This window comes from Dama dama, chromosome 7 (assembly GCF_033118175.1).
Source record: "Dama dama isolate Ldn47 chromosome 7, ASM3311817v1, whole genome shotgun sequence".
Taxonomy (NCBI): domain Eukaryota; kingdom Metazoa; phylum Chordata; class Mammalia; order Artiodactyla; family Cervidae; genus Dama; species Dama dama.
This window is the reverse complement of record NC_083687.1, coordinates 20,171,424-20,243,512: the sequence shown is the minus strand read 5'-3', so window position 1 is coordinate 20,243,512 and position 72,089 is coordinate 20,171,424. Positions and strand designations below refer to the sequence as shown.

The following is a 72,089-nucleotide window of genomic DNA, read 5'->3' as shown; positions in this document are numbered from 1 at the left end:
TTGAAGTTCAGGTTCAATAGTTTCAGAAAACACATATGTTTGTGTCTAGTTCCAACTGGCTTGGTCGGTATTTAAGAAAAAAAAAAACATTAGTTCAATTCAGAGTTCAGTCAAAAAATAATAATATTTGGATTCGGTTTTGGGTTCGGTGAATCAAGGCAGTGTTTTTCCAATTCGGGGTCATGGTTCGGTTCAGTTGTAGTTCTTGTTAGAACAGCCCAGAGTGGGGCTCGGCCCCTGGGACATGGCCAGCCTGGCCCACTAGCCATTGTCCACACAACTTCAGCCTTTCCAGATCAGCATCGGTCAAAGAAGTCCTTTCCAGCCTCCTTGCTGAGCCTTCCAAAAAAGTGAAACTAGAACTGAAGAGAAAAAGAAAATAGCAAAATTTGTTGGCTCTGTAAAAACCAAATTTGGTCTACAGTCTGGCATACATGCAAACATGGGCAAGAGGTGGGAGCTGGCCCCTAAGACGCTGCCACCCAGCCAGAGGAAGAAAAAAGTAATCATGACATCCGGGCAGTTTATGTCCTCTGGCTGGGTGGGAGCTGCTATGCCTTCTTGCAGGTGGCAGAAGCGAGGGCAGGGTGTGTGGCTCCCCCAGGTCCATACACACAGCGGGCAGGTGGGAGAAGTCTGTCCAGATCACCCCAACCAGGGGGACTGGCTCCTTCTAAAACCCCCACTGCACCGTCTGGACTCTGTAAGTCCCAACAAACACACTTGTGGGGTCAGGGCTTTCTTCTTCAGACTTAGCATTTTTTGCTTGAGAGGAAGGCTCCCAACTTCTGTTTCCAAGGCTCTTGGCAGGAACAAACACTACGGGCAGAAGACAGAGCTCACAACACTGGCAGAGGTCTCCAGGGATGCTTGTCAGTGCTATGGGAATAAATATCAGGGGAGTCTACAAAGGCAAGGGCCATCTCTCCACCTGGCTTTCTCTTGCTGCCCTCTTTTCTCCAACCTGGCTCATCCCATCCAGGCTCTGACCACAGAACAAAGCCCAGAAGCCCAGGCTCCTACCTTCTACTTTTTAGCCCCTGCTCACCTCGTTCCGCACTGTCTCCACCTTGCTCACTACTCCCCAGGCAGCCTGGGGCTTTCATGCCTCTGTGCATTTGCTATTTCTTTGTCCCAGAGGCCCTTCCTCCTCTTTATCTTCCTGAGTAACTTCTCCTGGGTGCTTCCCAGGCAGAACTGACCCACTCTGTATACAGAGGGGAGCCAGGTGCAGAGAGCATCACCAGGTCTCAGATACTTCCCAGCTTCACTCCTAGGCCCACTCATGCCCAGTACTCTCCTCCTTTCTGATGAGTTCTCTCCCAAAGGGCTTCTCCATCCCTGACACAAACAGGCTTCTATTGGCAAGACCGCCATGTACAGTTGTGCAGTTTGTGCACTGCACAAAGGGATCCAGCAGCAGGAGCTAGTGGGGACTTAACTCCACTTGCAAACTGTGCTGCTGAGAGCTGTGCCCACCCAGAGGGGATGCTTTTCTCTAACTCTTGCCTGAAAAGGCAGCAGCAGCTCCATTCAGCAGACACATACAGATCCCAGGAGCAGAGAGTTGACACCTTGAGCAACTGGTTCGATAAGCTTGTCGCTCATCCTGGGTGCAGTGACTTTCCAGAGGACGAGAGAGCTAGGGCTTATCTCTGTAACACTATCCTGAGCCCTGCACCCAGCCTGGCTTACAAGAGTCAGTTCTACCGAATGAATATGCTGCTGCTAAGTCAATTCAGTCGTGTCCGACTCTGTGCAACCCCATAGATGGCAGCCCACCAGGCTCCCCCATCCCTGGGATTCTCCAGGCAAGAACACTGGAGTGGGTTGCCATTTCCTTCTCCAATGCATGAAGGTGAAAAGTGAAAGTGAAGTTGCTCAGTCGTGTCCGACTCTTCACGACCCCATGGACTGCAGCCTACCAGGCTCCTCTGCCCATGGGATTTTCCAGGCAAGAGTACTGGAGTGGGGTGCCATCTCCTTCTTCGACCGAATGAATCTAGGACTGTGTAAATCACTTCATTTGGGTTTTCATGCTCAGGTTGAGTATTTCTGCAGCTTCTGTGTCAGAATCTGATAGCATTTCAAGATGAGCTATGAAGGTGGCCGAGGCCGCTCCAACCTGCCTAGCAAGGGAGACCACAGTGAGCTTCCATCAAGGGTCTGCTCCTTCCTGCCCACCCCACCCTTGCCCAACACAGCCAGACAGGGGGAATCGGAGCCCCTGGGTTCCCCTACCCAGGGCCTGAGCTCACTGGGCTTGGGGCTTTTATTCTTGTACTAGAGGATATTCTAGATAAATGTCTGGGCTCCAGGGAGGGTAGAGGAAGTCATCCCAGGGCCTTCTTGGCAGTGTGGCCTGGCCTCTCTCCATCTGGTGGTATCAAGCCTTGTCAGCCCAAACGTGCTTCCTCGGCCTGACTCCGTGTGCACTTCTCTGCTGCCTTGTGCCCTGCCTTCCAGAACCACCCAAGTCCCATCTCCAGCCAGTTTCCAAACAGGCTGCCTCCCCAGAACTCCCAAGCCCTTAAGGAGCTCCTGGGCTGCCGCCCCGATTCAGGCAACCACCGTAGCACACGGTGTAATTATCTGTGCCCACGACACACGGCTGCCTACCATCTGGGCCTCACAGACTGGCCAGTGAAAGCCACTGCTCGGCTCCCACCTCAGAGGCATCAGGAACCAGGGGGTGCAGAGAAACACGCCCATCAAGTGGACCTGCTTTCAAACACTGGTTGCTCCCTTCTCATCTGAGGCGTGGGACAGCTTGTTTGGGGCCTCTCTGACCCTCAGTATCTTCTTCTGTACAGTGGGCATGATAATATGACCACCGATGTGGAGTAAGAGAGATAAGGCCTAAAAAGTAGCTGGTACCCAGTTAGGATGATGGAGTTGTTCCCGCTGCCCTGGGGTTTCCGGGTTTTAGCACCAAAGTCTTGCATCCTAGGAACTCCTCCCTTGCTGGGCAGAGGTGGTCACCCTATAACCCCATTCAGGTGAGCTGCTTCCTTTTCTCCTAATATTCAGAGGAATGACTGAAAACCTGAGAGAGACCCTGGGGACCACCTCTGGAGACTGTGAAGGAGATGGACTCTGTCCACCAGAACTTGGCTGGACCCCTTCGCTGTTAAACTTGCTAACTGCCCTTCCTGATCCCATCTGCCTGCTGGATTATCAAGTCCCAGGCCCCTTCTTCTGGGCACCCACCCCAGCGGCTCCCAGGGCAGAGCAGGCAGAAGCACCCTGGGGACCAGCCCCTGAGTGATGCCACACGTGCTGGCCAATCTGCGTGAAGTCCTCCTCTACCTGCACCTTTCCAGCCTTTCAGGGGAAAGAGGAGAGGGCGTTTCACTCCTTTGCTTAGGCAGAAATTGTGGGGGAGGGATTGGGAATGCGAGCGGTGAGGCACAGGTTTCTAACCCCGTCCTTTTAGAAGCAAACCCTGGGAGGCGGGCACAGAGCCTGCGCGCCCGGCCCTCCGCTGGGGCAGCAGTGACACCTACTGGCCGGGGCCGTGGTGGCTGCCGGCTGGGTCAGCCCCGTGAGGCCCTCTCGGAATTTTCTGAGCGCCACTGTTTTGTTGCCCCAGGGAGCCTCCCTTGGACCCTCGCTGGCCGCAGAGGGGAGGCCGAGCCTGCCAGAGTCCCGGCCCTGGGACAGCATCAGGGCCCGCAGCCCCTGGGGTGAGGGCGCCCCGGCCAGGCAACTGGGCTGCAGATGCTCACGGAGCCGGGGCCTTGCGGCCTTGGGGAGGGAAGGACCAGGGGTGTGGGGAGTCCGGGCCTGGGAAGTCCAGCTTTAGGGGGCTGGGTCTCCCACAGCCTCGAAGGCGCAAACATCCTCCCCCCATTCACCCATTTCTTCTTCAAAGCTCTCCCAGTGACCCTAGACCCTATCTTTTCTCCCAGGACACTTCTTGTGACAAAGAACCTGCACGGTCCCCGAATCTTCATTTTCTCTGTGCCTCAGTTCTAGCCCCCATAGCTGGTTTTCTTCTCAGGGCTTCCTCCAGAAATCATCATTTTGGCTGTTCATGAGCGGCCCGGAGGGTGCCTCCCAGCTTGCAGCCACAAGGCCGTGTTGAGGTGGGGACACTGGCCATTCGCTGCCTCCCCAGGTGGCTAGCTGGCCACTGCCTGCACTCCAGCCTCCCAACAGCAGCTGTTCAAAGCTGAGGCCTGGGACTTCCCTGGTGGTACAGTGGGTAGGAATTCGCCTGCCGGTGCAGGAGACACAGGCTCAGCCCCTGGTCTGGGAAGACTCCATATGCTGTGGGGCAACTAAGCCAGCACACCACGACGACTGAGCCAGCTCTCTAGAGCCCGAGAGCCGCAACTACTGAAGCCCGTTGTGCTCCGCGACGGGAAGCCACCGCGACGAGGAGCCCATGCACCATCACGAAGCGTAGCCCCTGCTCTCCGCAACTAGAAAAAGCCCACAAGCAGCAACAAAGACCTAGCACCACCAAAAATAAAAATAAACAAACGTTTTTTAAAAGGTGAGGCCTCAGCAATATCACAGACCATCCTGTGCCTCTGAGGTGAATGATCGATAGAAGATGCTATTCCCATTGGACCGATGGGGAAACTGAGGCTTAGGACAGTGAGGCGCCTAGCCCAGGACCTCACAGCTCATTTCCACTGTTCAGTGCTATGCTTTAGGCTCCTGGAAGAAGTCATAGATATGACTCGGAATGTCAAGACATCAAAAAGAAAAACTGAGCACAACTTTAAATATTCATCAGTAGGGGGGCTAGCTACATAAATAATGCATATCCACTCAATGGGATAGTATAGAATACTACACTCATCTTATAAAGTAGATTTAGAGAATTTCCTGGTGGTCCAGTGGTTAGGACTCAACACTTCACTGCCATGGCCAGGGTTCAGTCCCTGGTCAAGGAACTAAGATTCCACAAATAGATTTACATAAATTTACGCTACTACTTTTTACACACACACACATACACATATATATGCAGATTACAAAACAATATACTATTACCAGTCAAGGTCCTGCAAAACCAGAGGGGAGTGGTTTGAGGAGTGTTTAATAAAAGAGTTTCTCTATTGGGCATGGCCACTGGGATATTTATTCCCAGCTTCCCTGGTGGTTCAGACAATAAAGAGTTGGCCTGCAATGTTCAAGACCCAGGAGACCCAGGCTGGATCCCTAGGTTGGGAAGATCCCGTGGAGAAGAAAATGGCGACCCACTCGGGTATTCTTGCCTAGAGAATTCCATGGACAGAGGAGCCTGGCAGGCTACAGTCCATGGGGTCGCAAAGAGTTGCAAAAATAATAATAATAAAAGAACTTCTTTATGGGGTGTAACATGAGTTTGGGTAAACTCCGGGAGTTGGTGATGGACAGGGAGGCCTGGCGTGCTGCAGTCCACAGGGTCGCAAAGAGTCGGACACGACTGAGTGACTGAACTGAACTGAACTGAACTGAACTGAACTGAACTGATGGCGTGTAAAGGATGATGAAGCATATGGGAGCCAGTAGCCATTTCCGAGGATGAAGGGTGAAGGAGGAGGCAGTCATGGGAATCCGAGGGGAGAAGCTCCTGACGGGAGTTCTGCCCCACAGTGCAGCCAGCCGAGGGCTGCAGCCAGTGTTTGACCTGCCAGAGAGAGAGAGCCAGCCAGGGAATAAATATTCCAGTGGCCACACCCATCCCCTACAGAGGCAGAGCATCCATCAGGGCAGTGGGGAGTGGGTCTGGGGGAGCACCCAGGAAGAGACCCACACAGGTTGGACACATGTGAAATGTCCAAAAGGATACCCAGCAAAGTGATAAAGTTTTAAGAGTGTTCATTACTGGGGGAGGGAGCCAGAATTGCAGGAAGTAGGGGAAATGACACATTGACCTTTTACTTCCTATGTTGCTGTATCTGAATTTATAAGAACTGCCATGTATAAAGGGTTTCCCAGGTGGCTCAGTGGTAATGAATCTGCCTGCCAAGCAGGAGATGCAGGTTTAATCCCTGGGTTGGGAAGATCCTCTGGGAAGGAAATGGCAACCGCTCCAGTAGTCTTGCCTGGGGAATCCCAGGGACAGAAGAGCCTGGTGGGGGCTATAGTCCATGGAGTTTCAAAAGAGTCGGACACATCTTAGCAACTAAACAGCAACAGCAGCAGCCAAAAATAAAACAGATAATCGCCAACAATAAGTGTTGCATTTGGGGACCTGCTTATAGAAATCAGTGAGCTTGAGACTTGCCTGGTGTTCCGTAGTTAAGACTTTGTGCTTCCACTGCAGGGGGCACAGATCCTATCCCTGGTTGGGAAATGGTTGTTTTACAGTCCCTTTGATTTACAGCCAAAACATACCAAAAAAAGAAAAAAATTCAGTGAGCTTGATGGAAGAGACTTACAGGAGAAAGAGGGTCACCTCCTTCAAGAGGTCTGCCTGTATTCCCACCTCCCTCATCTCTCCCTGCTCAGAGCTCCAGGGGCAAGGATTGGAGCTCAGGTTGGACTGTTCTGGATGGTTCCATTTCAACCAGGCGTGTGTATATCCTTGGCCAGACAGTGGCCACCTCAAAGTCCTTGCCAGCAGCCCAGCACTGGGCACAAGGGTGTTGGCTGGCAAATACGCAGTCATGACAGATGGAACATGCCAGCTCTCTGTCACCAGCGGGGTGACCTGGGCTGTGCGTCATTAACTGCAGAGCCCTCTTCTCTCAGGTGCAAGGATTGATGGAGGCCTTGCTCACCTCCTGGGGCTGCGGTGAATTGGAAACATTCTGAAACAGCAAAAGCACATGTAAACCCAACGTGTCAGGAGTAACACGCTTGGCTTCATGCACCTTTGCAAATGCTTTTCTTTTCATTATTTTTTTTTAAAGTGTGTTTAAGAAGAGTGATCACCTCTCCTCATTTCCTGCCCTCTCCCCTTCCAAGGGGCAGAGACGTTTCATTCAGAGTTGCAGATTCTGTTTCCGTCTGGAGGAGGCAGGCCTCAGGGGAATGGCCCCCGTTAGGAATTTATACCGGCTGGGAAATAGAATCCAGTGTTTTCCAGCCATCATTTAGCAAAGAGTTGTCATCGGAATGGTTCCCTCCCGCCTCCCTCCCTCCCAGCCCCCGCCAAGGACCGACATGGTGACTTCGTAGTTATGAACAAGCAAATCTGCGAAAACTTAGGAGGCCTCGGCTGAACCAAAACGTTTTTCAAAGAAACACTTTCCAGCCCAAGAAAGGTAATATCCTGGAGGGCTGCCCGCCTTCCTGCAATTAACTAGAATACCACCCAACGGCGCTTTTGTTGGCTACCATTTCCCATGGAAATACCTCAAATGCTTTTCCTCCTGGTGGTTGAGCAACTAGAGACATGGAAACAGACAGCGGCCCGAAAATAGGACCTTTGTCTCTTTCCTGTTGAAGCCACAGAAGGGCAGCCGGGACCAGCAAGCCCTTCCTCCGCCACCCACCGCAGCCCAGGCGCCTGGGCAAGGGGCGAGGGGCCTGGCTCCCGGGTGGGCTCTGGAGGCCAGGGGCCTGACGGAGGTGCAGGGCAGGGAGAGGAAGGGATGCTACCTTGAGGAAAGGTGGGGGGTTGAGGCTCTCCCCAATGTGCTTTCAAGGGCAGCCCCACTGAGAGGCACCAGTTCTGTGCCCTTGACCGAGTGACTGCACCTTCTAAGCCCCCCAAGCCTCCACTTCCCCATCTGTTAGTTTGGCAAGGGGTGGTGCTGGGGGTGGGGGGGAGGTGGTGGATGGGGCGGGAACCTTCCAGGGTTGTTGCAGAGCTGAAATGAGGTGATGGTCTGCAAGTTCCTGACATGCCTGGTTTTTATGGCATTCTCTGGGTTAAAGCACTACCCTCTCCTGCTGCCCCTCTGTCTCCTTTGGAAATAGAAATGCTCCAGGAAAGGATGACATTGGAGGGTCTCCAGGAGACTGTCAGGAAAAGGAAAGGAGGTGATGATGCCAGTCAGAGGGAGCCAAGGGCGATGTGTCAGAAAACCAAGCTACAAAGGAGCGCATCTCCCTTATCAGGGCCAATGGCAGAGAGGCTTCCCCCAGGCAAGTTTTGGGGCACCTGAGCCCCCCAGACACCTAGAAAATGCCGCCTCTGGTGCAAGGACTGCAGGAGCCTCCTGTCCCCTGGCCTGGGTGTCTACAGGTGCCATCGGGGTTCCACCACTAACAAGGTCCAGAAGGGGAGCTGACGTGAAGGTCATGCCCCTCCAACTTCACGCCTGCCCTGAGCTTCCCTCGAGGACCCCAGCACCTGCCCACTGCCCCCTTCCCAGACCGTCCCCTCTTCTGGTCTGCTGCAGCCCTGATGCTGGGTTAGGGGCTCTGGGCCCTTGTCCACCCAGTGCAGCCTGACCCATCCCGGGAGGAGCCCTGCCCAAGTGCTCTGTCCAACTGCAGTGTCTGCACCTGAAATGATGGCACTAGCTGTTCATTTCCTTAAGCAGGAAATAGACAATTTTTTGAAGGATAGTTGATCTACAACATTAGATTAGTTTCAAGCGTACAGCATAGTCGCTCAGTATTTTTACAGATTATCCTCTGTTCGAAGTTATTGTAAGATAATGACTATAATCCCCTGTACCCTGTAATATGTCCTTGTTGCTTATTTATGTTATAGTAGTTTGTACCTCTTAATCCCCTGCCGCTATTTTGCCCCTCTCCACGCTCCTTTCCCCCCTGGAGACCACTAGTTTGTTTTCTGTATCTGAGTCTGTTTCTGTTTTGCTCTATACATTTGTTTGTATGATTTTTTAGATTCCACATATAAGTGATATCATACAATATTTGTCTTTCTCTGACTTACTTCCCTAAGCATAATATTCTCTAGGTCCATCAATGTTGCTGCAAATGGCAGAATTTCATTCTTTTTATGACTGAGTACTATTCCATTGTGTATATATACCACATCTTCTTCTTCCATGCATCTGTTTCAGGCACGCATCATTAGGATTCAATACATGACAAAATGATCAACATGATAAAGTCTAATTACCATCTGTCAACATGTTATTATAATATTATTGACTATATTCCCTATGTTGTACATTACATGTCAGCAACTTTTTTTATTATTAAATTTTTAAATTTATTTATTTATTTATTTTTGACTGTGCTGGGTCTTTGCTGTGTGGGCTTTTCTCTATTTGCAGCAAGTGGAGGCTATTCTCTAGTTGCAGTGCTCAGGCATCTCACAGCAGTGGCTTCTCCTGTTGTGAAGCACAGGCTCTAGGGCAAGCAGGCTTCAGTAGTTGTGGCTCCCCAGCTCTAAAGCACAGGCTCAATAGTTGTGGCACACAGGCTTAGTTGCTCAAAGGCATGCTGGATCCTCCCAGATCAGGGATGAAACCTGCATCTCCTGCATGGCAGGCAGATTCTTTACAACTGAACCACCAGAGAAGCCCCACTTATTTATTTTATAATGGAAAATCTGTATCTTTTAATCCCCTTCATCTAATTCACCCTAATCCCTACCCCTCTCCCCTCTGTCAACCACTAGTTTGTTTTCTGTATCCATGAATCTGGTTTTTAAAGTATAATTTGGTCAGAAAATAACAAATTTGCTAATTGAATTGCATTTTTTTTTACTGCATGTATATGTGTGTCTGTGTATATCAATTCCTAGTCCTACCCAATAAACAAGTGGGTTAGATTTTCACAAATGCCGTCTTGCTAAATGTATGACTCTGCATCCCATTTTCCTCAGTAACTTCTTTCAGTTGTTGCACAGCAATTCCTCTTGAGACCTTCCCACATCCCATGCATTTTCCCTACTAATAGACATTCAGGTTGCTCCCCTGTACACAAGCTGAAGAGTTTCCCCTGGGTATAAATGCAGACATAGAATTCTTGAGCAGCAAGATACACACATTTCTATTTTACCAGGTTTTGTTGAGTCTCTCCCTCTGTTAGTGTCTGAGATTATTATTTTTCTTTTTATCCTCAATACTTGATAGGATTAGACTAATTTTTTCAGTCTAATGGGTGATTGTGGTATCCCAGTGTTGCTTTAATTTCCCTAATTACTGGTGTGGTTAGGCATCTTTCCTGTGTATTAGTCAGTGAGAGGGCTTCTTCCATAACCAGTTCATATCTTTTTTTTCTATTAAGTCACTTGTTTTTTTCTTTAATTTAATTGGAGGAGTTCTTTATGAAGACTGGTTACCCTCTTTTGCCTTATATGTAGATTACAAATTTGTTCCTTGTCTTTTCAGTTTTCTGTGTCATCTCTGGCCACCCTGAAAATGACATCAAATTGTTCTTTTTCTTCATGGTTGGACAGTGGGGCAGTGACTAAAAGCAGCTTCCATACCTAAGTTCTTGAAGATAATTTTCTATTTTTTTCTAATAGTTTCAGGACTTAATTTTCAAATTAACTTCTTATGGCATCTGGAATTTATTTTTGTGAATGGTGTTGGGAGAGAACACAAAGCAAGGAGACACACAGAAGGGGCTTTAGGAGACAGGATCGCAGCCACCAAAAATAACAGCACAGGGGTTTCCCTGGAGGTCCAGTAAGTAAGAATCCACCTTCCAAGGCAAAGGACGCAGGTTTGATCCCTGGTCAGGACACTAAGATCCCACATGCCACAGGGTAACGAAGCCCACGAACCACAGCTACTCAGCTTGCGCCCTGGAATCCACGTGCCACAGCTAGAGAGAAGCCTCATGCTGCCCCTACAGAAGCCCAGGTGCCACAACTAAGACCCCATGCAGCCAAATAAATAGGTGAATATTAAAAATAATATCAGTATAGGAAAAAGTAATGGCATAAAAAGATTTACCATATTATACATTTTTAAAGCCAATGACAAATTGCACATACATTAGTCTTGCACTTTTACTAAATGATATGCACATTTTTGAAGAATGTATCAGGTCATTCTTAGGCGCCTCCTCTCTCCTGGTGGTCCTCATCTCCCACCAGTGTTTCCTTTTGCCTCCACTCAATCCCACGATTGGTCTTTTCTAGCCTCTGGGAAAAGAAGAACTGCTCCCTAATAATCATCCTTTGACCTTTGCTCATTAATGAGATGGTCAGTTGACCTCGGACAGCCCAGTTTCCCCTAACTTCTCAACTATTTCAAGAACCTCTCCTCACTCAGCATATTTGATACCCATAGTGAATCACAGGCTTCCCGGTGGCACTAGTGGTAAAGAGCCCCACTGCCAATGCAGGAGACATAAGAGACATGGGTTTGATCCCTGGGTCGGGAAGATCCTATGGAGGAGGAAATGACAACCCACTCCAGTATTCTTGCCTGGAGAATCCCTTGGACAGAGAAGCCTGGCAAGCTGCAGTCTGTAGGGCCACAAAGAGTTGGACACGACTGCAGTGACTTAACAACAAAAACTTTTTACATGTTAAAACATTGATTGATCTAACATTTGCATATGTCAAACAAAAATATTACAACTAACCATCTGCACTCACACTGTTTAATTTTTTAGTATTTTCTTGCCCATTCTACACAGCATGTGGGATCTTAGTTACCCAACCAGGGATTGAACCCATGCCCCTCACACTGGAAGTGCAGAGCCTTAACCACTGGACCACCAGGGAAGTCCTTTCACTGTTTAATTTTTGAATACAAATAAAAACTCCAAACGGTCACAGTGTCAGAATTGAGCTAAATTTTAGGACACCCAGTGGGTGTCTGGAGAATTAAAGAACTGGCTGACTTGGCAGGGAGAAAACTACACATATGGCGCCATAAATGTAAGTAAAAACAATGCAGAAAGAGTGATGGACACCCCCTCTCATTTTAAGAACATGTCTCTGACATTTCTGCTTCTGCCCCTCTGGCCAAAACTGAGAGACATAGCTTTTTTATAAGGGCTTCGAAAACTGACTGTTAAAGAGTGCTGAGAATGTTCACTGAGAGAGTGGTAGTTATTTTGGAAAAATGCAAAACAGGCTTAGAGGCTAGGCCATGTGTAGGAAGTTTGGGGTTTGTAACTTTGGATTCCTTTTCTAAGCAATGTGGGGAATTTATTTGTAAGACAAGTGCATTAGCCGGGATTAAGTTCAGCTGTAACAGAAAACCCCAGAGTTAACAGTGGTTTCGTTTTGTATCCCATTCCTGACTGTATGTAATGACAGTAAAACCTCCCGCTGACTGGAGGCCCACTGTGTACCGGGCGAGGTCCCAGATACTTTGATTTAACCTTCACAAGACTCTATCAAGGAGCTCCCCCACTTTATAGGTGAGCGACTGAAGCTCAGAGAAGGTAACTAACTTGCCCAAGGTCACACAGCTCCTTTGAGGTCAAGCCTTCATGAATCCAAAGCTCTTTCCACCCCACTGCCTGGCCCCCAGGGGACGACAGGTGCCACCCTGCTGTCTCCCCCATCAGCTCTACAGAGGAGGGACAACACCCAGCTTCCGTGCCATCCACAGAAGCACATTTTCCCAGACCGGCTTTCAGAACATATGTGTTAATGGTTGAAAACGAAAACTGAAACGTGTTTCCACACTCATCACCACAGTTCTCTGTTAATTTGCTTAAATCCCACAGAACAACATATTTTGGTTGCGCCTCTGGCTCACCAAGTACAACTAATCCACTGACTCAGATAGAAGCCGATGCCAAAGACATGTGGGTCAAGTCACCGGGGATGGGGGCTCCGCAGGCACTCTGGGCCTCCCCAGCCAGCGCCGCCCCCTCCACAGACCTCGCTGCAGCTCCGAATCTGGTGTGAGGCTCTCTCTAGGTTCCTCCTCCATAAGCTCCAGTCAAGAGGTCATGAAGAGCCCAAAGAGCAGGAAAGCTTTGCCGGTGGTGGGCGCTCGGCAGCTCACCAGCCACACCAGCCTGACTCTCGATGTGGTCCTTCAGGAGAGCAGGCAGAGCTGCCTTTCAACAACAGAAGTTCAGAGACATCAAGTAACTTGTCCTACGTCATACAACATAGGCAAGACTTAAACCCAGAACTTCTGATTCTGAGAACAGGCTGTGATCCCGTTCCCTGGAAGGTCCTCCCCAATGCCTCCCCCTTTCCCATACCCGGCTGTCAGGCGGTCATTTCCAGAGTGAAGGCTCGTCCTGCCGGTGTGGGTACCAGGCGTGGGGAGCTAGGGTTTGTGGTCCAGAGGCACCTAGAGATGAGAGGGGAAGAGAGAAACACAGAGAGACAGAGAGACAGATTGAGGGAGCAGTCTTCATTCTGGGCAGAAGACACAGTTCAAGAAGTCTAGATTCTAGCTAAGGAGCAAAAACAAGACACAGGAAGAAATTGGGAAGGAGGTGGAAAATACATGAGACCAAACACACATTAGCACCGCGGGTGACAGAGGAGGGCTGAGTGGGGAGGCTGGGCTGGAGCCGGCCTGGCTGGGTTTGGACGGAGCCTGGGAGGAGGATGGAGGGAAGACCAGCCTGGAGCAGGGTGAGCGGGGGAGGGCCCTCCACGCTGGGTGTGGGGCAGCATCGTACCCCAGGGTGTAGCTGTTGCCAGGATGAATCGAATCCATGGACGGACGTCTAGATTGTTTCCAGTCTTTCACTTAAGCAATATGTACTGGATTTCTCTTGTGTTGTCAGATAAATCTAGGAAGACAGGGGTTTTCCTGTAGGAAGACAGCCTCAGAGCTGCTCTTCTGTTTCTCCCCAGCTCAGGGACATGGTCATCTGCACCCTGATCGTGTATTTGAGGAAATGCAGGGAAATGAAGGTTTTATTAGCAATTCTAACCTTCCAAAGTGTACCAGAGCTGTAAATTCCACACTGACTCAACTATAGCAAACAACCACTTTCTCCTTTATGTGCTTCGGAAACACATCCAGGTTTTCAGATGGATCGGTATTGGCAGGGTTTATTTAGAAGGGTATGGGAGGACACTGTCCTCCAGAAGTGACCTCCACATCCCCAGGCCTAAGAGGGTGAAGCAGCTGCCGGGCTGGGAACTGAGCAGTCACAGATGGGGGCTGGATCGTGACAGCCTCTTAGACTGTGGCCAGATTAATCGAGGAATCATTGTTTCCAGGGACTGGGAGGAGTGGGGATTGGGGAGGTGTTGTTTGTTGGGTTTAGAGCTACAGTTTTGCAAAATGAAGAAGTTCATCGAACTTCCCTGATGGTACAGTGGATACGAATTTGCCTGCCAATGCAGGGACACAGGTGTGATCCTTTGTCCAGAAGGTTTCCACATGCAGAGCAACTAAACCCAACACTACAACTGCTGAAGCCTGGACACCCTAAAGCCTGTGCTCCACAAGCCACCGCGATGGGAAGCCTGCGCACTACAACCAGAGAACAGCCCTGCTCGCCACAACTAGGGAAAGCCTGCACGCAGCAATGAAGACTAGAACAGCCAAACATAAATACTTTTTTAAAAAATGTAAAGTGAAGATTTTTTTTAAAGTTCATCTTGCACATTGCACAACATGAATACACACCAAACACTGCTGTACATTTGAAAATGGTTGAAATGATAAATTTTGTGTTATGTATATTAAAAAGACCAGCCCACAGACATAGGATTATTTCTTAGACACTGTTTTATTTATACACAAGGAGAACCAATCAACAGTGCTAACAAGTTACAAGAAAAAAAACTTCCCCTTAGTGACCGAGAAAAACTGCAGGACGAGGTGCTTTGAGTTTTAGGCAGGAAATCAGACACATTTTCTATGTACAAACCCTTACATTAAATGTTGAGCTATACAAGAATGCAAATACCATTGTGTCTTAAAATATCATTTTGCTGAACTGCCAAACTAAGGTTTTGTTACGCAAAACAGCCGGCATCAGGGTTTATTTCAGACCTGTTAAAAAGCAATACTTTTAAGTTTAGCAATACTAAACTTCTATGGCATCATATTTTGAAACCATTAAAAAAGCTCACTGATGCCATGTTCACCCCTGAGTTCTCTTCTAAAGGGAATAATACACACATAATGGGAAGTGCAGGGAGATGAGTGTATTTTTTGCTGTGGATATTGTTGTTTAATTTTGTTGCTGCTTTAACTAAATGAGCAGTCATGAAGCATTCTGTCTTCCAAGTCCCATAAGCAATTCAGAATTGCACTGTCACCCTTTCCAACACACAAGCACACTGCCAGTCAGAGACAGACACCATCCTTGCATGACGAGACCACTAGTGTTAGCACCTGTCCAGCGTGACGCAGAGCAGACAGTGATACTGGGTCTTCTGGCTCCAGACTCAGTACAAGGCCCGCAGCTTCTTGCCACTTCAAGAGGAAATGGGCACAGATATCTTTGTTCACTTTCTTTTTTGCCTTTTTTTTTTTTTGGCTGCACTGCACAGCATGTGGAATTTTAGTTCCCTGATCAGGGATCAAACCCACACTCCCTGCACTGGTCCAGAGTCTTAACCACTGGACCACTAGGGAAGTCCAACCCTTGTTTTACTTTCTATCTTTTAAAGCATCACAGAGTCAAAAGGTACAACCACCTAAGCTTAGGGAAAACCATGCATACCCTTCCTGTGCAGTTCAGTTGTGAATTAAAAATAAATTACTGCATCTTAGCAGCTGACATGCCTTTCAACTCCACATGACTTTCAAGTATAGCACAGCACAACAGAATTCTCCTGATGGTGGAAATGTAGCTATTGAACATAGGGTAATGTAGCTAGGGTAAGTGAATGTAAATTCACATAATTTTGCTTAGATTTATGTAAATTTGATCAAAATGTTCGTTTTAACTGCTGTATGTAGCGAGTGTCCATGTCAGACAGCAAAGTTTTAGGAGAACCAGCACAGTTCTGAACCTTCATTCTTCCTTGGATTTGTCCACCTCTTTCTCAAAGTACCAACTTGGGAACTAAGGTTACAGCAAGAGCCCTTGTTCTCCCCATCCTCACCCCTAACTCCCTCTGCCCTGGCTACCATTCCCCCTTCTACCCAAGTCCTCTAGAGGCTTCCAGGACCAAATATTATTTCTAATAACAGAGTTCTCTCACTCCAGTTATAATCGCAAATCTCTCTGGGGAGAAAGTCTTAGAGCAAAACAAATGGCCTATCCAAAGGTTTCAGAAATTACTTTTTAAAAAACTCTTTGGAGTGGACGATGCAGGGAAATGAAATAAGTATCACGTTGGTTTAAGTAAGTTATCACATATGCCCCATGAGCTTCAGGGCATGTTTTGAGAAGGTTTTTTTTCCCCCAGCTCCCAAATAACGGACAAATTGTTGATATAATGAGTGATCGAAGGAAGGGCTGGTTGGCAGCCTTTAGAGCAGGAAGGCCTCTGCAGGGAGGAGAATATTAATCAACGTTTCCCGAGACCAGGGGGCAACCAGGAGAAAAACAAGCTTCTCCTTCATGTATAAGGCAGCCCCTGGATATGGTTCCAGCAGTGCTTCCCAAATTTTAATGTGCATGCAGGCCACCACGGGGGGAGTCCTGTTAAAATGCAGGTTCACACTTAGCAGCAGGGGGAGGGGGTGCTGGTGGTACTGTAGATCCGGGTGCAGAGACCACACTGCACAGTGAGCCTCTAGGCCTCGAAGCTCCTGAGGTCCGCTCAGAACATCTGGTAGTTGGCCGCCAGAACCCTGACTCCCAGCCCACTCCTGCCTGCCAAGGGCTTGTTTCTCTTGAAATGATCGGCTTGAAGCCTGTCTCCGAGGAATTCAATCCTGCTTTGTAAACTCACCTTCAACAACCAGAAATCAAAAGACCTTTTCAAAGCTGTCAGAAGCCATCATACAGGACCAAACATCTTAGGACCAGAGCCCTGAGAGACCAGTGGGAGGCAGCAGTCTGGGTGAATGCGACTGCTCCACAAATTCAGACCAGCCCACGAGGGACGCTGCTCTGAGGCCTGAGGGTCAGGGGAGCACCTGGGAGCACAAATCTAACCTCCATACTGCATTCTGGTTTCACTGATAATAACATTGATGTTTTCATTTATTTCTTCTTGCTCCCTACTATCGTTCACTTAATTCAGCCTTAACTGGGGATGAAATTGGTACAATCTGCCCTTTCAAACGATTTATCTCCATCTACAAAGTGCAGGTAATGAGCACACACACTTTCCAGTTTTGTGAGGATGAGTTAGGGCACAGAGGAGTTCAGCGCTGTTCCACAGCATGACAGGTGCTTACTAACCGCTAGCTGTTATTATAGGTATTTTATGATGTTTGTTCCACGAATAAGTTAACGATCGATCTCCAATAACAATCTCCTTCTTAACCTCCAGACCCAATGCCCGCTTGACATCTCCACCAGAAGCAAACCTTTCATCTTTTCTTCAAAAATTGAGAAAATTTTTGGAGAAAATTCATTCACCATGTTGTCAGAGACAACTAACCCACCACCATTTTTTGCCTCCATATCCAAGTATTACACTTTTCAGTTCTGACTTCTCAAAGCCTCTTGGATCCACCCTCTTCTGTCTCCACTGCTCATACCTTGTCACCTATTCTTGGACTCCTTCCATCAATATCTTCTCATCGATCTTTCTGCCTTGGCCTCTGTCCTTTCCAGCCCCATTACATGAACTGTCTCCAAGTCAGTCTTTCCCAAGCACCAATGGAGGTTTCAAAACAATCCCAATAAGCAGTTCCAAAGAGTTTTTTTTAAAGCAGTGGCAGCATTGTTGGAAAAGGGGCATGACTTCTTAGGCAAATACTTGGGGAAAGGCCTCACACACATCCTGATGTTTATGAAATTGTTCCACAATCAGTGTGGTGCTTTACAGCCACATCACATGTAGTTAGAGACGCTGATCTTCACTTCCTCATCCACACTCAGGGAGCTTCCTACAGTAGCTCAGTCTATTAAGGGAGATTTCAGTCTCAGGGTGGATGAACCTATTTCTCAAAGAGCACTGGTTTTGCTTAGATTTTTCCCTCTACGTGTTTGCTGTGGTTTTGTCATTAAGCAAAAATTTTGCTATTATTTCCTCATTATCTGCTAGGGATGTTGTTGTTTAGTCACTAAGTCTTGTTCTACTCTTTTGGGACCCCCATGGATTTTAGACCACTAGGTTCCCTTGTCCGTGGGATTCTCCAGGCAAGAATACTGGAGTGGGTTGCCATTTTCTTCTCCAGGGGATCTTCCCAACCCAGGGATCAAACCCACGTCTCCTGTGTCCTCTGTATTGCAGGTGGATTCTTTACCACTGAGTTACTAGGGAAGTCCCAAGAGGAATGTTAGGACCTAGTATTCTTTTGGAATCCATCTAGTTCCAAGTTCAGCAGTAAAGAATCCACCTGTAATGCAGGAGACATAGGTTCAATCCCTGGGTCCTGAAGATCCCCTGAAGGAGGGCATGGCAACCCACTCCCATATTTTTGCCTGGAGAATCCCATTGACAAAGGAGCCTGACAAGCCATGGTCCATAGGGTCACAAAGAGCCGGATGGGACAGAGCACATACAGACTAGTTCAAAGCAAGGATTCTCAAAGAAGCAAGTTCACTTGAAAATAATGATGACATCTGAGAATGAACATGTTCTATTTTTCAGATTTGATGGTCCCTCAGGAGAAGGAACTGGCAACCCACTCCAGTATTTTTGCCTGGAGAATCCCAGGGATGGAGGAGCCTGGTGGGCTGCTGTCTACAGGGTCGTATACATGCGGAGAAGGAAATGGCAACCCACTCCAGTATTCTTGCCTGGAGAATCCCAGGGACGGGGGAGCCTGGTGGGCTGCCGTCTATGGGGTTGCACAGAGTCGGACACTTTGCAGCAGCAGCAGCAGTTAAAAGCAACTCCTCCGTTTAACCACGAGATGGCATTTGGGCCCTGGCATGCTGAGCCAACCAGCTCAAATTTCAGACCACACTCCATGGGCCCTGACAGAGTCAGTTGGAATTTGGAAGAGGTATGCCACCACTTCCCTAACCAACCATAACCGCATGTCACTTCAGGACTGATTCCTATTAAAGGCAAGAACAAAATATCGGGTTGGCCCAAAAGCTCTTTTGGGTTTTTCCATAAGATATTATGAGAAAAAATGAATGAATCTTTTGGTCAACCCAATACTTGATTAACCATCAAGGCAATAGTGGAAAATAAAATCAAACAGGTAACTAAGAAAATAAGTCCACACAAGAGTCTCTAAGTTGTGATTCCCCTAGACTCATTCTCTAGTTCCAGCCCACCTTCTTCTGAAAATGATGGCTTCTGCCAGGTTAAATGCCCCCAAAGCCCTCTAGTTTACTGCCTGTTCGTATCTGCAGGCTCATTACTGCTAAGATCCCCATCTTCCCGCCAAGCTCAATTCTCCAAAGTGCCATCAAAGGAAGTTCATCCATGTAGGTTCTGCCTAACCCACCAAGCAGAGAAACGGCTCACTCCTGCCAGACCAAAACCAAATTAAACATGGCTGCCACTCTCCTCCCCCACAATCTTATGAATCAATTCTGAACTTTGGGGGCAGACACTAGACACCTCTACAGAGGTTAAAAACTTCTAGTCTAGATTTCTCAAGCAAGCAAGTCCGAAACCCGGACAGGTTTTCTTCATCTCTCCTTCCTCAGGTAAAAAGTTTTAAATCACAGAACTACAGTTGGCAAACCTGACCATTTTTCTTTGAAGTTCTCTTTTGGACTAATTGAATAAACATCACCCATATATTTTTTTAATTTTTTGTTTTCAGTTTTTTAAATAAATCTGTTTAGTTTTGGCTGTGCTGGGTCTTCGTTGGTGTGCATGGACTTCTCTAGTTACAGACAGTGGGAGCTACTCTTCATTGAGTGTGTGGGCTTCTCATTGCAGTGGCTTCTCTTGTTGTGGAGCACGGGCTATGGGACATGGAGGCTTAGTTGCTCCATGGCATGTGGGATCTTCCCGGACCAGAGATTGAACCTATGTCCCCTGCATTGGCAGGCAGACTCCCAACCACTGGACCACTGGGAAAGTCCACACCCACATATTTTGAACAGTTCTACTCTCAGTCAAATATTAAGTTTCTCTGCAACGGCTACTCTGGAAGCAGAGAGTAAATTATATGTTTGTTAGTCACTCAGTCGTGTCCTACTCTTTGTGACCCGATAGACTGTAGCCTATCAGGCTCCTCTGTCCATGGAATTCTCCAGGCAAGAACACTGAAGTGGGTTGCCATGCCCTTCTCCAGGGGGCATGATTAAAGATTAAAATTATATGTTTAGTCTTCCAGTAATCCATCATACACCTCCTAGAGGCAAGCCACATGCATGGCTTTTAAACTCTGGTCCAGCTTGTTTTTTAACCACTTTGTTACTGCATGGCAATCTTTGAGTACATTCAACCAAATATTCTCAGGGGAAGTGGGGCTGGGCAGAGACAGAACATCAAGTGATGTCTGGTGAAAAAGGATGACAACTGCTTTCCCATGAATTTGATTTCAAAGAGTATCAGCAGAAGATATACTCCCAAGATATAGAAAGAACCTCTATAATTATTCATGAATCAAAAAGGTAGATTCACCTTCTGCCAATGCAGGGTACATGGGTTTGGCCCCTGGTTCAGGAAGATTCCACATGCTGCGGGGCAACTAAACTCGTGCACCACAACTGAGCCGATAAGTCCTAGAGCCCATGCTCTGCAACGAGAGAAGCCACCGCAATGGGAAGCCGACGCACCACAACTAGAATAGCCCTGACTTGTCGCAAGTAGAGAAAGCCTGTACGCGGCAACAAAGTCCCAGCACAGCCAAAATAAATAAATATATTTTTTAAAAGGTAGATTCATGTGTTCCAATAAAATTTTATTTACAAAAACAGGTATGGGCCATAGTCTGCTTTAAAAACAGGCCTCACCCCAATGTTCATCGCAGCACTGTTTATAATAGCCAGGACATGGAAGCAACCTAGATGCCCATCAGCAGATGAATGGATAAGGAAGCTGTGGTACATATACACCATGGAATATTACTCAGCCATTAAAAAGAATTCATTTGAACCAGTCCTAATGAGATGGATGAAACTGGAGCCCCTTATACAGAGTGAAGTAAGCCAGAAAGATAAAGAACATTACAGCATACTGACACATGTATATGGAATTTAGAAAGATGGTAACGATAACCCCATATGCAAAACAGAAAAAGAGGCACAGAAATACAGAACAGACTTTTGAACTCTGTGGGAGAATGTGAGGGTGGGATATTTCAAAAGAACAGCATGTATACTATCTATGGTGAAACAGATCACCAGCCCAGGTGGGATGCATGAGACAAGTGCTCGGACCTGGTGCACTGGGAAGACCCAGAGGAATCGGGTGGAGAGGGAGGTGGGAGGGGGGATCGGGATGGGGAATACGTGTAAATCTATGGCTGATTCATATCAATATATGACCAAAAAAATAATAATAATTAAAAAAAAATAAAGCAAATTAGGCAATAAAGGTTTTTGAAAATTGTCTAGAAAAAAAAAAAAAAAACAGGCCTCAAAGGATGAAACTGATCTGAAAGTAAATTCACTATCTGCTAGAATAAAGGCCAAAATAAAGAAAGCAAAAGCCAGCAATATAACATTCAAAATGTAGGCCATCCTTTGTAGGTACAAGACCTACAAAGAATTGGAAAATGACCTTCTAAGAGAAAAATCATTGAGTAAAAGTTGACTAAGAAATGACAAATGATGGAATTAGCTGAAAAGGGCATTTTGAAAGCAATTTATAGTAAACAATTACATACAGAATGGATGGACAAGGTCCTACTGTATAGCACAGGAAACTATACTCAATGTCCTGAGATAAACGATAATGGAAAGGAATATAAAAAAGAATGTATAACTGAGTCACTTTGCTGGGCAGCAAAAATTAACACAATATTGTAAATCAATTATCCTTCAATAAAAAATAAAAATAATAAATTAATGATGCATCTCCCAACACACAAAAAAAAGCTATTATAAATTCTCAATGGAGTATAAGCTACAAAAATACTGAATCACCATGCTGTACAGCTGAAACTAATACAGTAAATCAACTGTACTTCAATGAGAATTATATTAAAAAATTTTAAACTAAAAGTTATTATAAACATGCTCTTGATGCTCAAGAATGTAAAGGAAAATACAAATACTGTGAGAGAAAGGACGTAAAAAAGAACAAAATGAAACCACTAAAGACAATGAAATATCTGAAACGAAAATTAACTGAAAAGGAATATTAATTTTTAAAAAGTAGATACTGCAGAAAAAAAGATCAGTGAACTTGAAAAACAGCAATAGGATTTATACAGGAGGAAGAACAGAGAAGAAAAGAAGTAAGTTTTTAAAAAGAACAGAACCTCAGTGACCTATGGAGTATCAAGATGTCTGAGAGACATGCCTGCCACAAACAACATGATGAAAACTACTCTAAGGATAGAGAGGTTAAAGGTAAAAGGACAGGAAAAGACACACAATGACACAGTATCAGACAAAACAGGCTCCAGGACAACATTGCCCGATATAGAGGACATTTCACAATGACAATTGTCAAGAGACAATTCAAAAAGACATAATAATCCTAAACGTGAATGCAGAAAGGAGCAAAAATGGACGGACCTAAAAGGCGGCATATATGCAAACCCACAATTATAGTTGGTGATTTCAATATATCTCTCTCAGCAACTTATAGAAGTGGAGAGAAAAAAGCAATTAAGGATTTAGGAAACTTGAGCTCCACCGATGAATGTGACCTAACTGGCATTTATAGAACATTACAGCCTGCCGAATACACATTATTTTCAAGTGAACAGGGAACATTCACCCAGACCATGTGGTGGGCTATAAAACAAGCTTTAATAAATCTAAAAGGATTGAAATCATTCAGAGTATGTTCTCAAACCACAATGGAATTAAATTATAAATCAATAACAAAAGAATTAGAACAGTGCTTAGCAGCAGAAATATAATGCAAGCCACACATGTAATTTTAAATTTTCTACTAGCCACATTTTAAAAAGTAAAAACAGGTGGACTTAATTCTAATAATGTTTTATTTAACCCACTCTATCAAAAATATTCGCATTTCAACATGTAAGCAATATTTAAAAGTTGAGATAGTTTATATTTTTTCCATACTAAGTGTTCAAAATCCAGTAAGTTACTTAGAGCACAACTCGATTTAAACCAGGCACTTCTTGAGTGCTCAATAGTCACATTTGGCTAGTGGCTTCCATACTAGACAGCACAACTCTACAGGGTAGGTTAACAAATATATTAGAGCTGGTATTATAATCTTTAAAAAAGACTTTTTTTAATGCAGACCATTTTTAAAGTCTTTAGTGAATTTGTTACAGTATTGTTTCTGCTTTATGTTTTGGTTTTTTGGCCATCAAGCATGTAGAATCTTAGCTCCCTGACCAGGGATCAAACCTGTACCCCCTACACTGGAAGGGCAAGTCTTAACCACTGGACCACCAGGGAAGACCCAAGGCTGGTAATTTTAATACCAATCTATGATAAGTTATTGTCCATGGGATTCTCCAGGTAAGAATACTGAAGTGGATTGCCATGCCCTCCTCCAGAGATCTTCCCTACCCAGGGCTTGAATCTGCATCTCTTAACGCCTCTCCTAGATTGGCGGGCAGGTTCTTTACCACTAGCACCACCTGGGAAACCCCATAATAAGTTATTGTACTCCTCCCCCAACTCCCCCATACCCAAAGGGAAAAAAATCTTGCCTTGAAACAGACTTTTAAAACATTTAGGCCTATCTTAAAAAATATTAACACATCAATCATTGAGACATTGATCAATCAATGTCTCATCAACATCATCAACATCAATCAAGACATTGCCAATTTGTCTTTAAACTTTTACTCTCTCACTCACCCACTACCCCAGTGGGCAAAACACCTCCCAATTTCAGCCATCAATCTCAGATTGATCCACCACTCTTTCCTTGAATACCTGTTGGCTACTTTGGGGGTCTCCTGTTCTTAGGTCTGTCAGATGCCCCACTGCCTCCCTTTTATTTTCCCTGCACAGACACAAAAGCAAACAGGTCATTTGCCTCCTGGTGGTTTATCTCCACTCACTCATACTCTGGAGTGCATGGGGATAGCTTGTCATCTCATTATGTTGAAAGCGTTGTCCAGAGGCTTGGGGCTGCCACATTTTTATGTGGAGAGTAAAAAAGTTCAAAAATATAAAAAGTAATCTTGCCATATAACGTGATATTCTAAGCATATGCATCTATTACTGATAAAGCCAAAAATTTTAAGGACAGAGTATTGTCTGAACTCCTCTCTTGGCTTCAGTTCTGGGTGCAAATGTAGAGTTCAGTTCAGTCGTGTCCAACTCTTTGCAACCCCATGGACTGCAGTGTGTCAGGCTTCCCTGTCCATCACCAACTCCCGGAGCTTGCTCAAACTAACGTCCATCAAGTCAGTGATGCCATCCAACCATCTCATCCTGTCGTCCCCTCCTCCTCCTGCCTTCAATCCTTCCCAGGATCAGGGTCTTTACCAAATGAGTCAGTTCTTCACATCAGGTGGCCAAAGTATTGGAGCTTCAGCTTCAGCATCAGTCCTTGTAATGAATTTTCAGGACTGATTTCCTTTAGGACTGGTTTGATCTCCTTGGACTCTCAAGTCTTCTTCAACACCACAGATCAAAAGCATCAATTCTTCGGCACTCAGCTTTCTTTATGGTCCAACTCTCACATCCATACGCGACTACGGGGAAAACCATAGCTTTGACTAGATGGACCTTTGTTGGCAAAGTAATGTCTCTGCTTTTATTAATATGCTGTCTAGGTTTGCAAATGTGGAGTAAAGAGGACACAAAAAAAGGATACAGGAGTGAAGGAGGAAGAAGAAGGAATCAAGGTAATACTTCGAACAAATGGCCTAAGGCCAAGGGGCCAGGCAGAGATGAAAATCTTGGATTCAAATCTAAAGACTACCCATCAGGGACAAGAAGATGAATAAAGTAGCTCTGAATAGTGAAATAGGACACATACACTGGAGATTCCCCAGAGACATAAAGGTGTTGTTAATGGAATTAAAAGTGGTTCAGACAACAGCTTCGCTCTTTACTCAGCTGCTAAGATAAATACAGGCTTGAGGAGAAAAGCCTGGAAAACAATGGGCTATTGAGCCAGCTCAAATCCACCCTTTTGCACTGCCATTCGATACTAGAGTTGTAGCCTATAAACATTCCTCCTTCACCGGTGACACATTATTAGCACTGTCAGCAGGAGGCACTGGTGGGGCACTGTAAGTGCAAGCAACTTCACTCCCGGTTCTGCTGCTTTTCCTTCTTGTTCCTAACACATCATTGTCAGCATGTGGCTTTCTTGCCAGCAGGAGGCTTCTTGGCCAGTGGCACACACTCTCCGGAATTCAGCCAGTCACTCAAGAGGCAGCCTCCCTCCAATTGTCACAGGCATCCCACCAAGTGACTTCCTAGCAAGTTTCCCCAACACTCTGCCTGCCACCTTAAACTGTGGCACTTCAAGCAAATTTCTCCACCCAGTGAGCCCACCACACTGTCTTCAATGAGATCTGAATCTCAGCTTTGGGGGAGGAGGGAAAGGGCTCTTTCAAAAGTTTGTTCCTTCCTTGAGGGATCTCTCAGTCTACAAGTAGTGGCTGCTCCCTACATCTGCTATTCGGGTATTCTTTAGAGATGTCAGCCCCTCTTAGCGGTTAATCCCGGTAAGCTATGCTGCAGGCTGTGTTGTCAACTTTTTGCAGCCCCGTGGACTGGAGCCCGCTAGGTTTCTACATCCATGGGACGTTCTAGGCAAAGATACTTAAGTGGACAGCCATTTCCTCCTCCAGGGGATCATCTCGACCCAGGGATTGAACCCACGTCTCCTGCATTGGCAGGTGGATTCTTCACCACTGAGCCACCTGTAGTTAATAATTCTTCATATTGAATGTTAACTGTTCAAATTACTGGTATTTCAAATTACTGGTATTTCCTTCTTCTGAATGATCCTGAACCTTAAATGATAACACAATCATTGGTAAAATTTACAAGAGGATGTAAATTCTTCTTTTTTTGAGGATATATTTTTTAAATTGCTAAGAAAATTAAAACCAGGAAATTAGAGTCCATTTAGGAAATTAAAGGAATCAGTGAGAAAGCACAAAATAGGATCACAGAACACCAAAGTCAGTAATTAACATAAAAGCAACTGGATTAGATTTCCTATTAAAATGCAGAGACTCTCCAAATGAGTTGAAATATAAAATCCAATAAGACACAACTAGAAATTATATGAAAGCTAAATATAACAGGATAGGTAACAATTTATCAAGCAAATATAAACAAAGAGGACAAATATTCTACTATCAAAGAAAGTAAAATTCGAGGCAAAAAGCTTAAGTAGGACACAAAGAATAACATTAGTAAGTCTTCCTTATGAATTGTACCTAATAGACACAGGTATTTATATACTAACAGTATCAAACCACACAAAGCAAAAGCTAGACAAGATGAAACTGAGAGAAATAACTATAATAGGAGACTCTAAGACAATATTATTAGTCTATGGTCATTTATTAAAAAAATAAAATGAAAATTGAATTAAAGTGGTTGAACAGATACACATTCACCTCTGTCACACACAAATTGAATAAACTTTCATTCAAGACACCCACAGAACACTCTTTAAAAATGCTAGGCCCCCGAACCTCAATAAATTCTTAAAAAAAGAAACCAAATAAGCCATATTTACTGTCAAGGTAAATATTTTACAAGTAGCAAAAAAAAAAAAATTTTTTTAAAGGCAAATCACACAGAAATTTTAAAATATTCTTAGCTATTAAACCAAAACACAAAGATAAACTACTTAGAAAACAAGACACATTATTATAGCTGGGATGTGAACATACTTGAAATTGGAGATAAGGAAAAGCCTTGAACATATTCAATTGTATATAAACAAAAAAGTATCAGATTTAAAAAGTTATAGGAAAAAAATCTAGAGCAAACAAAGGAAATAATAAACACAAAATGAGAAAGTAGTACATTTTAAAACAAAGCCATAATTGATAAACAAATCCAGTCTTCTTTTTTAAGAGAAAAAAGATACCTTTAGAAAGTCTAATCAAGGAAAAGAAAATGGTAAAACTAAGAAAACATAAATTTCTTACAAGTATCAAGTTTAATAGAAAAGAGACTTTTATTCTCTATTAAAAGTATCGAATGTGTTAAATTTCAACAAAATGAAAAGTTTTCTGGAAAAGTATAAATTACTTAAATTTAGTAGATAATAAACGCAGAAGAAGAAATACATTTTAAAACAAAAAACTTTTTAAATTTTAAAAACATACAAATAGCCACAAAAGAAACTGGAGTTATCAAGAATTTATTTCCTAAAGAGTCTGAACTCAGAAGTTTTATAAGCACAATTCTTCAATTTTTCATGAAACAAATCACTCTCATGCTATAATGTAACTGCTTAACATACAGTGAAATATACACAGGTATCCTATTCACTTCATAGAGCTAGCAAAATGCCTAACTCAAAACCTAGACGCTAGCCCAAAAGCCCCAAACTCTCATGTAAAAAGGCAATTTTCCTAAATAAAATATTAGCCAATCAAATTCTATAGTAGCAATAGGGCAGTCACATTTTAGAAGAAATTAATTCTGAAGGACATCCCATATTTCAAAACTAGTCTTCCCAGAGAAACTAACATAAAGATAAGAGGATGCATGGTTGGAGAGTTTAAGTCTACAATCACTGTAGTGTACTTTTTTCTTCAAGACTGCTTTTTCTTTTCTCACCATTATTTCTAATATTTCAAAGAGGGCTCTCACTATTCATAGTGGTGGTTTCTTTTGGGTCTTCATCACTTTAATTTCTGTCCCAAAGTTACTGAAACTTGAACATGCTTTTGATCACTAGTTTTAACACCACCACAGAATGAACGCATGTTTAAGAGAATACAGTGAAAGTGAATGTTAAAACAGCCACCCAACATTGCCCTCAGAAGATGCTGGTAAAGAATCCCAGGCATTACAGGACACGGACAAAAGACAACGGCACATCTGCTTATTATTAACAGCGAAAGCTGCACTACTAAGGGTCAACATCACGAGCAGTTGACAGAGCCAAACTGCCAGCTTTGAAATGATGCAATTCTTGGTCACTTTTTAGGGTACAAGTATGTGCATTACTTCAAATTTTGAGAACAAAGTAACTATCAATATTATTTGATCAGTTATTTTTAAACCACATAACTCAAGCTCACATAAGTAAACTAATATTTTTTTTAAAAAATCTTCTTTACTTAACTGACCTAATTCCAGGAGCTCAAAGATGGTTAGAAAATCTATCAAAGCATCATCAACAAATCAAATGGAAAAAAAAAAAACTGTATGATCATCTTAAGACATACCAAAAATGTGTATTTGACAAAATTTCAGAGCTATTTCTAATTCTTTAAAATCTAAAAAGAGGGTATTTCCTTTCTAAAGAAAATAATATCTGACTCAAAACAGCCAACCTAAAGGTAAAACACTATGGACATACCCATTAAAACCAGAAATATAATAAGAATGTCTACCACCATCATCATCATGATTATTGAACATTTCAGCCACCAAAACGTGCAATAAAAATTAAAACTATTAGAAGAAACAACATTATCATTATCCACACAGGATGTCAAAATATTTCCTTAAAAAAACCATGTGAAGTTACTGAAAAAAGTACTAGAATATGAGGTGACTAAAAAAGTAAAAAAAGTGACTAGATATGAGGAAAATACAAATATATTTATAAAGACTATAGAATCATTACTGCTCAAATTCTTCCAACCTGTCTCCATCAAGACTGGCTCCACCCTAGTCTGAGTCATTATTGTTGTTTGCCTCGATTACTGCACCAGGCTCCCATGTTTAACCAGCTTCCTTATCTCCAGCCTGGTGAGACATACCGTATATGCACAGGATAAATCTGATTGTGTCATTACGTTGCACAGAATCTTCTCATAGCTTCTCATCACAGAATAAGATCCAAGTTCCTTACCATTGCCTCCTATATGGCCCTATCCAGCCAGGTATCCCATACAAATGCCATTGTTAACACTCGTCACACTGTCTTCCTTTCTGCTCCTCAAATACACCAAATGCGCTTTGTGCTAGCGCTTTACTCTGCTGGTATTGCTGTTCCCTGGAACCTCACAAAGATGGCTCCTTTTAAGATGCCAAATACAGCTAATTTGATCTTCCAACCTAGAGTAGTCAGTCAGTCACTATGTCCCATCACCCTATTTTAACTCTCTCCACTGAATCTAAAGTTCATAATTTAATACCTGCCCCTGTTTGGTACTTATTGCCATTAACGACACCTCTGTGAGAGCAAGAACCTTGTCTTAATAACATGTCATCTCTAAAACTTAAATAAGTCCCGGTGTGTAAGAAGAGTCATTCTTCTTCCCTGAATTTTCACTGTCAGTCATTCTCAACAGACTGTAAACTCCATAAAACCAGAAGGCTGTCTATTTTAGTTGCTATCTCCAGGACTCAGACACTGGCTAGACAGTTAACAATATCTGATGAATGAATGAATCCCTCATTTGCTCCCTTTAATCCCTAGCAGTCTAAGATTAAGCAAACTTTTTTGGTGAGTCCAAGATATCACTAGCTTATTTTGAACTTGTAGCCAAATAATGATTTCATATGAATTATTATAGTTAGATCTTTCCACCTCTACACACTCCCCAAATTCTACACTTGTGTGATTGACTTGTTAAGATAAACATTGAGCTTTAATAAAATTTGGTAGTATGGTTGGAATTAATCTTTAAAATGCCTTTGTCAAAAAACTATTTACAAGAAAATAACAAGTCAAGAAAAATTAAACCTTTTGAGTCCTAATCCAGTCCTATCTGTGTAAGTAGCTGGGCAGAGAGGAGACCTGCTGATTGTTATACTGGGGAAAAAAAACAAAACTGAGGTATTAAAAAGTTAACCTTTCTTGCCAGTGTATAGAGAAATGATCATCCTATGCAAAAATGGTCAAAACTAACAAAGCCACAAAAGGATTGCCTCTTAAGGATTTAAATTAAGATACTGGATTGCCATTTTTATTATCCAAGAGTTACTCATTATCTGCTGCTTTGTGGGCACTGTAAGTATCTATTTCAAACAAAAGGCTACATTCTCAACTTTTTATATTTTGTTTTTATTCAAGAGTTTACTCACAGGCAGCACTTTAAAATCAGGCTTTTAAAATTAAAGGCCAAAACTAAAAAAATTTGCAAATAAGACACTGCTAAAAGAATGATCGTCTTAATAATTTAAACCCTAAAATGTCCTGTGGAATTAAAGTCTTTACACATAAATGCGTAAGATTGGTATCATTTAAAATAAACAATTGAAAAACCACAGATGGTTGCCAAATTTGTCAATGAAGATAAACAGCAGTTTCAGCCTTCCAGGGTCTGAACACCAGTCATTAATTCAGTTGTGAGGGAATATGCTTCAGAATTTGGCCTTTAAAGTCTCCTTCTCCAACAGCAAATCAGCATATCTATGCTGAAGTTCCTTTTCTCTTTCCTGCTGTCGCTGAACATCTTCTTTTAGACACTTGAAGAAATAAAAACATTAATTATTTCATAGGTAAGCACACTGAAAATTAAAAATATCTTATGGTACTTTATAATCTTATAAACAGCTGAGTTAGGTCAACACTTTCAAGAGTTAAGTATTCCCCAAAGAGAAATAAAAATAGCAACTACTTTTACTATAAAACCAGTGCTGAGGCCACTCTTTGATTTGGTCACACATCTGCCAGCATTTGTAAAATCTCTGCTATCTCAAATAAATAAGCCATCACTGTGCTATGAACACCCACCATGCACTTAAATAAGCCCTGGCTGCCGTTTATCTGGGCATGGACTTTCATGCACATTTGGCAAATAAAGTTAAACCAAACCTGGCCAAAGGATTTGATGTTCTGGGATGACTAGCTATATTCTCAGCATTCTAAATTACAAAACAAAAAGACATCGGTTTAATTACCTCAGAAAGCTGTATGAATGGGATGCAATTAAGTTTCAGGGGGGGAAATCATAAGGTTACTTATTCTATTTCATAGTGTATCTACATGGAAAACAAAAAATTAGCAAAGGAAAAGTCTCTGTGTATCCACAATAGCCTGGCCTATCCATCTACACACAGGCCATTCTAGATAAGAAAGTCAAAACTTTTAGGCTTTCATTGAAAAAAAGCCAGACAATGTCAAATGCAAACGATAGCCTGCACAGGCAGGGAAAAAAGGGAAACCCTGATTATTCTTTGGAGCTCTCTTTCTAAGCAGGACTGCAAGGTAATAATGGTACCTCTAGCCTCCGGGGAATAGCAGAATCTTCATGTTTCTTGAGTTCTTCAAAAGTGCGTAACTCCAAGTAAGCCTGCTCAATCTGGTCCCACAAGTCATTCAGCTGCTTCATGAGCCCCATCGCACGAGACTGGTAACCCCCAAGCAGGATTTTCATCTTCTTTTCCATCTTCGCAGCTCTCTTGGCTTCTGTCGTCATGTGACCCCTGTTTATCTGGGGGCCAGGGGAAGATCACATCATGAGAAAAGCAGGCCAATAATAGGACAAAAGGCACGACTGCTCATCTACTGCCTCAAAGCAAAAGTACAGCAGATGCGATCCCCATCTTATCACCTATGACATTTTTCACACAACCAGAGCAAAGCCACCTGGCCTTCCCAGGAGCTTGGAGGGCTACAGTTCATAGAGTTGCAAAGAGTTGGACATGCCTGAAGCAACTTAGCATGCACACAGACCAAAGAATCCTAAAATCTATATGGAACCATATATGCCAGACCCAGAATGCCAAAGCAATCCTGAGGAGAAAGAACAAAGCAGAAGGCATAAGCCTCTCAGACTTCGGACAATATTACAAAGCTACAATAACCAAAACAGCATTGGTATTGGCACAAAAACACACAAATGGATCAATGAAACAGAATAGAGAGCCCAGAAACAAACTCATACACCTACAATTAATCTTCGACAAAGGCGGCAAGAATATACAATAAGGCAAAGACAGTCGCTTTAGTAAGCGGTCTTGGGAAAGTTGGACAGCCACAAGTAAATGAGTGAAGTCAGAAAACACCCTCATGCCTTATACAAAAATAAGCTTGAAATAGCTTAAAAGACTTAAAGATAAGACATGATACCATAAAACTCCTAGAACAGAACACAGGTAAACCATTCGCTGACATAAATCATACTAATGTTTTCTTAGGTCAGTCTCCCAAGGCAATAGAAACAAAAGCAAAAATAAGCAAATGGGACCAAATCAAACTTTTAAGCCTTTACAGAGCAAAAGAAACCATAAGCAAAATGAAAAGACAAACTAAGGACTGGGAGAAAATATTTGCAAATGATGTGGCTGTCAAGGGCTTAATTTCCAAAATATGCAAGCAGCTCACATAACTTAATAGCAAAAATAAAAATAAAAAATAAAAAAATGAGCAGAAGACCCAAATAGACATTTCTCCAAAACAGACTTACAGGTGGCTAAGAGGCACATAAAAACACTCATCATCACTAATTATTAAAGAAATGCAAGTCAAACCTACAATGAGGTACCAGCTGGTCAAAATGGCCATCACTAAAATGTCTACAAATAACATGCTGAAGAGGATGTAGAGAAAGAGAACCCTCCTCCTACACTGTTCGTGGGAATGTAAATTGATGCAGCGCTATGGAAAACAGTATGAAGGTTCTTCAAAAAACTAAAAACAGAGGTGCCATATGACCTGGCAGTCCCACTCCTGGGCATATATCTGTGACAAAATCCTAATTCAAAATATACACGCATCCTTATGTTCACAGCAGCACAATTCACAATAACCAAGACATGGAAAGAACCTAAATGTCCACGGACACATCAATGGATAAAGGAGATACCGTATATCTACACCTACATCTCTATCTATATATACACACACACACACGATGCAATACCACTAGCCACTAAAGGGCGAAATGATGCCATCTGCGGCAACATGGATGGACCTAGCGATTATCACAGTAAGCAAAGCAAGTCTGAAAGAAAAAGACAGATACCATACGATACCACTTATATGTGGAATCTCAAATATGACACAAATGAACTTACCTATGAAACAGAAACAGACACACAGACATAAAGAAGAGACGTGTGGTTGCCAAGGGGAGGGGCAGGAGGAGGATGCACTGGGAGTTTGGGGTTAGCAGATACAAAATATTATGTATAGAATGGACAAATAACCAGATCATACTCTATAGCACAGGGAGCTATATTCAATATCCTGTAATAAACCACAATGGAAAAGGGAAAAAAAAGTACATTATTCTTATACTTCAACTACCATAATACAAAATTAGGCTTAAGAAGGGTTTCTCTTATACTTGAACAGTTTTACAGCCTAGTCCCAAATAAGTTATTCATAATAACTTCACCCATGATCCAAACTCAAAGCAGGCTTGAATTTCACAGTATGGGGAAAACTAATTTCTACCTCCAAAAATAACTCCTGCTATCATTAATCCTGGGGCTGGCAGTTTTGGGGGCTAGCAGCGATATATCTTCACCATCTGTATCTCAAAAATGCACTTCTATGTATTATACATTAAGCACATTTTAAATAAGTGAATAATATTCAATTAATATACCACAGCTGTGATCAAAACAATCCCCTCAAAAGTACAAAATTACTAGATTAGTATAAAGTTATAATCTTAAACTTGGCATAAAACCCATAAAGGAGAGAATATCACATTTGGCAACAACAACAAAAATGTTTTTAACTTTTGAGGAGCAAAAAGACTCCATAAAAAAAAAGACTCCATAAAATTAAGAGAAATAACAATTTTCCTATTAAATATGTACACTGTGCACAAGTGGGTTGCCTCTCAGATGATTCTAAAATTAGGTGAAAAGAATTTAAAGTGTATATATTCAAAAAGAACTGGAGAGGGACACTTAGCAGAAGGTTTCAACAAAATTCTAGAGCTGCTACAGAGAAAGCCTCAGTTTAGAGGGTACAAGGAAAAGTTGAGAAGCAGCAGGCTGTGATGCAGAATTCCATTAGTATAACACCTTCTCTGGGTGTACATTGTACATCCCACAATGTCATCACTTCACCATGATCTGCAAATACGTGTTTCCATCAACACTTGTAATTATGAGGTCAAAGCCTCAGGAATACTTATTAAATCTGTGTCAATTTCTTTGTGTCCATTTCTCCCTGCAACTTCTTTCCTCTCTCCTACCACCATCCAAACTGATTCCATCAAGTGACTTCTAAAAGCAATCAAAGCTAAGTAGTTTCAGGATAACATATACCCAAATGATACTCTGTAATTCACAATAATATAATTGAAAGTACCCTGTAACAAGGGAGACAGTGTGACAATTTTTTTTCTAAAATACTAAATGGGGGGGGGGGGGTTGGAATAAGTAGAAATGGTACCATGGGAAAATACTGTCAAATATACAATATTGATAAGAAAATTGTTCATAAGATGTTTTCTTAAATATTTAGAAACAATATAATCACCAAAACAAATATACAGCTTTCCATTAAACATTCACTTCAAAGCATTACGTCTGATATAAAAATAAACATGTCAATCTCAATGCTTTCTTTTTTTTAAGATTATGTAAGAATATCAAGAAATGCCATGTTCCCCAAAATATAAAGTACACTTCTACTGGAAAAGTAGTACTTCATATCTATCCATCTCCAGGTTACTTTATTGAAGCCAAAGTCAAATAAGCCCAGCAGAGGGGTTGGCAGGGAAGGGACATGTTGTATGTGTTCCTTAAGAACATGAGATGGATCTAAAATTAATTAACATAAAGCTCATTTAAAGCCATTCCTATCTTCAACATTTTATAAAAGTTACAATAACCTTTTATTCCTCTGCAATGCACTTAAAGACTAAGTCCATTAATAAATAATGCCCTTTATAAAAGAGCCATTTTCCTCCAACAGATAACAAATTAAAATGAGTTCCACAGCAAAGATACATCTACTAAGAGTCAGGAAATACTGGAACAAGTCAGTAGTGCCGTGGAGTGAACTCAGTTGAGCCACTCAGCTGTTCTGAGTTGATGTAGGTTATTTAACCTCTGTATTTCCATCTCTCCATCAATAAAATGGCAGTTGCCACTAAAAGTTCCTACACACTACAGGAAAGCCCCCAGCCGCCCAGTAACACCTGGCACAGAGCAAGCAGCCCATGCACGGTAGCTCCGATTACAATCATTACAGGTCTAAGAGGGTAACCATTTTGTTCTCCTCTCTAACGTCCAAGGGACTATGGATGACAATTTAAAAACCTCTTTTAAATTTCAACTTTAATTTTAAAAATGACAGAGATCTCTTCCTGGGAATAAAGCAAGGAAAAGACAGCTGTTTCTTAAGTGAGCAGTCTGCCTCTTCAGGACCACCACACCAAGTAACACGTACTGGAGTACATCTTTTTAGCCCAATGCTCCTCAACCCCAGCTAACTTAAAAGGGGCTTCCTAGCAGCTCAGATGGTTAAGAATCTGCCTGCAATGCAAGAGACCCCAGTTCAATTCCTGGGCCGGGAAGATCCCCTGGGGAAGGGATAGGTTACCCACTCCAGAATTCTTGGGCTTCTCGGGTGGCTCAGCTGGTGAAGAATCTGCCTACAAAGCGGGAGACCTGGGTTTGATCCCTGGGTTGGGAAGATCCCCTGAAGGGAAAGACTACCCACTCCAGTATTCAGGCCTGGAGAAGTCCATGGACTGTATAATCCACGTGACTGCAAAGAGTCGGACATGACTGAGTGACATGTATGTATGTAAATTTAAGAAGTTAACTGTAGAGTCTTTAAAATCTATCAGTGCAGAGACTCTTATTTACATGGTCTCAGACTACTGTATTTTTAAAGCCCCCAGATGGCAGGAGGCAATCAGGACGGAGAATTCTGTTTCAGCCACTGTCATTCCTGAACTAGGTGTCAGCTGTTTTCTCTTAACCAGGCCTACCAGAATGTCATTTCCAAAAATAAGTGAACTAAATCCATAAGTTAGTTGCATCAAGTTCCTGATACTATAATTCAGTGTGTTCCAACAATAGCAACATTAGACACTCTATTCACATGTGGATTCAAATACACATTCCAAAAACCTTAACAGCAAAGAATTTCAATATATGCAGTGCTTTTTTAAAAAATTAGTCACATAAATTATCATTTTTCATTGGCTAAGATAATTCAATTAGCTATACACTGCACGCCATGGAAATTCAATTTCCAATTTGGTGTAACAACGTAACACTTAGCCTCAGAAAGTGTTTAATTAGTCATCAAGGCACATTTAGTATGACTGGTACCTTATATCTGGGAATTACCTCACCTCACATAGTTGAGTCATTTATTATTCCCAAAACACCAAAGATTTTAAAACTGCAAAGCTTCCATTTAATGTGAACAATTTTATTTAATTTAGCTCAAGCTTTATTAAAGTCTTCTGGCTCAAATACTGTGCTAAGATTTCAAGCAAATATGGAAATAAATTATACAAAAAATTAAAGTACAGAGAAAAAAATTTAGTCAATTAACTATATGAGAGTAAGTGAAAGTTGTCAGTCACGTCAGTTTTCGGCCCTATGGACTGTACCCTTCAGGCTCCTTTGTCCATGGAATTCTCCAGGTAAAAATGCTGGAGTGGGTAGCCATTCCTTTCTCCAGGGATCTTCCCGACCCAGAGACGGAACCCGGGTCTTCTGCAATGCAGGCAGATTCTTTACTGTCTCAGCCACCATGAAAGCCCCAAATAACTATATGTTAGTACAAAAATATAAAGAAGAAACATATAAAGTATATGTAAATATACCTTAAATGTAAAGAAAGGAATACAGCTTTTAACACTCAATTCTAGCTTATCTTACATCTGCCATCTGATCATTCAAATGTAAAGGACGATATCCACATATTTCGTAAAATGCTCGACCTATGACTGCTCAATACATTTTCGGAGGGAAAAAAACTAACCTATAAAGTCTGGCCTTTTTCTAGCCAGTAAATCTCAAGCATGAACCACACATGCATACATGGAACACATCTACCTTGAATTAGCCTCAGCTCCCTCACCATACACTCATACACAGAAAAAACATTAAAGTCCAACAGAGTATAAGAACTTCTTTAAAAAATATACAGAATCAAGAAGAACCAGGTTCTGATTTAACCTGATTAATATTTTAAGCCCTTTTTAAAAATACAAGTAAGCGCTAGCAACTGCCCTGAAGGACAACTTATTTTCAACAAAAAAGTACTGGTTTAGGGAGCTTATACTACTTCTTACAGCCGATTTACCAAAAGTTCTTCCAAAAATTGATTTCAAACCACTGCATTTATAGCTGACTTGTCAAAAAAAATTTTTCAAATCCTTAACTGCACTTAGAGACATACTTTAAAGTCTTAAAACAACTAACAAACTTAGTAATGGAATTAGGATTAAATACTTTGTTCACTTGTCACCAGACAAGCCTCCCAAATATGGTTATAATGGAAGTTTGTGTTTAAATATGTATCAGCACAAAATTTCTAATGATTTTAAATAAAGTTCATTATAACTATTAGGATTTTAAAGTAGGACAACACGTGATATAATTAAAGCTGACTACATCCAAAATGAAAGTGTAAAATTCAATTCAAGAAGAGATGAATGAGAATATATCTACATATAAATGTATAGGGGGACCAAGCTGACAAATTTCATGCATCATAATTCTGTTTTACGATATGATGTCTGGAATTTGTTTCAAATTGCGGGGAAGGGGAAATGACATGAAATAAGAGTGGCTATGAGCTGATGGCTGTCACAGCTGGGTGATAACACACTAGGACTCATTACACCAGTCTACTTTAGGATATATTTAAAATTCCCACAATAAAAATTTTTCTAAAATTCAAACTCAGTGTCTACTCCAAAGGATAACTATTTTGTTAAGACTATACACCACAAACCATGAAACATCAATATAATAGAAACATAAAAATTTAGAAGTATGCCAACTGTTTCAACATGCCAAAATGTACAAATGAAATGTTAAAATCCAATTATGTAAAATTCATTTATACGAAACAAAATCTGAGCCCTTAAGTATTATTCAAATCTCTCTCCTAAAATTGACCCATGTCTCGTATTTCAGACATTCATCAAAATTTACAGAGCAAAAACTTAGCCACCCTCTTATTCAAGGTAAAGTTACTTCTCAGTACCTTATACTATCAAATCTAATTAAGCTACCACTAAGAGTGATAATGAGCCACCTTACCTGGTGGCTCAGCAGTGAAGAATCCACCTGCCATGCAGGAGACCAGGGTTCAATCCCTGGGTCAGGAAGAACACCTGGAGGAGGAAATGGCAACCCACTCCAGTATTCTTGCCTGAGAAATCCATGGACAGAGGAGCCTTGTGGGCTACAATCCACGAGGTCACAAATGAGTCCGACACAAATTAGCGACTAAACGAGTGATATGAACCTTGGAGACTTGGGAGAGGATTCCTATCCATTAAAACTTAGCAACCGTAAGGCAAACAGTATCTTATTTCATCTTACACTATTTCAAGCTCACACTTCCATGAGATAAAAACTATCACCCAAATTTTACAAGAAAAATCTGAGACTCAAGAGAGGTTAAGTAACTTGCCCTAGGCTACACAGTCACTAAGAGATGAAGTTTTGCCACTGTGTCTACTTGGAAGTCCAACACTAGGTTACACTGCAGCTCAATCACATGTCCTCTCTGCCTCAGCCCATGAAATGCAAACTTGCCTGAAGAAATTCGTGCTGTGGTGCTAAATGGCTTAACGCCACCAGACAGTTCACGGAAAAATTATTCTAGACACACATAAACAAGATCTCAATTAATGAACTTCCCCATCATTCCTTCCCTGATTTAGACATTAACCTGTATGTAGCCACTTGTAAGAATTTTACTTGACACTGGAGAAAAGCTTTCAATTTCCCCAGCTTACATTTTTTAGTTCTGAATTCTTTTATTCTTAACAAGCCACCAAACTATAGGAAAAACATCTCTCAGAAATATTTTATGGGGAAAAAAAGTTTAACAACTTTTTGAGAAGCTGGGCAGAATATAACTAGAATTATTAGAGATTTCCCCAAAACTAATCTTTTGCCACAGGCTTTAAAAGAGTACAAGTGATTAGGGTTTTGTATTGTTTTTTTTTGAATGGTACTTATAATATTATACTATTAAATGAACAGAGTAGTACATAGTGATCCCAATTTAGTTTTAAAGACCTTTATCCACACACAGATATGTGTGGCTGTACATATATCTTTTTCTATTATATTTAATCTGATATATACACACCCCAAGATGTTTAATGTGATTACACTTGAATGGTAGGCTTTTCTCTTTTTTTTTAATTTAAAATTTTATACAAAGTACTGGTATTATTTTTAGAAAAAATGCCTACAAATGTTATTTTTTAAATGCATAGAAGAGAAACTGTCTTAAAAAGACTGGCCAGAGACCAATGGAAAACTGATGGTCCCCAGGAGATGAATCAGTGGAACCATAAGTGTTTCCTCGGGTCATTACAAAAGGGAGCTGTATGGGACTTATAAAAGTGTAATTGTTACTCTCAAACTCACTAAGTTTGTTAAGGTTACTAGGCTTAAGTAACTCCAAAATAAACACATTATCCTTGGGTCTCCAATACTGTCCTCAGTTAAAGTCTGTTACAGTGAGGTTCAGAAACATTAAGAGCATCCCTCACTGAAATTCTTGCTTGGGGACCCAGATAATAACCTTATACCACTGGAAAAACAGGTTTCAGAATACTTAAATATAAAGTTAATGGCAGCTCCACTTCCTAGTCAACATGATCCTATAGTAGTAAAGGTGTGATTCAACCATCGAAATGTTTGCAAACAAGAGCTCATGAATGATCCTCCTTTAATCTCTATACTGCTCATTAGCATTGTTTTAGCAGTGAGCCATCTCAATATTGATGAGATGCAAGTCCAATTAAGTGATTATTGTCAGCATCTATCAGTTAGCAACCATCAGATTGCATCCCTAAAGAGCAAGCTAAAGCAATAAGGCAAAACCTTACTAAACGCATTTCCAAGAAGAGAAATGTACCAATAAAGCAATGCCAAGAGCATTTTATATTTGCATAAGTTAGGAAATGAAACCCAACAACTACAAGAAACAAATTCAACTCAACACTGAGGAATAACAAAAGCAACACCGTTGTTATCACAAGAGATCTCTGGTCTAGCTTCCAGAGTTGCCACTAGAAACAACCAAGAAATCTGTTAATGCCTTTAAGGGTGATGGCAGAGAGCAGAACTTGAGAACTGAGAATGTTCCAAGTACTGAGGACTTCTTGCCTGTCACCGCACACCACCCCACACCATCCCACACACACAGGAGCCTAATTGTAAGCCTGCCGAGACACAACAACATACCATCCCTCCACCCTCAACTGCACACCAACTTCATCCTTACCCTAGGTCTTAAGGGGAGTTTTATCCTGTGTAAAAATAAATGACGATCACCGAGAAAACAGGATCCATTTTGCAGCCAATTTTGCTGAAATATAACCATCCGGAAAAGTCAGGGGTCCCCATATAAGTTCTACAAACACACTGAGAAGGATTTTAAATGTGTTATCTGTGTTCTTTAAGTTACTTTATTTCCAAGAAGTCAATGTTACATAGTATTTCTTGACTAAATTGACTGTGCCAGTAAAATACAGGGAGAAGTATTACTTCTGGACCTAGTTTCCACCTCCAAGGAAAGCCTTTCCATTTTTACAGCTAACATGACAAAATCTACTTTTCAGCCAAACTTCCTCAACACAGCAGTTTAGATACAATTTCAAATACTATTAAATTTAATGGCAGGCCTAAATTCAGACTTCTCATTTCACTTTTGCACCTACTGGAAATTATTTCACTCAAAATAATTATGTCTTCAGACGATTTCCTATTTCCACTTAAAGTGGAAACAAATTAGAACACTTCAAATTCTATCTGCACTTCCCAAATACAGTAATGACTCATTTATCTGGCATCATCGGAAAATAAGGTTCTCCACGTTAAGTGTTTTCCAGATAAATGAAGTCCGGAGGAGCAGAAAGCTCATCCGCCTGCTTCCCTGCTGTATCCCAGGGCCCAGAGTAGGGGCTGGCACACAGTGGATGCTCAGTAACACACACTGAATGTGTGATTTTAAATAAAGGCCTAACGTTCTTTTACTTCCAACCGTTTGATGAAAATTCTTCTACACTGGCCATCTGGCCATCCTTCTTTTTCTGTTTTATAAAAACATGACACTGAACAGAAATTAAGCTTTTCTTATTAATTGGAGTATCCCCATAAACAGCAAACATGCTACACTCCTACCATACACCTATAATGCCCTCAGAAGCTATTCAAATAACATAGCCTTTTGCCACCATATTTAAATGGCCTCAACATGCTATGTTTTCATAACTTTTCCTTTTCTGTTATTAGCTGTCATTTCTGCTTGCAGGTGCTGCCATATTTTACACACAGATGTCTGGTAAAGTTCCAAAATTAATACTATCTCCTAAGCAGAATAAAATATGTGGACTTGGTTAGTCTTTCCCACTTGCTTCTGACCTGTGACTATCTTCTGATTCTATTTATTTAACGGACTCCTTGTACCAGCCAAAACATTCTACATAAAATCTGTGATGGTTCTACTAGTTTTAAATGAGAATCTTAAGGATTTTAATTTAAGTTCTAAGTTTCAAATACTAATCATGAGTAATGGCTTCAAGACTAGCTCCAATATAAACCTCAGGGCATATTTTTTTAACCCATTTAGGAGACACCAAGGACGACAAAGCTGGAGTTCACCTTGCTTGCTACGGGGTGATAGGGTCCTAATTTAGAGTCACTGTTCCAGAGTTCACGGCAGCAGAACTCAAGAACACTGGCGGTCATGTACTGTGCTCAGCACAGCAAGGCACATCTCCCTGAACCCAAGAGTGGAAGGATAATTTAAGTTCAGCCTTAAGTTTATATAATACAACTAGAGTTCCTTCCCCACAACAAACTTTGAATAATGTTTATAATTTAGCAATCAACTGAAATGATGAAAGAATTACCACAATTGAAATAAAATATTTATGTATTTCAAATCAGGAGAACTGTGTCTTCAAAAACTAAAATAAGCTAAGACAAACCTAGTTCTGAATTAGGGATGGATACAAATAAAATGGGGGATTTGTTTATTTGTGCTTTCGAGTCTCTTTTCTTCTTTTTAAAGATTTAATGAACTTTCATTTGAAATAAGCAGAGTTTACTAAATTAAAGGATTTGATTATGTGTTCTTTAAAAGTAACTAGCTGAGTAAACATTAAAGCAAGTTATCCAGGAGTCAAGAAAAGAAAAATTACTTCAGACTGTTTTATGAATATTCTTCCAAAATCACCAATCCTTCAGCAAAAATAGTTCAACGGAAGATTTCGGTTCCTGGTACTGAACTGAACAAAGAGAACCACATGTTTCTAATGGCTGCTCATAAACGACCCAAATAAATCTCCAGAAGAACAGCAGTGGTTCTCTCTGTATTTTTCCCTTCAAAACTCACAAGACCAATTCAACACAGAAATAAAAATTACTGTACTTTATGGCACCACTCACTTTGTGACACATTTATTTGCTGTCATGAAAGTTAGTGCCTCAACAAAGTAAATGAGATTTGGGGGAAAACTTTTTTTTATATTTTAAACAGCACAAAATGTCCTTACCATTTGAGCAATAAAGAGTTTGCCCACCTCAAATGAGATTTTCAAACCAAGTGAGAGACCTAAGCATTTATATATAAAGGTTACAAGGAAGCTTTCCAAATAGCTTTCCAATCAATTATGATGCTGACCTTAGAACAGAATTACACTGCTAACTACCACTTATCAGAAATGAAGCCTACACAACAGAAAATATAACTTAAATTTAACCACTGATGTTCTTTTTACTTTCCCTGACTTTGTGAATTAAAACATGGAGCAACAGCACACCCTGCTGGAAGTCAGTAACACAGCTAGAATAACCAGTAGCAACGGACTGTTAAAATTTCACCTAAGATGAAAATCACTTCAGGAAGAAACTCTGATCTCCCACCAAATGATAAAAGAAGTTCACGAGCACTACCATTAGGTGCCTAGACATGTGACCTTAGAGGTAAAATTAAAAATTAACTAAAGGATACTGCTTTTTCCAGCTCATTTCCCTAGCTCCACACAGCCCCAACCACTCCAAATGACTTCTCTATTTTTAATTTTAACCCTAAATAAAATATATTCAAATCCACTTTCTGCAAAGAGAAACTGGTAATCACATAAGAGGAACTTGAAGCCACTTTCTGCACGTGACTGCCTGAAGCACCCCTTTCTACTTCCCATCCCAAGATATCTTGGCCTCAGAAACATCTCTGAAGACCACCATTAAGAATTCACAAGGCAGCCTAGCAGTCCATGAACCACAATTTACATATCACTGGCAAAATTCCTACACAGATTCTGGAATTCAAAACATGCAGACTATATTAAGAAACCACATGCTATGAAATTCCGATTGAGTACCTTTCAAAATTTTCACTGACATGAAAAATCATGGAAGCCACTGTCTAGGTAATCCAGCTCAGCGCTCTCCCTGTAGCAAACTCACAAGAATCGGAGAGTGTGCAGAAAGGTACTGAGGTTTTCTAAGTGTGCCCTCTTGGTTATAGAAAGAAAGCTCCCTGGTGCACTGATCTCCCTCCTTAGAGAAATTGCCATTTCAGCACTCATCTACACTGTTCTCAGTGACCAGTGTTCACTTTTTGGCTCCTTGCTCCCACATGTAAAAGGTTCTGATTGACCAGCAGTCCACTTACAGCTCTCTTTATCACAAAGCCCAGCCATCCTGAAAAACCAATGCAGATCAAACACTTCAGTGCAGTGCAGTTTTTTCTCAAGAAATTCAAAAACCATTACCTTACATCTATTTTTCTGAAGTTGTCTCCAAAGGTATGAGTTTGATTCATCATTTCAATCAAAGTACACATTTAAGGTTGAATATTAAAAGGATACCAACCTCAAGCCTCTTTTCCAGCGACTCGATTCTGTCCTTTTTGCTAGCAAGGTTGGCCCGGGTGTAGCGGCTCTGCCCAGGAAGATACAAAACTTGACTGTAGCACTCTTCCCACACCTGGTTATAAGCTTCACTTGAGAGTTCTCCGTGGCTCATACCTTGTTTGACCACTTCCATCTCCTGTACCAGAACATCCTGAGCCTGTTCACAATAATAATTTCAGTAAGCTTGAGTACTAGAGACACCTGCCATCAGTAGAAAGTTTTAGAAGACCGGTCTTTCCCTCCCTGGGCAAAGGCAATCAGCTTTGGTTGACTGACTGTTTTTTGGAAAGGGGTTATAAATATCTAAGTGAAACAAATTAAGAAGCCTAGAAGTCAATGCAGATTGATCTGAAGAGTCAAGCATCCATGTATTAACCCCAATAATATAAACATTCTTTGCCTTCACTCATTAAAACAGCAGCTACCATTTCTCAGGTGTCTACTATGTGTCAGGAACTGGACTGAAAAGTTTTACCTATTTTATCTCCAAACAGCATACCACTCTTACAAAGCAGTCCACATTAACCTCACTAAAGTTCAGGAAGCTCATGAAGTTCATTAACCTCATTACAGCTCACAAAGCAAAGGCTCAGAGAGATTAAACAATTTGTTCAAAAACACAACACCAGTAAGCAGAAGAGACAGGCTCACACCCAAACCAAAGGTGACCACTGCGTGGGGGTGCTCCTTCCACTCACCATCAACCCCAACACTTCCGACTTCCCAGTACAGTGAAGGGGAATTAGGCGGGGTTTTTCTCTTTTTTTGACACATGCCTTTTTTCTCATCTGAAAGAATGTCCCTGACATTACCAGAGAATAGGACTGGAAGCACAGATCAAATAATGACAGATCACAGACCAGTTGCTGGTCACTAGAAAAGATATGGTTTAAGATGATAGAATGAGGATGGAATTGGACAAGTGGAGTCCAATCACAGCTTTGGCATTTAAATAGCTATTTGAACTTGCTGAACTTATGTAAGCCTATTTCTCATCTGGAGAGGGGAGATAATACCTAACATGTTTGTTATGAGGATTAAGTGATACAGCAAGACACAAAGAGCCAGCCCAGCACCAGACACACAGACTCCTTCAGCATACCACATGAACTCTTTCCAGCCCTTTGCTTCATGGCTCATGAAAAACCAACAATTACTTTTTGTGCTTTATAGAAAGCTCTCAATCATTCCAGGAACATCAGAAAATAAACACAGACCAAAACATAAGAAAAATCAAGATAAATAACAAGCATATGAAAAAAATTTAAACCAAAAAAAGGCAGGGGGAAATCATGTCTACAGAATATAAAGAACAGATCCTTTTAAATGATACCTCTTAGGGGAAATAATGGAAACAAACCAATTTTAACACACTTAATGACAACTGGGCACTTTATTATCAGTGAAATGGTATTTCACTCTGAAACTGCACATGGTAAAAATTGACAAATTTAGCTCTTATAATAATTAGGAGAAAGTACAGCTAAGTTCCAATGAAACTGTGCCTAAAGAATCTGCTAAGTAAATAGCTGCTTCAAATTTTTCAGAACACAGGGGACTATAAACAGATAAATAAAATACAGAAGAATGAACTACTTTGTAATGGTTTCAAATAAAATTCTAAAGCACTACTTATAATTATTATTTTCAAAACATGCATTAGAATCTGTCCCTTACAGAACTTCTATTAGTAACAATGTGATCTTTGTTTCAGGTTTCCATATATACAATAAATTTAGGAAGACTGATTTCCTCAAATCTATCTTCTCCTCATATTTTCACTCTAATAAGAGGAAACTGTTCAAGCAATGAGTTCATTATCTAATTCTCAACAGAGGGCAGCTTCCATGGCACTTACTAAAAGACAGCAACTCAAAGTTACTCAGAAGCAAACTGAAACAGAAATCCAAACCCTCTTCCTCTATTTTCTAAAAATTCTGTAATAAACATGTATCACTTATACAGTACGAAAAAGGGAAAGTAAGAAAGAGAGAAGGCAAGTACAAGAGAGACAAGAGACAAAAGAATCTGGTTTCCTCCTAAGTCAGCCCATTCTAATGGACAGTACTTCACTGCCCCTCAGAATGAAAGACTAAAGAAAGAAGACTTCAGTAAAAGACCACTCTTCTTCCAACCATGACACCAACTCTCCTTTCCTGTATCACTGTACAGATTTCTAGTCACAATCACAGCTGTTTGCTCTGTCAAAGCAGAAACAATAAAATGCAAATGGAGGGAGAGGTAGGACAGACATTATATAAGAAAACATTTCTTTATTTCCTTATCCACAATGGTAGGGGGAAACCGTGTCAGGGAAATAAATGCAGTAAATGGTATTTCCTTTCTGTGACTAGATGAAAGGTTTAATCTGTAAATATTTTAATACATTCTTATTTTTTCATAGTATTCTAAGTAAGTGAGGTTTAAGTATTAAAGGCAATCCCACTCTATTCAGAGACAGCAGAATTAAACCCAGAAAATGGCAACTGTAGCAACAATCAATGAGGCACACACCCATAAGACAAAAACACCCTGCCATCAAAACCAGTGTCTATCTGATAAAGGTCTATCATTGAACATTGTGGAGGGAGAGGGGAGGGGAGAGGGGAGGATGTCCTCTGCATAACATTTAACATGAAAATTTCTCTCTTAACCATATATTTCTGTTGTTTATAAACATCAATATGGGAAAATATGTTCATGTTTGTCCATGATACACAGTATCTAACAAATACTTAAATCTTGAGACAAAAATACTCAATGATACCTTTTTCAGCTCTTCCTTGGAGAATTTTTCATAAGGGTTATGTTCCAGATAGGCAATGTGCTCTGCATTATTGGTACCAAATCCTACAGTTTTTCCTTTTTTATTTCCAGATGGCTCATAAGGGTGATGTAGAAGGTCATAATGAAGCATCGTGATCATTTCCTTTTTGATCAGTTCTTCACTTTTCTGTAAATCTGTTAGAGGTGGTTCTACATTTAAGGGTCTCAGAATTGTTTCATTTACCTAAAATTTTAAAACAAGTACAATTATTAAACATAGTACTGCAACATACTAATGTTACTACTTCTAGCAATGAACTAAATACAGGCACACTTTGTTTTACTGTGCTTCACTTAACTGAAACTTGCAGACAAGGTGCTTTTCTTTTCATAAACTGAAAGTTCATGGCAACACTGAATTGAGCAAATCTATTGGCACCATTTTTTCAACAACATTTGCTCATTTTGTCTATGTCACACTGGCAATTCTTGCAATATTTCAAACATTTTTTTCATTACTATTCTATCTGCTATGGTGAGCTGTGATCATTAATGCTACTATTGCAAAAAGATTATGACTCAGGGTCAGAAGCTTAGAGGATAATTAGCACTTTTTTAGCTATAAAGTATCATTTAATTAAGGTATGTACATTAAGTACATTAAGGAATGTACGTTTTTTAGACATACCACTACTGCACACTTAAAAAACTACAGTTTAGTATAAACGTAACTTCTATGCACAAGGAAACAGAACAACTCGCACTTTACTGAGTGACAAGCACTTCACTGCAGGGGCCTGGAACCACCCTGCAATATCTCCAAGGTATACCTAAAGCAGTTTAACATTTTCAAAAGAAATTATTTTCTTTTTTCTTTCAAAATTCTTATTTGTACCAGTGAAGCATTTCAAAGATTGGATCTGGGAACTGCTTTACTATATTCCAGAAAGTAGATGAAATGTTGTTTTATAGACTTTATGAATAATACAAAAAACATCAATCACATAAAAAGAAACTTAAAACTTCCTAAGGCAGAAATTCTAATACTTACTTCTGATGGTCTTGGCAGATCCTTCTGGACAGCTTTGTGCATTCGTTTCATTTCCTTTACACGCTCTGCATCTCGTATGGCCTAAAAAAATTATTTTTATAACCGTTTTTACAGCTATACAGTATCTGACACATTTCAGTAAAGGTGAAAACACTTTCCTCTATAAGAACATGTATGTTCAAGAGCTAAAGGTGTAGTAATCTGTATAAGTTTGTAGAAAGGCAATGTAACGCCACTGAAATTAGCCAGTCTATTCATTCTCTTGTTACAGCACAAACTAAGAACTTCCAACAGCTACTAGGAGCATTCTCTGGATTTGCATGGCTCCCTCAATCAGATAATCATTCTTTTCTTGTCTAAAAGACCAAATCCTAAACGTACAGGGGATGCTTCCAATTATCCTTCCTGCAATACAACCTTTCCCTTCCACCCCAGATGCTACTGATTTTTTATTTAAAAAGCCAGCCAGCAAGGGTGCTGTTTTATGACTTAAATTATGAATAATGTGGGTTAACACAAGAGAACTTCAAACCATTTTTTAGAATAAATGTAGCTCAAAATAGCTAAGAGAATTAAATTCATAAAGTATTATCATATATCCCTTACCAAAAAGCACATTCATGTGGTTTCTCTCTAAAGCATGACTTCCATCACTCCAATCCCTAGAAATGATTCAATTTCTAAAAACATCCCAAAATGGGCTGCATCAAGAAGTTCTGAAGTGGATCACATGATCTCAGTTTTAGTTCAAGTTTTACCACTTTCAAGACAGGAGACCTGGGAAAGTTAACTTAATTCACCTGAGTTTCCTCATTTCTAAAATGAACCTGATACCTATCCTACTTATATCACCTGCTTGTTATGTGCATACGAAAAGTAATTAACTAGAAAGTATATTAGTACAAGGTGTTACTAATTTTATTCTGATGCACTCTAAATTTCCAAATCCACATTTTTTAAATTTCTTTTTCATTGGAGAATAATTGCTTTACAATACTGTGTTGGCATCTGCCATACAACTCGAATCAGCCATAAATATACATGTTCCCTCCCTCTTGAACCTCCCCCCCCACCCCATCCCACTCCTCTAGGTTGTCACAGAGCACCGTATTGAGCTCCCTGCGTTACCCACAACTGCCCATTAGTTTACACTGACGAAGAAACAAATCAATCAACCAACAAATCAATCAATAAGATGTACTTGTTTTAGACTGGTCAATAACATCTTTTCTTGGCAAGAGTGAAAGCAATGTCCAGAAGACTACTTACACATATTTTAAAGGACCATAATGAATTTGACAAAGGATATTTAAACTGTGACCTATATGATTATACACTTTAAGAACACCTATCAAGATTGATCTAAGTAATTTCCTTTAGTGCAATTTTTTTCAATACTGAAAAAAAACACTAAGTAGAGATCTTGAGACATGTTAACAGTCATCACTCACCTGCTTCCGTGCATCCACATCAGCAGCATCTTCAATGTAAGTATCATCTATTTCACGCTCTTCCAGTTCCTTCTCGGCATTTTCTGGTAGAACAATTTCAAAGTCATTCTTAGGAGCAGGAAGACCCAACAATCCTAAACGGAGGTGTTCACGAGATTCTCTTTCCTGAAGAAAAACATTAGTCCTCAATTTATACACATTAAAATACTCAACTAATATTGTATAAGAGTTTCTAAAATACAGTTAGCCTAATTTTAATTCTAGAAAAATGATCCCTAACTTAAGGGTTGAGACAAGATTTTGTTTAATTTCTATCTTTACTTCCTCCCTACATTAAGACCAATCATAAAAACTTTGGGGGGAAAAAAAAAAAACTTTGATTTGTGGTCAATGAATTTACTCTGGGATAGTCTAATAGCAGGTTTGAGAATTATAACTCTGCAGGGCAAAAAAACAAGAAGTCCTTTAGGATTTCCTTTTAAGGATTTCTGAAATTTAATAGGAAATGAAAGAACAAGTTCAAAAGTAAATTTGTCCTTGGATAAATGAAACCTAATCTGAAAAGACGGCTGAATTTGTGTGTATGATTCTTTTTCATGCAAATAACAGGTCATATGCAAGCCAAAGAAAACAGCTCATACTTCCTCAAAGTGCCTAGTACCCAAAGTCTTCCCCAGTCCATCCTCAGCTCACCTGTCTGTCTCATTCCCCACTGGTCCAACACATATGTGCAAGATGGGAAGACCAAGTGAGCTGCTATGTCCAGAACATGCTCCACACTTACTCATGTCATGATCTCCACATGTGACAGCCCCCCACCTACTTCTGAGCATACCTCCTTCAAGGAAGGCTTTCCTAGTACCCCCCCAACAAATGTGATTTCTTTCTTTCTTCAGCCACCCTAAGCACATTGGTTTTACTCAATTTTTGTTCTTATATTACAATTATTTTTGGATTTGGTTTAGTACTGCCAATCTCTCCAGAGCATAAACTATTCTTTAAGACAAGGGACATCTTTACTCAACATTCAATCCCATGAAGTGTCCAGATCTGTGTTTTACACACATTAGATTCTTTACTTGTTTAATTCCTATATAGCCATTCAGAGTCAGCATTATATGGTATCAATCTGGACATTTAAAAAAATTCTCAACTAACCAAATCTATACATGAAATTAGAATTAATTTGTAAACTAGAAGCAAACCACCATTGGAACTCATTTTTAAAAATCTCACAATGACCTTCCATGGCATAAATAAGAAGGCTCAATAGTAATGTAATAAAAGCAATAACATGATCAAAAATAAAACTGTAACTTTTATAATTAGCTTTCTACATCACCTTGAAAAACATACAGAAGGAAAACTTCACTAAGGTCAACAATGAACATCAAATTAACTTGGCTCTGATACCTTGACCATCCTTCTAAAAGTACAGAGGCAAACAGAGGAATCAAAGTTCAAAATCTAATTTATGAGGCCTTCAAAATTCATACCTTATTTTACAAAAACAGGAAAAAAAAAAAAATCAGTGTACCATTCAGGAAGCTAAACTATTAATTAGTAAATTATAAAAATTAAAAATCACTAAAGATACAAGGAACATTAATATCAGCATAATCAATACTGAAAAATAAGAATAAGAAAAAGTAGGCTAATAAGACCAAAAGGTTTCCCTTTTCAAGTCCTACAAATCATGTTCCTTTTCTAGTGTCTGCAGGTGTAGAGAATCTGAAGGCATATGAAATATGCACTGACAAGGGGGAAAATTTTATTTTGGTACCCTTGAGATTTTAACTTTTTTTAAAGACTACTAAAAGAGAATTGACACATACCATCTGCTTCACATAAGAGGGATCACTGTAGTCTGCCATTCCATCCTCAGGATTAATGTTCAACTTGTCTCGAAGAGGAGTTCTACCTGGGGTGGCGTTAATAACTGGTTTGGGAGTTGTCCCACTCCGGGGAGTCAGCCCTTCAGATCCATGAGAAGGAGTCCTAGAAAGACAGAAATTCTAGTTAATGCAAGTGCCAATTTTAGTTGAATTGTGCTTCCAAATATTTTTCACATAAATTATTTTACAAGAAAAGAAAGATTCCTAAAATTCTGTCTCCCTATCTGGTTTTAAGTTAGACCTCTATGTTAAAATAAAGGTTTGGTTCAGCTAACTCAGTATTTACACATAGTGTATTTATTTTAATGACTTCAAATAAAGTCATGATAGCTAGTAACTTTTTACCTTATTAACTAGGTCCATAAAACATTTTTCAACCTTTTTTTAACAAATCAGGGTGGCTAAGAACACACAGTAGTCAGAGAGGTTGCCCACCACACTTAAGACCCCAAACGACTCTTACTGAGTTCAGTATCTTCAACTTATTATTTGTCTTCTCCCTGCCTACAGTTGTTGGCCATCACATTCTCATCACAGGTATGCATACTTCAAGTTTGTTTGAAAACCAAACACCAGACTTAGGATCACATCTAACTATGAATTGTTCTGAGTTAGGTCTAAGAAACTCGCAGAAATAAAAGCCATAAACTTCATACCACACAGTTTAAATGTCCAAAGCCTTGAACTTCTCTGGTATTCCAGTGGTTCAGAATCTGCCTGCCAAAGCAGGGGACACAGGTGCAATCCCTGGTCCACCCCTGGTCCAGGAGAATCCCACGTGCCTTGGGGCAACTGAGCCCATGCAACACAAGAGAAGCTACCACAGTGAGAAGCCCATGCACCATAATTAGAAAGTAGCCCCAATTGCTGCAATGAGAGAAAGCCCTCGCATATCAGTGAAGACCCAATGCAGCCAAAAATAAATAATTTTCTTTTATATGTTCAAAGACTTTTGTTTTTTTTATTACTTCCTGAATCCTGGCTGTGTTCCAGACAGGTGATGCTGCCAGAGAGCTGTTCCCAGAGGTGAGGTGAGGTGCTACCATATAAGACGTGATTCCTGCCCCCAAGGAGCTCACAATCTAGTTGAGAAACAAGACATACACGGGAGAAAGAGGGATTAGGCTCTCTTGCAAGCCTTGCAGAAGTGCTATGTCACATTAGGTTTTCGCTGCCAATGTTCGTGATCCTGCTGTCATGCACAGCTATAACAGTGAGAAATGCTTCACATACTTAAACCACCAGTAAGAGGACAAATTTTAAAATTAATAGTAAACCCCACATATTTCTAACCTTAAAAGCTCAAATTCTATTTTAATATAAGTTGTTTCTATAGTATTTCTTCTTTAAAAACAGCAGCTTAAAACAAAAGAAGTTAAAAAAAAAAAGAAGTATAAACAAATACTGAACTCTAGTCAATTATTTATATGACAAAGAAGTGTTTAGGGTGAAATGTACTGATACCCACAGCTTGCTTTGAAATGTATTTAAATATAAGATAGGCTGATGGCTGGATGGATACATTATAAAGCAAACACAATAAAATATAAACCATTGAATCAAGTAGTGAGTATACGGATGTTTGCTTTACCATTCTTACCATACTCTCTAAATGTTATACATTTTCACAATAAAATGTTGGGGAACAAGCAACAGTAATACATGCATAAAAGGGATTACAATTTTTAAAGAAGTCACCAAATCATCATTAATAATGGATGTATCTACTTCTTAAGTCAGATTAAAAGTATTCACAAACAAGGTGACAGCACCAGAAACTCTGAAAAGAGAAGGAAGGTTCATGTATTTGACTAATTTCTAAATACCATAATGTTATCTGCTTCTATGAATGAGGGGAACTCTAAAAGCAAGATAAACACTAATTTCCATTTTCTGTCAACATTTCTAAAGTCCTCAGATTCAGGTTTTCTAAAGCAGAAATCACTTGTTTGTTTACAATACCTGAACGGGGTAGAAAGGACTGTGTTTGGAGTCTGTACAACCTGCCGCTGTGGTGTCACACCTGAGAAGTCGCTCTCGTGCAAAGGGGTGTTGAGTCCACCTTTTAATGGGGTGTCCACGTTGGTCAGAGCCATGAGGTTTTGGGCTTCCTGATTAACAAGATAGTAAACAAGCAAGTTTTAACAGTTTAGACAGGACAGCAAACCCCTCTCTTATAGTCCTACTACACAAAAAGCTAGCAGAATTCTTACATATTTTCTCAACAAAAACCAGGAGAGAAAATGAATATTGAACCATGGAAGAATTCAATACTTAACCATTCTTTCTGACATTAACATGTCAGAACTTTTGAAATAAAGTTTCATATGTCAAGAAATGTATATGTGATTGTGTCCTCACATACAAAATTACCACTACCCAACAACTTTTCCTATTACCTGTGCCAAGCCTCTTTACATGAAGAACTAAGAATTCAACTTTCCCAACATGAGCTTGGGCTAAACATCAGAACACCCAGTCTGGATTTATCATGAATTCTTTATCCAGTCTTCATCAGACTCTCTGAGTCTCAGCTTCTTCCACTGTGAGGTTAAAATACTCCCAACTGGTCTACTTCATAAGAAAACTCAAGAAGACAGATTACTTTCTGAAGTCTTGCTTGACCTCTTCAGGTAGGACTGACGTGCTCTCAATACAGCCCCTCTACTATAACCCTGCGCTCATTACTAACACAGCACCCACAACTCCTAATCGCCAGTTCAGGGTCTGTGGCAGGCTACACTTTCCATAGAGTCACAACCGTAATTCTCATCTCACGTGCTCTTCTTACGATCCAACTCTGATGCTCCAACCACTGAACTGTACATTATAAAAGGATAAACTGCATCTTAAAATATATATATATTTTTATATATATATACATGCACACACACACACACATATGTGCTTCCCTGGTGCCTCAGACAGTAAAGAAACTGCCTGCAATGCAGGAGATATGGGTTCTATCCCTGGGTTGAGAAGACTCCCTGGAGAAGGAAATGGCAACCCACTCCACTATTCCTGCCTGGTAAATTCCACGGACAGAGGAGCCTGGTGGGCTATACAGTCCATGGGGTTGCAAAGAGTCAGATACAACTGAAGCGACTTAGCATGCATAACACAAGTCTAATTAAAAAAAAGAGAGAGAGTTCAGAAATTTAAAATATGACAGTAGAAATTTTAAAACTGTATGAAGGCAAAATTCAGAAAATCTCCTAGCAACGAATCAAAAAAGTCAATTAAGACAGAAAATCAGAGAGGAATAGTGAAATAAAGCAATGAAGGGGAGCAAATTTTTTTAATTTTCGAAATAACTTCCAAGAATTGAAGGTCATGAGTCTACAGAATGAAAAGACTCACCAAGTACCTAGTATAGTGGTTAAAAATAAAGCCACATCAAGAAATATGCATGTGAAAAAGAGGTCATATAAGCTTCCAGAGGAAGGAAAAAACCAGATTTTCTATTAACCTTAACAGCACAAGTCAGAAGACCCTGGAACTGCCTTCAAAGCTGTGAACAAAAGCCCTTTCAATCTGGAATTCTATACCCAGCTGTACGATCAATCAAATAAGAGAGTAAAACAGTGATTTGCAGATATTCAAGACTTAAAAATTCCATGTCCCATGAAACCTTCCTCAGAAAGCTACCGACAGATATGCCTCACTAAAAGGGAGCCAACCAAGAAAGCGAGAGACATGGGAGCAAGGAAAGAGGAGACCCAAGGGAAAACTTTCCAGGGTGACAGTGAAGGAACAGCAAGAGAACAAGCCATAAACAACATCTAAGGAGTGATCAGTCCAGACGAGAACATTCAGAAATTCCAGGAAAGACTTCAAGTGCTGAAAAAGATAAGAATACCTAAAATTTGACCAGATTACAGGAGACTGACAGTTAATAAAGTCCAGATCCAGAAATGAATTTGTGCCAAGTAATCAAAAATCTTAGCAACTAAGTAAAACAAGTATTAATCCAAAGAAAAACAAAATACTGCACTCTGTGGGAGAAGGTGAGGGTGGGATGTTTCGAAAGAACAGCATGTATATTATCTATGGTGAAACAGATCACCAGCCCAGGTGGGATGCATGAGACAAGTGCTCGGGCCTGGTGCACTGGGAAGACCCAGAGGAATCGGGTGGAGAGGGGGGTGGGAGGGGGGATCGGGATGGGGAATACGTGTGACTCTATGGCTGATTCATGTCAGTGTATGACAAAACCCACTGAAATGCTGTGAAGTAATTAGCCTCCAACTAATATAAATAAATAAATAAATACAATAAAATTAATAAAGTTGCAAAAAGAAAAAAGAAAAACAAAATACTATGCAGTGGAATAATTATAAGGCACTTTGTAGGTCAGCAGTGAATGCAGTTTACATAGTCACAAGTGAGTGTGAAAGTTGCTCAGTCACATCTGACTCTCTGCAACCCCAAGGGCTGTATCCTGCCAGACTCCTCTGTCCATGGGGTTCTCCAGGCAAGAATCCTGGAGAGGGTTGCTATGCCCTCCTCCAGGGGATCTTCCTGGCCCAGGGACGGAATCTGAGTCTCCTGCATTCCAGGCAGATTCTTTATATGAGCCACGAGGGAAGCCCCACATAGTCATAAGGTAAACCATAAGCATAGAGCCAACCAAAATTATGATTAACTACAATGGAAGATGGGAAAATGGAGAGAGTGTGGATGCACAGTAGAGGCAGAGGGCATGAGAGCACCAAATGTTCAAATTCTAAGTGGGAAAAAAATGCTTTAAACTGAAAATAAAACCAACATAAAACAAGTGTCTTAGCATTACAGTGGTGAAAACAAAGAGCTGTCACTGATAACTCTAGAAAGCAGGCAGTGAGGGGCACTGTTTTCTTACAAAGTCTTATAGGACTGTTTGACTACTGAATCAAGACCTTAAGATTATATTTGACTCTTAGAAAACTGAGATGTAAGGAGCGCTGAAAGACTCAATAGTATTCTGTTAGGCCTGTCTATTGCCTGGCATGCTGACACCCTAGGAACACAGAGAGCTGTACACCCTATATGTTAAGGAGCAAGGGAAACAGTACTAAAGGCCGTCTATGCCATGCTAAGTACAGAATCACAAGGAAGCTTTAAAAATTACTGTAAAAAAAAAAATTACTGACTACAGGGAACTCTCCTGGTGGCCCAGTGGTTAAGAATCCACCTTGCAATGCAGAGTACACAGATTTAATCCCTGATTGGGGGAACTATGATCCCATGTGCCACAGAGCAAGCAAGCCCACTCATCCCAATTATGGAGCCCACGAGACTCAACTAGCGAATTGGTGTGCTGCAATGAAAGATGCTGTGTGCTGCAACTAGGACCAAGCCAAATAAATAAATAAATAATTTTTTAAAAAAATTTAATTTAAATTTTAATTTAAAATTACTAACTACACACATCTGATTTTTTCCCCAGGACTGCTAGGCAATGTGTAATTTTTAAATGCTGTGCTTTACTGACAAGATTTAGCTTTCCTATCATGGAAATCTCTAGCAGCTATGCATTTAGGACTGTTTCAAACTGCTTACACTAAGAGACACAAAACCAAACCATTTAGTCTTCTCCTTTATACTACTTTTAAGGACAGGAAACAAAGTGAAAGGCTCATTCTACCATATGGCAGCCTACCTGCAGAATTCTGTCCTGGGAAGCTGGTGTCCGTGGTGTTCTCAGAGCAATGCTGTTGTTGGTGACATTGTACTCAGACAAGAGAGTGCTGGAAGCGGAGTTTGTTATGCCAGACTCCTCGGCAGTCTGACGTGCAATTTCACTCGCTTGGCCTACTTTTACAACTTCTTGGAGTTCTGCATCTGAAATCTGAAGATAACAGTTATCATAGTAGCAATATTTAACCAGAGAATAATACAGCTTAAAATGTCCACATTCTAGAAAGATGAATCACTGAGTACACAGAGGTTCGAAAATTCCATACATGATACAGTACCAAACTGTATTCTTCTATTTCCATACTGAAATTCTCTCAAAACAATATATTAATAAATCAAGACCATAAATTAATAGTGTTTGTACAAAACCATTTATCAATTGGGGGGGCATACTAAAAATGAATTAAAATATCACACAGAGTCCACTGAGCCACAAAAATCCCTAAGAAAATCAAAAGGTGTTATCTCTGTGATTTTACCAAAATAAATATCCTAAGAACTAAAAAAAAAAAAAGTTACAGGCAAAATTCCAATTGAAGAAATATCACCACTACAAATGATAGCATCTGACAAAACTATTTTATGTTTATACCCAAGAATTTTATATTAATGCAGCCAGGGCATTCATTTGGCTAAAGAAGCTGTTCAAACCTCCTAAATCCATCCCTCTGCTCCATTAAACTGTCCAATTCTACAGAGCTGTACTCATCAGAATGCAAGAGAAGCTTATCCAAAATCCCCATGTTTCTGACCAACCACAATTCAGCCACAGGAACAGAGCCTACAATGAGCTGAATGAATTTTTTCTTCTCCACAACTCCCACACTGATTCTCACAGTTACTGTCTCAAAAAGAGAAAAATGACACAACCAAACATCCCCTAAAAGACAGTCACCTGAAATCCACAAGGCCAGATACCACCATCACCAGCTACAAAAAAAACAGGCCTGAAGCCCCAGTCTACTGACAAATTGCTAAGAGCTGACAATTAATTATTAAACCAGCATATGAGACGTTCAAGGCCTAATATTTCTTCGTGGTACCAAGCACCTAAAAGAAAGCCTGGCACACAGACCTGCAAACATTTGCTGAGAAAATGTATAAACGCATGTGAGTTCACACAATGAAAAACCTACTTTCATCAGATTACCTGAGGGGCAGGAAGTACTAGTTTGCTCCTCTTTTTAGTAAATTCAGAAACACCACTAGTTTGAAGAATAGCTGATGGTAAATCAGATTCTTTTTTCCTTTTCAAATGCTGCTTGTCTTTTTTTCTATCTCGTCCTTCTTTTTCACTGTCACGGATCAAGGTGGAGAACAAATTTTTCAAAGTTACTTATAGGCAATAATGTTAAAAGCCATATAAATAGTCATATACTCTGAACAAAATAATCCCTTCTTAAGAAAAGTACTAATAAATAGACAAAACTATATACAGTAAGATGTTTCCTTTTCCTATACATTACTTAACTACTATGTTCAAGAGGAATATAGAATAGCAATAGAATTATTAAGAAAAGATACATTAAGTAATTTAAGTACTAAACATTAAAACCATGTAATTATAAAGACTACGATGATAAGCAAAATGTTACATATAACATGAAAAGAAAACCATAAAAGTACTCCTATATCATGACTACATTCATACAAAAATATGTGTTTGTACATAGGAAAATGATAAAGTATACAAAAAGGGAAACAAAGGGAACAAAATTAAAACACTGGTTTTAAATTTTCCTTTAAAACTAATCTTCGATTGTTTGACACCATTTTGTTTTAAAGGATAGTTAAGTTCTGACAAATGACATCAGAGAGTTGTTAGGGTGTAGTGCCAAGCTCAAGGTTATTTTCTAAAGGACCAGGAATGCTCCCTTCCCCTCTGCATGTCATCCTTCTCCTCTATCTAGTGTACTCCATCCAAATGACTTTTTCTTCTCCCATCTTTTTATCTGTTTATTTACCTAAAACAAGGTGCTAATCTGAAAAACAAATACAATGGAGTACATTCAAGAAAATGCTGATCCACCCTGGCTGACATCTGTTGTTTACTAACAATTCATGTCAACAGAAATATAGAAGGCCACTGAGGGAGTGGAAAACTAAAAATCTTTGATAAGCATAGGAGGTTTTTTCCACAACATTCAGATATAAGATTTAAAGAAACTCTAAAAATCCCTATAAATAAGCAAAATCCTTTGCATTCTAAGACACCTGATAAAAATACATACTGACCCCATTAGATGAAGATTTAAGAATGAACTGGTAATGGTCATTTCTTCCTTTTAATTTCATCTTAAGAAAAACAAGATAAAATTTTCACTAAGAAAAAAAAAAAAAGCAGACCAGGTTTTTGACATATTCCTTCAGGCCATTAGTGAAATAACTAATCGGGTTACCAAATGTTAAGTCTGTGACTCAGTGAGTAGACAGTTCACTAACAGCCAAGGGCTGACATTTCAAGAAATGCAAACAGTATTCTGTGCTAAAAACATCACAGCCAGGGTCACTGGTTTTCTCAGAAAGGTGAATCCATTAAATAGGTAAAAGCATTATGTAAGTCACATTGTGCTGACTAAGAAAAATCTGGCTCTGACAAGGATAATATCTGGCCCTCCCTAAAATTCCTACTATACTTTTCCATTTACAAAACCAGAAAGGAAAAAAACCCCAGAAAGGCAACTTACGATCTCAGCTCCCCATCAAGATCCTGTTGTCTTAGCTTTCTGAAATCAGCATCAAGAGTCTGGTAGTTTTCCTCAGAAGTATCATAAAAACCTAGAGCAGGCTTTTTTTCAAACGGAATTTCAGCATTATAATCAACTCCTCTTTTCTTTTTTCTTTTCTTCTGAATTTCTATGCCGGCTGCTCGAAGTTCTCGTCTCTTTTGGAGGGCAGCAAGACGCCTGAAGAAAAAGAACACAAGATCACCTTGAAAATCATACACCACGGGGAAGGGATGGCTCATCCAACAGAGTTAAGAAAGCTGCCCAGTCATTTGGGGAAGAAATATTTACTTAAATCCTCACCTCACACCATGCACAAAAATCAACTCCAGTTCTGACTTAAAGGTACACATATATATTAGAGCAAAGAGAAAAACCAGAAGGAACTATAAGTAAATATGTATCTAATCTCTGGATGGGAATATACTCACTTAATATCAATGAAATGATGGGCAAAGAAAAAAAATCAACAGCTTTGAATTTTAAATTTTATATCTCTGTAGCACCATTTTTAAAATCATAAAACAGTATCAAAAGGTAAATAGTAGGAAAAAATTTTTCAATTAGTATTAGGAATGATTAGATATAAAGAATCCAGGCAAATTTTTTTAAAATGCATCTCAAGGGAAAAAAGCAGAAGGAAAGACAGTTCACTAAGGAAACAATGCAAACAGCTAGAATGACACTCAAACTATCACACAATTGCACTCATCTCACACACTAGTAAAGTGATGCTTAAAATTGTCCAAGCCAGGCTTCAGCAATACGTGAACCATGAACTTCCAGATGTTCAAGCTGGTTTTGGAAAAGGAGAGGAACCAGAGATCAAATAGCCAACATCCACTGGATCATCAAAAAAGTAAGAGTTCCAGAAAAACATCTATTTCTGCTTCATTGACTATGCCAAAGCCTTTGACTGTTTGGATCACAATAAACTGTGGAAAATTCTGAAAGAGATGGGAATACCAGACCACCTGACCTGCCTCTTGAGAAACCTGTATGCAGGTCAGGAAGCAACAGTTAGAACTGGACATGGAACAACAGACTGGTTCCAAACAGGGAAAGGAGTCAAGGCTGTATACTGTCACCCTGCTTATTTAACTTATATGCAGAGTACATCATGAGAAACGCTGGGCTGGAAGAAGCACAAGCTGGAATCAAGATTGGCAGATAACCTCAGATATGCAGATGACACCACACTTATGGCAGAAAAGTGAAGAAGAACTAAAGAGCCTCTTGATGAAAGTGAAAGAGGAGAGTGAAAAAGTTGGCTTAAAGCTCAACATTTAGAAAACTAAGATCATGGCATCTGGTCCCATCACTTCATGGCAAATAGATGGCGAAACAGTGGCTGACTTTATTTTTCTGGGCTCCAAAAATCACTGCAGATGGTGATTGCAGCCATGAAATTAAAAGACGCTTACTCCTTGGAAGGAGAGTTATGACCAACCTAGATAGCATATTAAAAAGCAGAGACATTACTGTGCCAACAAAGGTCCATCTAGTCAAGGCTATGGTTTTTCCAGTGGTCATGTATGGATGTGAGAGTTGGACTATAAAGAAAGCTGAGCACAGAAGAATTGAAGCTTTTGAACTGTGGTATTGGAGAAGACTCTTGAGAGTCCCTTAGACTGCAAGGAGATCCAACCAGTCCATGCTAAAGGAGATCAGTCCTGGGTGTTCATCGATAGGACTGATGTTGAAGCTGAAACTCCAATACTTTGGCCACCTGAGGCAAAGAGCTGACTCATTTGAAAAGACCCTGATGCTGAGAAAGATTGCGGGCAGGAGGAGAAGGGGACGACAGAGGATAAGATGGTTGGATGGCATCACCAACTCAATGGACATGGATTTGGGTGGACTCCAGGAGGTGGTGATGGACAGGGAGGCCTGGTGTGCTGTGGTTCATGGGGTCGCAGAGTCAGACACGACTGAGTGACTGAACTGAACTGAAAATGACAAAGTGTACTTTAAAAATTAAAGAATCACAAATTAAATCAAGTACCATTTCTGCATACCTAATAAATTGTTGTTGTTCAGTCACTAAAGTCATGATGCACTCTTTGTCACCCCACGAACTGCAGCATATCAGGCTTCCCTATCCTTCACTATCTCCCGGAGTTTGCTCAAACTCATGTCCATTGAGTCAGTGATGCCACCCAACCATCTCATCCTCTGCTGTCTTCTCCTCCTGCCCTCAATTTTTCCTAGCATCAGGGTCTTTTCTGAAGAATCGGCTCTTTGCATCAGGTGGTCAAAGTACTGGAGGTTCAGCTGGGGCTTTCCTGGTGGCTCAGACGGTAGAGAACCTGCCTGCAATGCAGGAGACCAGATCCCAGTTGGGAAGATCCCCTAGAGGAGGGCACAGCAACCCATTCCAGGATTTTTGGCTGGAGAATTCTATGCACAGAGGAGCCTGGCCAGCTACAGTCCAGGGTCGAAAAGAGTTGGACATGACTAAGTGACTAACACTTTCCTATCTAATAAACAGCATTCAGTTTTTACTTTGTTTTAATGGCAAAGGTGTAAAAAACGGACAGCCTCCTACACTGGTAATGAAAAGTACAGTGGTATAGCTTTCCGCCAAGAGAATTTAGAAACACACATTAAAACTCTTAAGTTTTTTACAATTTTTTAACCCAGCAATTTCACTCTTCAGCCTTCAGCCTAAGGAAATACAGACATGAACAAGGCATTACCTACAAGACTGTTAATCAAGTACTGTTCAGAAAAGTGGATAGACGCAACCTAAACATCTAACAATAAGAAATTAGTCAAGATAATTTATAACATAGCAAGAACATAGACTATTATACAGCCTCTAAATAATCTTTAAGAAATCTGTAAATCTACTCTGACATGAAAAGATGCTCAAGACACACTGCTGGTTTAAAAAAAAAAAATGTTACAAAGTTTACATGCTATGGAGCAACATGGAAGATATGAAGGATGTCCACCCAAAGAGTAACTGATAATCACAGGAGGCTGGAATTTCACTTAATTTTTACTTTATCCTTTGCACTTTCTCAAGATGCTATGATGTTAATGATTTAATGATTAGAAAAATTATTCACAATATTAAACAGGGGAAAAATCAAGTTATGAAACAATTTTTAGGAGCAATTTCACAGACTCATTCCCCAGCAAAACTGACATAAATTAGTTTAAAAAAAAAAAGAAAGAAAGAAAAAAAGACTTAAGTCTTTGGAAAGGATCCTAAAGGAGATACATCAAATGAAGAAATATTTATTCAAGAAAATCTACAAAAATTTGATAAGAAAACTGAGAGCCTGTTGTATTCGTCTTCTTCTTCTTCCTTCCTCTTCCTTCTTCTCCTTCACTTCCTCTTCTCTTCCCGCCCTCCAGCTCCCAGCTCAGGGAGACAGACACTCCACTCCACACTGGTACAGACATGAACACAGGGCTCTCTCTCCCCTCCAGCTCCTTGGCTTTCATTCCGAGAGGCAGGACCTCAGCATTTCTCATCCCACCTCCAGGGAAGCACTGCAGAGGCCAAGTCCAGACACAGTCACTGAGAAGGACAGGCTTCCTCCCGCCCAGAGGCTCTGCCTCGGGCACAGTGCTGCTGAGGACACTGGAGCCCCAGGAGTCCTTGCTGGGCCTGTGGCATGAGGGCTCCACGCGAGGGGAGGCAAGCCAAGGAGCTCTGGGGCGGCTGCCCACCCCACCCCCGACACTAAGCACTCAGCTTCTAAAGTGGGGTGTCACGCAGGAACAAGTACATCAGAGCCTATGGGACAGAATAGAGAATTCCAAGCTCTCCCCAAAGAAAGTGACTTTCATTTGCAACAGGAAATGGAGAGGCTCAGGCCTCAGGGCACTCTCAAAAACAGTAGAAGTTGTGATGAAAAGGCAACTGATATCTGATAGATTCTTTGGAGATACAGCTAAACTGCAGGCCTACTACAGTCTGCCAGAATCAATCCCTTTCGAAAAGTGGGAGAAGCCTTCCTGGGATGAGAACAAATATCAAACACTGACCTCAGAAACTATCCCTTCAAAGGAGCCAAAGTTTCTTTGGATCAGTTTGTGGAGCAATTTATGCCTCAAGACATTGCTGAAACCAATACAGCAATAAGCTGGCAGTCAGTAGAGTCTAACAGCTGGGTGTACCCAGGGAAAAAGATGTCAAAGCAAGTCTGGCCAAAATCACCTCATCCCCAGGAGGCTATGGCCACACCCAAGACTGCCCCCACAAAGAACAACATCAAAGGCTTCACATTTCTGGGGGAGGAAAGGGAAGAACAGACTTCCCTAAAATAACCCTGCCTGCTAGTCACTAACAAGTGAACAAGCGGTCACAAGAGTGGACGGGCGTGGGGGGCCCTTCGCTGGTTGTCCACGGGACAATTCACAAGGTGATCCAACTCACATGGTGGTCGAACTCACATGGTTAAAAGGCTCAAAACACTGAGTCCCCAAACCACCATGGACAAAAATGGAAAATCAATTTTTTTTAACCTTACTCACATTACTCAACCTTAAACAGTAAGCAAAATAGAAAGGTGACTGAGACTGGGCAGAAAATGTAGTACCTCCTCTTAGTGCCTGTTCACTGTCCCAGGTCAATCACACTCCCGTCATAAGTAACTCTTCTGGGCTAGTGCTTGGTCAGCTCTGGAAAGCATCCTCTGGCAAGAAAGAATCCTTCATCCCAGGACCTGATATTTCACGGTCACTACCGAGGAAACCATCAGCACAATGCTAGTCATCAGGTCAGGAAATACTTCTCAGCTTAAGGACCAAAAAGGCAGTTATGGAGGCTGGGGAGGTTACTTCAAAGCCTGAATTCCAAAATCTAATAAGCAAAAGTTCAGGTTTTCCCCTTTACCCACTTCATCTTGGCTTCTAGACCATTAGGAATGAAGTCAATAATGGATATGGATCTAACCAAAAAGAAGAGGAAAGTGGAGAAAACCTTGAGCAGAGGGCAGTATTTAATTTCACTCATTTTTTAAATAAAAATTTCTGTAACAGCCTAAAACGTGGTTCAAGGCTCATTTACTCCCTCCAAGTTCAGACGGGCTTCCTATTTCACAGCTGGTGCCTTCCCAACACTAATCAACGAGAGTAACTAATGGCAGTCATGCCAAAGGCACGGAGCCCAGTGTGTCCTCCAGCCATCTGACAGCAAGATGGCTACAACAAATGAAGCTCTCCTACGCTAACAGAATACACCACACCAAGACACATACGTACGTTTATACCTGGGCATTACTTCTGCCATGTCTTACAAAATTCCTTTTAAACATGTATTTTGGGGCTTCCCCGGTGGCTCACTAGTAAAGAATCTGCCTGCCAATGCAGGAGACACAGGTATGATCCCTGGTCCAGGAGGACTCCACATGCCACGGAGCAACTAAGCCCATGCGCCACAAGTACTGAGCCTGTGCTTTGGAGTCCGGCAGCCGCAACTACTGAAGCCCACACGCCCTAGAGCCTGTGTTCCCCAACAAGAGAAGCCACTGCAATGAGAAGCCTGTGCGGTGCAACTAGAGAAGCCCCCACTTACCACAACTAGAGAAAAGCCCTCACAGCAATGAAGACCCAGAGCAGTCAAAAGTAAAAATAACTGATTTTAAATGCATTTTTTCTATAACTACTCTGAAATGGTTAGAAAGATATACAAAAGATTTTTCCAAAGCAATAAGGAAGTTAAGCAGTATTACCAAAACTGGAATGAGACAACTCTAATTGTCATTCACCAAACAGGGCTGATGAAGTTTTACCAGACCTAAGGATGCACAGACTAAGTGGTCAACTATGGATGGAAGCAACCATACCTTGCTTCTTCCAGCTGTTTCTCTCTTGCTTTCCTCTTGGCTTTCTTTCCCTGAGTATTAGCCAGGCGGGCTCTAGCTTCAGAAAGCATCTCCAATTCATCTGCAAAAATAGAAAATTAACTTCTTCTCCAACAGAAGCAAGGTGAGAGATGTACCCTAGTGCTTAAGATGAGAAAACCCATCAATATAATCATTATATGGTGCAGCATAAAGGAAACAGCTTGGGTTTTGAAGCCAGAGGTATCTAAGTTAAAAATCATGCCCATGACTCACTAGTTATGTGACTCTGAGATAACAACATCTCACCATTTACAAAACAGGAATTCCTACTTCAGAGAGATGTTGAGATGAACTAACCAAAATGAAGTAGGCAAAGCATCCAGCAAATATTCACTGAACAATGGCTATAATTATTATGTCCTCTACTATCATCAACTATCTGGTACAGCACAAACTGTGAAATATTATAAAAGCTATTATTTAATTTTAAGGGGAAAAGCTATTACTTAATTTTAAGGGGACTGATAATCTTCAGTATCATTTTTCCTTGATTTTTCTCACTCAGAACTATTTCTCTTCTCCAGTACAGTTTCCATAGTTTCCCAGAGTAGAATACAGTTCATTACTGATAACTTGGAGCAATTCCTATACAAGGGTGTCCAGTGAAATCACAAGTGAACTTTAAAAAACGAAAATCTCAGATTCCAGGATTACCCTACCCTCCATTCCCCTTCCCCAGTTTACTGAGTCAGATCTCCTGGGGAGGCCCTGGTACCTGTATTTTTTAATGTTCACCATTTGACAGTGATGCAGCCAGCCCAGCCCCAGTATGCCTTTGGGAACCACCACCTTCAAGTTTTTACATTAAAAACTCAACAAATATTCACTGGAACGCTCACAACAGCCCTGTGAAGTAAGACAGACACTATAGCTCTACATCTGACGGGAAACAGAATCAAAGTTCAGAGAGATTATATGACTCACCCAAAGTCAAAGAGCTTAATACTTGGCAGATACGGCACTAAGCTAAAGTCTAGTTCCTCTGATTCCTGATTCAATGTCTCAAAAAGGCATCTTAAGTCTCCCTCATGGTACTACAGAGCTGCCTTTTCACGAAACTCAAACTACTTGTCTGAAGTCAAGAAAGTAGTTAATAGGAGCACTGGACCCCAAATCCAGACTTCTCATTCCTCAGAAAAGGAAAGACAACAGAGTCCTAAAGAGCTTACCTCTAGCCACCAGAAAACGTCCAGGAATATCACACTGCTTAACTAAGTGAACTGAAACATTAAAAGATAAAGGGACAGCATCCAAAAAAAGCAATTACCCTACAACAGAAGGCTGGACGCATTTGGAAAGAGACTTAGAGTAACAACTGCAGACAGAACCTCAGTTCTAAAAAGCCAGAGAAGTTTGGAAAAGAACTCAGAGGTAAAAGAAAGCCTGAGGAGTCTATGGTTACCAAAGAAATAAATTCCTCACAAAAGTACACTTACCCTCATCCATGTCAATCGGATCAGGCCGTGCTGGCTTTGTTTCTGGATTTGGATCTATTTCTCCAGGCTTAAGCTTTCGTGGATCATCTGTTGTTTCCTCTTCATTGTCTCTCTGGGCAGCTTTATCCCTAGAAATGAACCCAGAGTAATCAATCACATCACCACACCATTCAGTCTTAGAAATACCAGGTTCCCTAGTGCTAGCACTCTTTCTTTCAAAAATCCAATGGATGAGCATTAACAAAATAAAGCATTTCTTTATTGCTTCACCTACAAGAAATGGTTTTAAATTTCTAATTTCAGTGGTTCCACTCACCATGAAATAGCATCAAAGATGTTTCCTAAATCACAAATGCAGTAGAGCTACACAAAAAAGCTTTTAGTGGAACAACTAACGTGTTCCAATGGTTAACTCTCAGCAGTGTAATTATGGGTGATTTTTATTTGTTTTTTATTTTTTTCCCCTACTTTCTATGAACATGTATGATTTGTGTAATATGTTTAAATTATTCTTTTAAAAAGTATATAACTGGAGACATAATCTTGATCAACCACATGAGATCTGGAATGTACTATCCAACAGCTTTAGTGCCTCTGGCTTTATTCAGATCTTCAACTAATGTTTAAAGATAGAAAATGCTAAAAGTTTATTCAGCCTCATTCAGAAGATATACACACATTTTAGTACCATTTTTAGAGGTTCACTTACAGAAGAAATTCATAGTGTTCCAAACACTGGGCGGCTGTTCTGCCAATGATTGGAGCAATGGTCCTCCACTGAGTCGGCATCAACTTGGCCAAGTGCAGGAGTTTTTCCTCTTCTTCTCTGGACCATTCTGTTTTCTTAATGCTTGGATCCAGCCACTCATACCTATTTAAAAGACATCATCTCATACTTTAATCAGTCACCCAGCATGAATATTTACATTTTAGACATACTAACTTCTAGCATTTGAAAAATGAAAGCTCTCATCCTTCAATCACAAAAAATGTTCTTTTTTACAACAGACTATTCCCTATTAAACTTATCCCATTCCAAATACTCTATTTCACTAAATCCTACTATATTTTAATTATGCAAGGTTAGTAATGCTTTAAAAAGGTAACCTGACTGAAACATGATAATATGCCTTCCTTCTCAACTATCAACTGCTGTCATTCACCTTATACTTTATTAGAGGTATTGAAATTATTTGCAAATAAGATGAAACTACCTCATATTTTCATAGTGCTTCCAGTTTTTATCGTACTTTCTCATGTTTTGATTTCTTACACCTTGGCTTATTTCTGAAGCATCTGACTTATACTCACTAAACAGTTTTCAACACTGTATGTTTTTGTGTGGTGAGTTTAAGTAAAACCACTATTGTCATAACTGTCTTTCCTAATGCCCCACCTGACCCAACTTTTCCATCCAGTCTTCTTAGCTGGAGAAGCCTGCAAACCATATATAAGCCTTACCAAACATGGGGGTAGGAGCTTAGCTCCACCTAAGAGAAGCAGAAATCAGAACCACTTACACAGGCTGAGGATCATCTTCCTCATTGTAGGCCAATCTCTACGTTCTGATCCTTTCCCCTACTCAGGTGCCCAGGAAATTAGGTCCCTTATACAATCCAAAATATGATCCCAGTACCACATGGGTCATTGCGGGGGCCAGATCACTCATGCCAAAAACACATGTAAAGAACTTAATGTGTCCACTGCCCTTTAACCACATATATAATGTTGGGGTACATTATAGTCTGGGGAACCAAATATGTAATGTTTCAACCATTAATGAGGAAACTCAACTACTGAAAGCTACCCTAGAAAAATAACAAACATTTCTCATTTATGTCTTTGGGAAATTAAGTTCTAAAACAATAAACTTACAAACTTTTGGAATACAATCCTTTTATAAGCTGGGGTCCATCTGTACCCAAAATTAGTTTTATTTCATGCTTCACAAAGCATTCTCAAACATTAACTCATTTGAGCCTCTTATCTCCATGAGTTAGGGCCAAGTGTCCTACCACTGGAGGACAATAATGGAAGGAGAGAGGGGACAGAAAATGGCTTGCCTAAGACCACAAAGGAAGCAAAAGACAGCTAATTCTTACACTGAAATTCCCAACTCCCTCTCCCTACTTTCTGTTACATCACAATGCCTGCTTTTCTTTGGTAAGGTTCAAAGAAATGACATTTTCCTCATCATAATGAAGGTCATTTTGTGTTTTCCACTCATTAGCTGATACATACCATCTGGCTTTGCACTGCTTTGCTGACTTTCTATGCAGCAGTGAGGCAATCCTAGACCACTGGTTTTTCCCATATTTCATCACCGCTGCTTTCAGAATTTCATCCTAAAATTTTTCAAAGGAGAACAATGTATTCATTCACAAAACTCCAAGTGAGAAAAGACAAGATTTAAATTAACTCTAACTGGGTTGTGCTAGGGAGAAAGAGATATAAACACGCACATATATCCTAAATTTAAAACCAAAGTATAAAACTTAATTACAATAATAAAAATTTAAAAAAACAGCAACCCAGAATCAACGAAAAGAAAGAAATTAAGAACTCCCTTAGAAGGCCATCCTACCCTCCCTTACACACAACCCCTCCCCCAATACTATCCAAAAATTGGGAATGGGTACAGCCCAATGTGAGAAATCCTACTTGACAGAGATTTTAAAAAGGATTCTCCAATGTGTGGATGTTAGTCTCTTAAAAAGATTATGGTTCATTCATTTACTCATTCACTCAAAAAACACTGCCCGAACACCAGCCTTGTATCAGGTCTTGTGTATCAACACTTGGGAAAACAGGATAAAACAGGACACACCCAGCCCTCAAAAAGTTAAGACTCAAGTGAATCCAATTTCCAATTCAGGCTTCCCAATTTATGAACAGCATTTTCTCTCCAGTTCCACAGCCCCCACTCTGACCTAAGAATCCACATCTCAGGTCTAACCTAAGAATTAAGTATTTCTCCCCTAAGTCACCAGTCAACTCTGCCTCTAATTTCCCCCAGTCTCTAGATACTATTTCACCAGGGCACCCATTCCAATAAGGAATTTGCCAATCCCAAGGGAGCCGTTCAGGCTAAACCACAGACATCAGGGAATCAGAGCCATAGATGAATGCACTCAAGGCACTTTACTTTTGGGCTTTTTTCCCCGCAATGAACTTGAGCTATATGCCTCATATGTGAGCCACTCCGTGCCACTCCACACCCCTAACATCTGAGACTCAAGGACTTGCAGGGCTTTGGCCACAGCATCAGAATCCTGCTGTTACTTGATTTGGTACATCTGTCTCTCCCTCAGAAGTCATCTCTTCTCCAACTGAAACAGCCTGGTCCCCTCTGTGCAAGCTGTGAGGCAAGGTTCTCACTGACTTAATTTCTAACTTTGTGGCAGTACTGCTATACTTAATCACATCTTCAACTAAGTATATACTACAGTTATCTACCCTACTAGATCCATTCAGCAAAATTTCCCAAGCAAACTTTGTTTGGCTCTGTCTCAGGTTCTAAAGATAAGGAGATTTGATCCTGGCCACTTGCAGTGCTGCCTACTGGGGAAAAGAAACAGCAGCTAGTATTTTATGAAAGATTACTATGTGCCAGACTCTGTTCTAAATATTCCAAATGTAGTGACTCATTTAATTCTGAGAGATAAGTATTATTATCATCCCCATTAGAAAACTGAGTCTCTGAGAGGTTAACAATCACAGCATCACACAGGATGTGATGCTTGCAAAACAAAAAACACAAAAGCAAACCATAACACATGGATGAAACAGGTGTCCAGGGACCACTGCGGGTGCAACTACTTTTAACCAGATGACCAGGCAAAAATTCCAGAAGAGTTTCTGAACTGTTTTTGAAGGAAGGTCAGAAAGATGCCAAGCAGGAGAAGGATACTCCAAGAAGGTGAAAGATGTAAAAAGACAGAGTGTGCTAGGGAAACTGACAAGTTCAGTGCACTATAAACAGAAACTGCACTAAAACCTTGTTTCTATTTTAGTCCTCTACTGTTCTTTGGTTCACCAATGGCACGATCCACTACATTTCTGGAAGCAAAGAGACTACGGTAGGCCTATCTGGCTACTACCCAAGATGAAGCGGAAGAGACAGGCCTTGGGTGACGGGAGGGCGGACAAGTTAACGCCGCGGTAACAGATTACCGCGGGGACGCGGATACAACCGGGTATTTAGGACCTGGCACTCAAACTGTTTCCCCTCTGCAAGGAAGGAAAGAACAAAGTTGTGGCCCCAGCACCTCTTCACTTTTGAATAGCAAAGAGAGTCGCGGTGCCTAGGATGAGGAACCGGGGGTGGGGGTGGGCGGCTTAGAAGACCGACTATCGCGATTGTCCTGTGCCCCCCTCCCACTGTGAGTTCACCACGGCGGAGGGCGCGTCAGTTCAACAAATGTTCACTGAGGGCCTAACGAGTGCCGAGCAGGTAATCAAGCGGTTAAATCACGGTCCCTGTCCTTGAGATGGTCAGATAACTGAGGACCAGGCACAGGGTAAAGGCCCCGCACCGCCCCCCACGCAGACCCTGAAGACGTCCTCCCCGCCTCCCGGACCTCTGCGCGCGTGCGCACCCGCAGCCGGAGGGGCGGAGGGCAGCGGACGGCGGGAAAAGAAGACTTACCTCGGTATTCCTCCACACGCCCCCCTTGATCATAATTCGAGGCATCTTGGCGGCGGGGTGTCTCGGCAAACGGCCGAGCGGAGCTTCCGAGAAGTAGTAACGGCGCGGCGGCCACGGGACCCAAAGCCGCCACTTCCTCCAAGCGCGACCTTCTGCTTTGAAGAGCTCTGCGCAAGCGCGGGGGCGGGGTGAGGAAAGAGCAGGAGTAGCAAGTCTCGCGAGAACTGGAGTGACGGGAAGGAAATAAGTGCCTCGATGGTAAAGCTCCACTCTAGGAAGACTGACAGAAAACCATCAAACCACTCTAGCCAAAGTACTCGAAGCCGCGCGCATGCCCAAAATAGATTGGAATAAACCACGGCTTTCGCGAGATGTCGGCGTTGGCTCTTGGCTGGGAATGTAGTCCTGGGATTGGTCGTGACGTCACGTTGTGGCAGAGAATAGGAACGTCTCGCCTGTAGAGTTTAAGCTTAGCTGGTCTAAAAATAGCGTTGATAATTTATTAATTTACCACTTTATTAAGCATTCAACGACCAGGAATTTATTCAAAGAATATTCATGGGA

At 41.0% G+C, this 72,089-nt stretch overlaps 1 protein-coding gene across 1 annotated transcript; it reads right to left on the bottom strand.

The window, feature by feature from the left end:
- Positions 1-26,366: 26,366 nt before the first annotated feature.
- On the bottom strand, positions 26,367-71,697 carry CDC5L (cell division cycle 5 like). The gene is made up of 16 exons (XM_061146846.1): positions 71,526-71,697; positions 69,119-69,222; positions 67,587-67,748; positions 66,878-67,005; positions 65,382-65,481; positions 59,539-59,757; positions 58,002-58,146; positions 56,814-57,002; positions 53,135-53,283; positions 51,113-51,275; positions 49,278-49,442; positions 47,827-47,907; positions 46,777-47,019; positions 43,969-44,166; positions 31,182-31,394; positions 26,367-30,426 (listed from the first exon to the last, which is right to left on the bottom strand). The coding sequence occupies exons 1-16, from the start codon at positions 71,568-71,570 to the stop codon at positions 30,322-30,324; spliced, it is 2,409 nt and encodes an 802-aa protein (XP_061002829.1). The 5' UTR covers positions 71,571-71,697; the 3' UTR covers positions 26,367-30,321.
- Positions 71,698-72,089: the final 392 nt, after the last annotated feature.

Bases quoted from the DNA above. Each gene is read 5' to 3' on its own strand.
- CDC5L (XM_061146846.1), bottom strand. From the start codon at position 71,570: ATGCCTCGAATTATGATCAAGGGGGGCGTGTGGAGGAATACCGAG. The intron at 69,223-71,525 runs GTAAGTCTTCTT...GAAAAATTTTAG, and splicing joins GCGTGTGGAGGAATACCGAG to GATGAAATTCTGAAAGCAGC. The intron at 67,749-69,118 runs GTATGTATCAGC...TCTTTTAAATAG, and splicing joins AAGCAGTGCAAAGCCAGATG to GTATGAGTGGCTGGATCCAA.